Source organism: Rhyacophila brunnea, unplaced genomic scaffold (genome assembly GCF_057557595.1).
Source record: "Rhyacophila brunnea isolate RB1 unplaced genomic scaffold, BYU_Rbru_1.0 scaffold_85, whole genome shotgun sequence".
Lineage (NCBI taxonomy): Eukaryota > Metazoa > Arthropoda > Insecta > Trichoptera > Rhyacophilidae > Rhyacophila > Rhyacophila brunnea.
In genome coordinates, this window is record NW_028233356.1 from 806,221 (window position 1) to 878,309 (window position 72,089).

A 72,089-nucleotide genomic window follows, 5' to 3' on the forward strand; every position below is an offset into this window, starting at 1 on the left:
TCCTTGCATCAATATCTCACAATTTATCACTGAGATTGATGAAAGGAAAAATCTCAAAATAATAGTAATACGAATAAAAATCGCATTTCAAAAAAAAAAGTTATAAATTTTGGTGAATATAGACCTGGATCCTGTATGAATAATCACTTAAGATTGAAAAAAAATGATGACTGAATCTTGATCACTTGAAGTATGAATGTGAAAATAATTGATGAAAAAACAACTGCTACCATAAAATGGGTACAAAGAGCTACAGCCCCAGCACATCTATACACTGTCATGAATGTAAAATCTTGTATAGAACAGAGTGCCACATGGCTTATTTATAGAAAGCATAAGGGTCAAAGGATCTTATCTACATATTAGTGATTTTGGCATTACTTAATCTTCCAGAGTGGGTATACAGGTGTATAGATTTGATAACGATAAAATAGAAATTTAAATATGAATTAACAACAATGAAATATTAGTAAAAGTATTATGTGAGTTGTACTGCAATGTGCTCGTCTGCAACCACTTCTTTCTGTTAGGTGTACGATCCATTATGTAGATTGCAAAACAAAATTTAACACTTTTCTGTATCAATATCATTAGATATTTCTTCCATTAGCACAAATTGTTTCTTAGTCTTTGATGATCTAAAGCTTGTGTCCAAAGACCCGAAAAACCACATAAAAATAACAGAAGTAACAGTCAATTTCTTAAATTGCATAGGATTACAATCTGTGACAAATTGATTTTAGGTGTGAGGAATATGCGAATCTAATGGCGGACAAACATGTATTCTAATACATCAGGATAACGAAAATAGTGGATTAGCAAAGTAAGATAAAAAACTCACCACATTTTGTTTATAATTATATAAACAATGCAAAATTCTGTCAAAATCAGCTGCAAAAACCAATTCAAATAATTTAACGAGCACGCAATTGCACTGTAAATTACATATTAAGCGTTCTTAAATTAAATCAAAAAAATTTCTAAAATATATATTTAGATAAGAAAAGTTCAAGTTGTGTATCTATTAACAAACAGCCAGAAACCAAAGAAAGAATATTTTTACTTTAAACAACTTATAGGAAACTATTGGGCATTTCTTAATCTAAGCAAATACAATTTTCTGGTAAATAAGACACCTTTAACTGATAATCGTAAAACATGAAAATAGCAGCTATGACGAAATGATAATGTATGACACGGCCAATCTTTTTATAGAATCCATTGAGTTGAAGCAGAAAGAAAGTTATATGTGGAAAATAAAAGACTAAGAACTAATAAAGCTTTCTTATCTAGAATAACCTAATGATTGACATGAGTGGATCTGCAATAAGCTATAAATATAAATTAAGCCAAAAGAATAAGCAATACAAAGTTTTTTAGTTGGTTAAAAATATTCATATAGAAAAAAACCATAAATTCAACACTGTGAGACGCATGTAAAACAGTAGATCACCTAGAAATCGGATGTTAAAGAATGCTTGGTTATTACTATACACGAAGACATAGAAATTTTACGATAAACACACTTAATGCTCAAAAGAAAATACGTCCATAAAGAATCAGAGAAAATTAGAAAGCATATGTGAGAAGAAATTTTTAAAATCAAACTAGCTAAAATAAAGGAGGATACCATGATAAAAACGGTCATGAATTTATACATGATCGACCAGAATCTTTCGTGTACGATTAAAAGGAAAATAAAATTACGTTTTTAGAAACAGGAATAACGAGTGATGATAATCTGATGAATAATAAAATAGAGAATCTAAAAAAAGACGATAGATAGGCAAATAAACTCTACCTTACATACAATTCTAGAAGTCAAATATTGCAATACTTCATAACTTGAGATTTTTTTATACAAAAAATAATTAATCGCATATCAAAACATTTGGAATGCCAATTAAAGCAGAAACATACGTAAAAACAAAAGTATTGAGTATAGAAAGACGCATGAATAAATAGTCTTGAAATGTGGAGTATGTTTGAGAAATATTAAAATAAGTATTGATTGGCAGATTTTCGTGTCTAAGTAATTTAAGTGCCTACCAAAAAAATTGGTGCGGTTAAAAACCACATTAACTCATAGATATATACAAACAAGATGTTTATAAAAGGCCGCAAAAGAACGGTTTACAAATATTGTGCAGCCCAATAGAATATCTTTGTGCATATGTTTAAAACTTTTTTAAAAAAAATATTCGTGGGTTCGAATCCAGTTAATACAATTTTAGAATTGCCCTTGCCGCTTATTGATAATGAACATTGAAATTTCGAAAATGTAATAAATTATTCTATATTTTGAAATATATCGATTATTTCCTCTTTTCAAGAGCCTGCAAGATTATTTATGTTATGAAAGTAAAATAAAATATAAGCCATTCCATTTGAGGGCTCTAATCTTAGATTAAATATTGAGCTTATTATTTTATCTAAGTCATGTAGTATTAAAAAATAAAAAATATATAATTGTGTAAATTTTTTAAAAACACAAAAATCATAATAAATGGGATAAAATACCAAAAAAATGGATTTAAAATACACAAACCATATATTTTTACATAAAATTTAATTAAAGCGTTTTTAAGTATTTCTAGATCATTAAATTAAAAAACTTGAGAAATAGAAATGAAAATATTTAGAATGAGAATTTAAATTATAGTATCAGATTGATAAAAATTATTAAGTAAAAAATTTGATATTATATTCTACTATACCAAAGGCTGTAAAAACAAATCATTTTCTGTATGGGTCAATATTGGCACTGGAATTTTGGATTTTATATTCAATCATAATACGATCTATTTCCCGTGGCTTTTCACATCTATACTCTTGCCCATTAAAAATAAAAGTTTTAATTACAACTACTTGTCTATTTTTATATACAGGCTCCAGTAAGTTTGCCTACTTTTAACTAATATTTACAATATAACCTAAAATTAATGTAAAGACTCAGAAATGCATAGACCGGTAAATAACAGTAAATAAACTGCTGATTGATCTAAAATAATATGTTATCCAGTGTAAATAAACTTATTTATTGCATTCGATGGTGAAACTTCTTTGTATGGTTTATTTCGTGGCATACATAAAATAACCTTTGTTGGATTTGTTATTAAAGACTAAAAAATGTGCGGGATATTTTGTTAAATTTTATTCAGATAAACTCGATTCAATCCTATTATCGATAAATATATTAAATTTAAAACATAAAATAGACTAAGTTCTATGATTTTAACTATACATCTGATCCATCTTAAGAAAAATGCAATTATATACGCACAATAGTTTTTATCTGTTCTAATAAAAAGTTCAGAATTCACACAGAGATGTCCAAATACTGCACTAATCACCCCTTTTACTAAGGACAAAAAACAAAAAACGAGTTAAAAAACTATTAAAGTGTAAAAGTATAGCCAATAAAATAATAAATGTCTATATTTTTTTCATATATATGTTATTAGTCATATATCTAAGAATCTTAGTAATAAAGTTGTTTATTTTTAATTGCACAAAATATGCTTTTATTTTATAATTAAAATGATATATTGTGATTAAGTAAAATTCAGACGCTTCACTTTCAGTTGCCCTTAGAAATACACCTTTCAGCGGAATAATAACGTTTACAGTAGATCTAAAAGCCTATAAATTGTCATTTTAAAGATAGTTATATGGTTATCCCACATTGCTAACCAAACATATAGAAAAGGTAAAGCTTTAATTTTGTATTTAAAGCATAAAATTATTCTGTGACTTTTTTTAAACGGTTAAATTGTGCGGAAAAGACTTTTTGTCAACAAAAACTGGTTATCAAAATACAAAATCTGCCATTGAAAAGAACATGACAATGTGTTAAGTGATTCGCTTTAGGGAATGTTGAACCCTCTTTTCGCGATAGCAACGTATTAATACTTAGAAGCAATCTCGAAAGAAATAAATAGCTGAAATTTTAAAATAATAAAAGTTATAGAAAAATTAGACAGCAATCTGATACTTTACTAGCTCCAAAATGCATATAAAACTATTGAACAATTTATAAATAAATAAAATGTGTGACGTACGTAGGATTTCACATTCACCAATACAAAAAGCATAAAAAATCAATACCTGTTATTTTCAATTTTTATAGAATGACGATTTGTTTGCAGACTAAATGCAAGCATACCGATTTTTTATGATCCAGAATAATTTATATATATATTGTAATTATGGAGTTTTAGATAACTTGGATTATAAAGACTTTATTATTTTGTGGTTTTAATGATGAACTTAATCCTTTAATTCGATACATAATTTTACAGCAGAGAAATATTCATACATTATTATTTATATTTGAATATTTGCGATTTAATTAATAATAGCATAAGAGGTAAATTATAATTTCAAACCCCGACAATATGAGTAGATCTAATGTTTTTTTCAAGTATATAGAAAATCGGTGTACTAAAATAACTAATCTTCCGAATAAAATTTGAAATTAGCAGGTGTAATTTAATTCTACGCTTGAATATCTATGAAGGCTCTAAATCTCACTTGTATGGTCGAATCTTACAATGAGAAGACAAGAAAAAATTCTAAAATGAAATTTAAATGTAATTATGATGAAGAAAATATTTTTTTTTGTATTTTCATCACTATGATCTCTATAAATAATATTGTACTGATTCGATTCGACAATATCTTTTAAGGCAATGCAATGTATTTTTAGCGTTAGAAAGAACTTGTTTCTGGATGTATGCTTTACGGTTATATTATAATAGAATATGCTTTGGGCCCATTCTAGTACATGTTCACACATATAATTTTCTTGATTTAGACTGTAGAGGAAGTAGGTTGTATGTAATAATATATTGTAAAAATCTATGTCAAAAATAAAATAGGGAGACAATTTAGGTAAAATCAGAAACTTGAATGATATTTAATGAATGCATTTGGAAAATACGTGGTAAACTTTATCAGATAGTGCCAAATCATTTAGAAAATTTGTAGAATTCAGCTAGAATTTACATATAATGCACTTATGTCTTTTTTCTATAATCATATGCGGAGAAACTACGGATCAACGTAAATTAATATCAAAGGTCGTAAAAATAGCACTATAAAACTAGCAAGCAACTACAAATTTATATAATGCGTATCTTTGGTTTGTTGATGGCGCCATTTTACAAATAGAATTCTTAAATTATCTATGAAATATAAAGGATGATAGTGTCATTTATAAAGAAAACAAATCCAGATGAAAATACAAAATGGGTTTCTGATCTAATTTGCTACAAAATTTTTTTACAGGAAAAGTATATACTATAGTATTCGGATTGTAATTGCATGGAACTTATTTTTTTGAAATTACAGATCATAAAGAATGATACAACAGTTAAATCATCTATTGGTAATTAAGTAAAGTTTTTTGTGATATTTTATCTTAATTTATCTGTCAGATATCAATGTGAATTTTTCCTCTTCAAATTTACCATTTTCCAAGAGGTGTATTCAATATTTTGTTTTTAGCGCATATATTTTATTAAAATGTAAATACTTAGCATGAAATGACAATTAAAGGAGAATATTCATAAACAATGGCTGTGATAAAAGCACAATAAGTTCATTAGTTTTGAGGGGTACATAAATAAAAGAAGGCTACAAAGATAATACGATTTCAAGAATTATAAGCCATAATTGCCCGATTGAGAAATCGAATATCAAATTTGCGTGATAAAATTACTCACTTTAAAACAAAAAAATTAAGAAAATTAATCTATTTTTAGCTGATTCACTATATTTCCTTAAGATCATTATTGCTATATTACAAAAAAAAACGTTATTTACATATAATTTTACCACGATATTTATTTTAGTAACATTTCGAAAACACAATAATTAATCATGTGTAACTGATTAAGAATTTTGGGGTGGTTTAAGAGTACAAAAAAAAAGAACAGGAATATGAAATACACATAAATTAAAAAATCTTGAATAGAAAAATAGTTCATAGAAAATTTTTAAAACATAAGTCTTAAAAAAAACTACGCTAATTAACATTATAAACAAATATAAAAGTTTGATTTAAAAAACAATAAAAAGATATTGTGTGAAAAAAAAATGTATTTTAATTCATATAAAAGCATATTCAAACAAATTCTGATTTTATCAATATTTTGATTATAAATTAGGAAACTAAATATATTTCTTATCGACCTACAAGGATGTTAATAGTTAAATACATTATATTTAATGATTTTATTCGCAGATCTAATTATTTCATGTTTGTTATTTCTTCTAGATACTCTAGAATCGAATTTTTAATTTTTAATATTAACATAAAACATATTTTTACATTAATTTAAATTAGAAAATCGACGGTAAAATATATTCCACAAAAAATATTAAAATAATATAAAGCGAAAATTCTGCAGTAAAATACAAAAAAATATATATTTATATCGTATATTAAGCATAAAAAAACGAAATATTTCGTAAAATATCTGTGTCAATATTTAACAAAAAAAAATATTAGTATTTATCTATACCATAAAACCATTTATAAATTGATATTCTTATATAATCTAAATAGAATGTATTTTGTTTTTAGGCATTAGAACAAGGCTTTCTAAATAAATTTACAAATCTGTGTTGATTATTTTTTAAGATGTATATATTAGTTTGTGTTAAGTTAGTTTCTAAAAATATATTATTCAGCAATTATGGTTCATAATTGAATTGTGAAAGAATGAAAATCTCTTGAAGTCAAAATCTTCGAATTTAATTGCAAACAATAAATTATTTTAGCTTTTAGTTATTATAATGGCAACACTTATATATAAAAGTAAAATAATAAACCTTTATTCGTAGGTTTGAATTACTAAAATGATTGAGTCGTATATGCAAAAAATTTCTAGTTTTATATTTCTCGTTATTTTAATCAGCTAAATTTAGCAAACGAATTTATTGTAATTTATAATAAAAGGATTATTTAAATTAATCATATATCATAATTCTTGCATATAAAGTTATACTTTATCGCATTATTTTTATAAAAGATATAGTAAGAAAGTCTAAAAAGATATGCAATTATTGTTTTTTAAATGATAGCAATTTCCAAAATTGTATAACCTTTGTCTTGGCTCAAAAAAAAATATTTTTACAGCTAAAAATACACAATAAATCTCATTTGCAGTTCATTGTACTTATATTATTGTTTTTTAAAAGAAAATATTTATAAAAAACCATGAAAATGGTTAAATTTAGTGTGGCTTATATTCTACATCAATTCTTATCCTTTTTAGCATTGACATAATGAGATAAAATTTTAAAAAGTACATTATATAAAAAAAACAAAATTTATATAAAAAATCAAAATTGATGCTTGAAGATATTCTTATCTTCTTTCAACTTGTTACATATATGGTAATTTACCGCATTAAATGTAGTTTATTATAATAACTTCTTAGATACAAGCAGTTTTTACGTAAAAGCAAATAAATAGCACTTTACATTACATTTTATCCATGACTAGAATACTAATCTTATATTTTTCTTGCGAAAAAAATTAACCTGTTAAACATTTAGCACTTAGGTTTTTATAAAAATGTTTACTTTCTGGTTCAGATGTAAACTCAATAAACTGAATTTAATTTAAACCTGTAAAAAAAAACAGGTATGCGAAGAAGTAAAGAATATAAGAATAACATCTGGTATTTTCTTTCAAGAAAAATGTATAAAATATAAGTATGCGCAAGTAATTATCTTGGATTAGTTTGGACATTTTTCTTAGGGATAAGAAAATAGCTGTATTCTTGAATTTGTAGTTTTACTGAGCAAAAAAATCCAGCTTAAGACATTAAAGTTGTTCTATCCCTATTTATACCATATACTTTTATTTTCTATAATATTTTTTTGCGTTCGATAACTGTCTGTGTAGATACTATTGAAACTTGGAATTTACAATATAACGATTGAAGTTTCTCGTTCTCTTTAAACAAGCTTTTTATGAAGAAGAAGTGCATTAATTAAAGCCATCTTACTGCCAATTTTACAAAACGTACACTTCGATTGTCTTATGCGATATATAAATTTTCTGCTATAAAACTACACCTGATTGTGGTGTTGAAAGCCCTGCGAACCATAAGCGAACACAATGCAAATAATAAAAGCCGTTGTTGGCATGATGGTATTTTTTAATAGATTGATTCTTATTATGCACGGAAAAGGAAGAAATGTATTATACTCTTAAATAAAAAGATATAATTAAGAGGCTTTATATATATGAAGTTGCATCATTAAAACGATAGTAAATAATAAAAAAGTCAAGGATGATTTTTTTTTAAGCTGGCCAAATAATGCAGAATTATATCATTTCTGTTTACATAATATAAAAACTTGATACAAAATTATATTTTAGATAAAAAGATATTATTTTCGTAATAAAAATCATTTTTATGGCATTGTTCCTTACAATACATAAAAAGTACAAAATTTTATATTTTATACAGTCAGGCATGCCAAAATTAATTTATAGGTAATAAAAATAAAATCTTTAAGTTCTGCATTAAAATATAGAAATTTATTAATTTATTTCAATATAAAGGTTACTAATCGCTAAAAAAACATATCATTTTGTACTTTACAAAAATTCATAATTCTTTTTAAATGCATTTTTGAATAAGAAAAACATCTTTTGTAAAGATAATCTATAAACTAGTGTCACAGAATCTTTTTTTTCAATCTTATTTTGCTGATGCATAAATATTGAATAATATATCACCTTTATAATGCGGCAAATCATGGATCAATACAAAAGCAGAAAATGTTTTATTGAACACTAGCGTAAAATCGATTTAAAACACATCGGGTTGATCAGAACAATCGGATAGAGAAAGCATTAAAATTTAATATCAAAATAAATTTTTTTACAATAATATTAAAAATACCATACTATTATTCATATGTTAAAACATAGTATTTTAGTTAGTAATACCTGATTTGCATATCTGCAGAAAAATAGCAATTAAAAAAATGTAAAAATATTCGAACGTCATTCTTTTTGCACGAGTATTCAACTTTAGAAAACAATTTTTTTATATATTTCAAAAATTAATCATGTCACATTAGACATTATTGTATAGACTTTACTTTATCTCGAAAAATGTGCCTAAAAAATCAATAAAATAAACATATAGCCAAATAAATTATAAATAAGATAAAGTTTTTTTTCACAAAAGGTAACTATTTTTTTCATGATTTTAGATGTCACATTATTTTTAACTTGGCTATAGATATAATAAGTGTGAATATTTCATTACGAATATAGAAAATTATCAATGAAAATGATTTAAAAATATTTTATATCCTATAATCAACACATATATCCATGTACGAAGACGATTTTTTTTGGATTTGATATAATAAAATTTGTTTACATCTTTTAATTCAAGTTAATACAATTTGCCTTTTAAATATATATAAATATGTTAAATGTATCAATAAAAAATTCGGGAATTAAATATTGCCCAAACTTGACGTACCTATTAGCCAGATGTCTACTTATTTACGCATCTTAGCTGATAAAAGGCATCAATTGTTTATAAAATAAATTAAACATCTTTATTTTATAGAGAGAATAAAAAAAGTAATAAATAAAGAAGGATTTATATGGATATATACAATATTATATGCCCAATTAGCTTTTGAGATTCTATACACGAATCAAAAAATCAAAACATAATTTTGCATTTTTGATTTAACAATAAATTTTATATATTTAAAATATAATAAAAAGATTGTTTAAATTTAAAAATATGATCCTCTACAAATAACGAAATTTATTTTATATTAAATTATTTACGGAATTTATCTTCGTCACACAAGTAGTATTTTTAGATCTAAAATTTTGTATTTAATATAATCTTACTGCAAGGTTTACAGCTAACACTATTTGATTAGTCGCCTTGTTTTAAAGTTTCTGTTACCAACATACAAATTATTGAGGTGCTGAATGGATTATGAACTGTTCCCGAACGTATAACAAGTAAAAAGGCAATTGTTGGTATGATGAGGTGTTTTTTAGAGACTGGGACTTCTACAACATATATAATTATGATTTACTAGCCGTTTTTACATTATACCACAAAATTAACACTCAGCAAATAAAATAGATTTTATTTTTTTCATATCAAATAATATAAATTTAAGCTTGATCTATGAGAAGTAATACGTTACGTGATGATGAAAAATAAATAATATATGTAGAATTTAAGTGTTTTTATTCATGTTAGAGCATTTTATTTCATGATTTACTTAAAATTTTGTATTACGCAATAAGAAAATTTAATTTAAAATTTATTATAAAATAAAAACAGTAAAGCTATTAAAATAATTACAAGTACGCAAATTTTTTGCTTTTCATGATATCGTATAAGTCAAATATTTTATGTTTTATACAGTCAGGCGTGGCAGAGATAATTTATACGCAATAATAAAAACTTGTAATTGTGTATTAATAATAGCAATTTTATATTAATTTGTATAAAATGGTACTGATAGCCATGCAAAAGTCAAATCATAAATAGACACAAATCATTTTGTAAATTACAAAAATATTTAATTCTTTTAAAATGCATTTTCGATACCAAAAACATCTATTGTAAGTGGAATCTTCAAACTAGTGATATAAAATCTTTGTTCCATGGGACTTGAGATACATAAGTCATTTAAAATATAATTTTTATAATGTGCGAATCATAGGTTAATGCAAAAAACAAAAAATTATACTTGAAAACCCGTTTAGAGTTTGTATTTTAAACTGCGGGCTTTTTTTTGCTTTTGGAGCTAGGAATATATAGTTTTTATTAAAAAAATGTGTTTTAAAAAACAATAGGAAAAAGATAAAATCATAATACATCTTAAAACATAGTTATTTAGTTAGTAATACTTAATTTAAATATTTGCATATAAATATTAATATAAAAATCATAAGATTTATGCCGTCAATCGGATTGTACGATTTTTCGAATTCAGAAAAACGATTTTTTTTATATTTTTTTAAAATAAATCATGTAATATTAAACATTTTTGTATTGATTTTACTTTCGTAAAATGTGTTAAAAAAAAGCAGAATAATTATCATATAGCCACATAAATTTAAAATAAGATATATTTTTCGACACAATAAGTAAACTGTTTTTTTCATGATATATAATGTCACAAAATTTTTTTATCTAGACTGTGAGCATAATATGTGCGAATATTTCATTATGAAAATAGAAAATTGTTGATATTTTTGCTTTTAAAACATTAATAATCCTTTTTAACCACATATATCATGGTACGAAGACATTTATTTTTCGGATTTGATATAATAAAATTTTTTTACATCTTTAAATTCAAGTTAATGTAAGATCTACATCACAATATTTAGTTCTTACAAAAAATACAAATTAATCCGATTTCCCAATATATATAATTTGTATTTAAAAAAATTTGGGAAGATTAATTTAACCTAAACTGATAGCTGCTAAAAAGCCAAGATGTAATTATTTACGCATATTAGCGGATATGTTAATAAAATGAAAATAAATTAAAAGTATCATTCTTGTTGTAGAAACGATAGAAGATGCGATGAATATAGAGTTTATAAAAAATACACACAGCTTTTCTTGCTCATTATGCCCGTAAAACCCTTTATCCTTATCACATAATCAAAATGTAAAATCGCAGATTTGAATTTAACAATACCCTTTATAGTATTTTAATTATAATTAACTAAAATTTAAATTCTATTTCAAATAAATCGAAATTCATGTTAGAAGCCTCAATAAGACTTTGATCCATATCTTGTTAAAGATAAAAAGAAATCTATCACAACTTTTTACTTATTGATATTGGTAAATGGCATTTAATATGAACTACCAAAAGTTGTATATCAAACATTTGGAATGCCAAAGTAAGCAGAAACATATATACAAACAAAAGTATTCAGTAATGAAAGACGCATGAATAAATAATATTGAATGGTTGAGGAGGTTTGAAAGTATTGAAATAAGTATTAACTGATTTGTTTGTTCAAGTAATTTAAAGTGCTGCCAGAAAATTTGGTGCGGTTAAAAATCATATGTGCCCACAAATATATACAAATGAGATGTTTAAAAAAGTTGCAAAACGATCGTTATATACTATTTTGAAGCCCAATAGCATGTCTTAGTGCATATATATAAAACTTTTTTTTAGAAAGGTATCCGTGGGTTCGGATCCAGTTAAAACGATTTTAGAATTACCCTTGCCGCTTATTGATAATGAACATTAAAATTTCGATTATGTAATAAATTACTCTATATTTTGAAATATTTTGATTATATATTCTCTTTTGAAGCGCCTATAAGATTATTTTTGTTATAAATATATTTTAAAATTCGAGCCTTTCATATGACTCGAATTCTTAATAGTCCTCAAAAGTATCCGTAATATTTTTACTACGCTATGTACTATTATAATTATTGAAATCTCAATATAATCTAAATTTTTTTAAATTACGAATATCATATAATATGGGATAAAATACTAAAAAATGGGTTTAAAATACACAACCCGTATTATTTTACATGAAAATTAATTAAAGCGTTTTTAAGTATTTTTAGATCAATAAAGTAAAAAACGTGAGAAATAGAGTTGAAAATATACAGAATGTGAATTCAAATTATAGTATCAGATTGATAAGAATTATTAGGCAAAATATTTGAAATTTTATTCTACTATACCAAATGCAATACAAATTATCATTTTATGAGTGGGATAAGATTGGCATTAAAATTTTGGATTTTATATTCAAGCATAATGTGATTAAATTCTCGTGAGCTATTCACATCTATACTCTTGCCCCTTAAAAATAAAGGTTTTATTTACAACTACTTGTCTATTTGATTTACAGGCCCAGTAAGTTTACACACTTTTAACTAATATTTACAATATAAGCGAAAATTAATGTATAGAGTCAGAGATTCATCGACCGGTTAATAACAGTAGATAAACTGCTGATTGATTTAAAATAATATTTTAGCCAGATAAGAATACACTTATTTATTGCATAAGATATTGAAACTACTTAGTATGGTTTATTTCTTGGTATACACAAAATAACCTTTATTAAAAATACTAAGACTGGATATAAAAATTATTTGAATAACTCATTTAAATGTGTATAGCATTCGATTTAAATTGTGAAACTAATGCAAAGATAGCATATAATTAAATCAGGGTGATAAATAATTCCAATTCAATTTTTTTTTTAAGTTAAAAGGGATGGTATCTAATTCTTGAAATATCTTTGCATTCTGTTATCATCAAAATTTTCATCTTTTTTAAAATCACGAATATATATCAACACTAATAAATATTCTTGTGGCATAAAATACAAAACATTAATCTTGATATCCTACAAATGTTATTTCTTCTTATGATTTTTTAGATCTTCTTTGGTGTCAATTTTTTAAATTATTTGATGGAATTGTTTATTCTTCTTTCTTACAATATGGTGGTGAGATTTATTCCTTCTTTTTTTTAACATTTGATGGTTAGATTTATTCCTTCTTTTTTGAAACATTTGATATAAAATATTAAATGGTGTGATTTATTCCTTGTTTATTCAAATTTTTCATGGGACTTATTTATTCCTTGTTTTTTCAAATTTTTCATGGGACTTATTTATTCCTTGTTTTTTCAAATTTTTCATGGGACTTATTTATTCCTCCTTTTAGAAATATTTGATGCAAACTATTTGATAGTGAGATTAACTCCTTCCTTATTGAAAAATTCAATATCAAAATATTTTTTGAGATTTTATAACATTTTTGGGAATTATTGAACCATTTCTTTAATTTTTTTGGATAGTAATTTTTTCTTTATCTCCACAATTTCTAAAATGTAATTATTTATTCTCTCTTTTATATTTCTTTGATAAGAATTATTTATTCCTTCTTTTTAATTTTTCTTGTATTATTTCAATTACATAAATATTTTTTTTGTGATCCCCTCAAATGGTCGATCTTACAATGGACAAGGTCCATAAATTGATGCATAACCAGTCGAATATCCGTAACATCTCTGTGATTGCGCATGTCGATCATGGAAAGAGTACACTTACAGATACCTTAGTTATTAAAGCGAAAATAGCTTCGGTTGATAGTGGAGGTGGACGATATATGGATACGCGAGCTGATGAACAGCAACGTGGTATAACTATCAAATCCACCGCTATTTCAATGCAATTTTCCATGAAAGAAGAGACATTAGAAACTTATTGTCAGGAGAAATTCTCAGGAAATGATTTTTTGATCAATTTAATTGATAGTCCTGGTCACGTCGATTTCTCATCTGAAGTTACAGCAGCATTGAGAGTTACTGATGGTGCTCTTGTGGTAGTTGATTGTGTGGATGGTATTTGTGTGCAAACCCAGACTGTTCTTCGCCAGGCTGTTTCCGAAAGAATTAAACCTACTCTTTGTTTGAACAAACTTGATCGTGCTCTTCTTGAGTTAAAAGTTAGCAAAGAGGACTTATTTACTAACTTAAGAAAGGTGGTTGAAAACTTCAATTCTACTTTACAAACAATAGGACTCGCCTATGATAATCCAGAATTTAGTGTTCCGTCATTAGAACCCGAACTAAATGAAGTTTCTTTCTGCAGTGGTTTACAGCAATGGGGATTTACACTTCGACAGTTTGCAAGTTTTTATCTCTACAGATTTAAGAAGAAAGATGTTAAGGATGCCGAGGCAAAGTTTTGCAAGTTATTGTGGAGCACCAAAATGTACTTTACAAGTGACGATCCATTCGATGAGACAGGCACCTTTGTAAAGAAAGGTCCAAATGAGAGACGACCATTCATTGTTTTTGTTCTTAATCCAATCTATAAGGTGACAGAAATGTGCAATAATGGTGATATACAGGGCATTAAAGATTATCTCGCTAAATTTAAAGTTGATTGTTCTAAAGCAAATTTCTACGGAACCGGTAAAGAGCTCTTCAAGATTGTCATGAGAACATGGTTACCTGCTGCCGATGTGCTTCTCGAACAAATTATTTTACAATTACCATCACCGATCAAAAGTCAAAAATACAGAGCATCTCTACTTTATGAAGGACCAGAAGATCAGGCTATGGTAGCTATTCGAAATGCTGATAGTAGTGAAGAAGCCCCTTTGATGCTTTACATAAGTAAGATGGTTCCATATGGGGATAATAGGTTTATAGCTTTTGGCCGTGTATTTGCAGGAAGAGTTACGCCAGGAAAACCAGTTAGAATTCAGGGTCAAGACTATGTCCCAGGGAGTAAAAATGATTTATTCCATAGGAATATTCAACGGGCAGTGGTGATGATGGGAAAAGTTATTAAAGATGTTCCAGATTGTCCCGCTGGTAATATTATTGGTGTAATAGGAATTGATAATGAGCTGAAAAAGACAGGTACAATTACAAATTTTAGTGCTGCCCATAACATCAGGTCTATGAAGTTTAGTGTATCACCCGTTGTGAAATACAGTGTCAAGCCTAAAAACGCTTCAGAGCTTCCTAAATTGAAAGAAGGTCTTCTTAAACTGAGTAAGAGTGATCCTTTGTGTGTCATTAACTTTAATGACAATGGAGAGTGTACAATTGCTGGCGCTGGTGAGTTACATTTAGAAATTGCTCTTAGCGATCTTAGTAAAGAATATGCTCAGATTCCAATAGTGACAGGAGAACCATTGGTAAGTTATATCGAAGGAATCAGAGGCAGTACAAACAATTCCAAGATGTCAAAGAGTGCGAATAAACACAACAGAATATATATGACTTGTGATCAATTGGAAGAGGAAATTATTGATGGTATAGTGAACGGCAAGCTCGTAAACAAAGATCCTAAAGAGAGGGCAGCATTGTTTAGAGATAACCTTGATATTAATGATGATTGGGTTAAGAAGATTCTATTTTATGGACCCGAAGATAAAGGTCCTAATATTTGTGTTGATGATACGAAGGGAATAGCTTATCTCAACGAAATTAAAGAGTTTATGAGAGAAGGCTTTAGAGAAGTAACTACGAGAGGTCCACTTCTCGGTGAACAACTCAGAGGCGTAAGATTCAACCTCGTGGATTTGACTCTGCACGCCGATGCTATTCATCGAACAGGAAATCAAATTACAGCGCCAGTTGTGAGCGTATGTAAGGGGCTTATCATGAACTCTGATCCTATTTTATATGAACCACTTTTCTTCGTTGAAGTTAATGTCAGTAATGAAACAATGAGTGGTGTCGTAAATGCTTTGAGTAAAAGGAGAGGTAATGTCGAAGAATACAGAGATGAAAGAGGTGTAAGAACAACTGTAACGGGATACCTGCCTGTAAGAGAAAGCTTCGGTTTTAACAAAGAACTTATGAGCGAAACCAAAGGAGAAGCCAGCTCAGTTTTATCTTTCAGTCACTATAGCGTTCTCCCTGGTAGAGTTGATGTCCCGGACAGCATAACACACCAAACAGTTATGAAAATCAGAGAAAAGAGAGGTCTAGGGGAACTTAAGCTCGCAGAAGCATACTTCGATAGGCTATAAAGAAAAATAATTAAATTCGATTTAGTTACCATATTTTTTTAAAACACCCCTTTTCTACCCATATGAACTAAAGATACAGATCTTGTTTTTATAATTATATATATAATTTATCTATAGTAAATGTAAAAAATATTTAAAAAAACATAATATAAACAATTAATTGTGATATTATAAAAGATGCAACTCCTTATATAGATGAATGCATAATCGATCTTTTTTTAATGTTCATTAAACTTATTTATGCTGTCATATATGGGCATAAAAGTGAATTCGAACAACTTCTAGAAAGACTTCAAATATAAATAGTAAAGACTTTATAAAATATATAAAGTGACAACAAATATAATTTCAAAACTTCTAGAAAAAGCTTCAAAATGTTAATGATACAGTTTTCATAAAATATATAAAGTGACAACAAATATAATTTCAAAACTTCTAGAAAAAGCTTCAAAATGTAAATGATACAGTTTTCATAAAATATATAAAGTGACAACAAATATAATTTCAAAACTTCTAGAAAAAGCTTCAAAATGTAAATGATACAGTTTTCATAAAATATTTAAAGTCTACAAATAATCTAATGTCAAAACTTCTAGAAAAAGCTTCAAAATGTAAATAATACAGTTTTCATAAAATATTTAAAGTCTACAGATAATCTAATGTCAATAATTCTTGAAAGGCTTAAAATCAAAATAGTATTTATTTCATGAAATATTATACCTCTACAACTAATATAATGTAAAAACTTCTAGAAAGTCTTCAAAATTACAATACTTATAATTTCAAAATATTATACATCACAACTAATCTAATGTAAACACCCGAATTTCTACAAGGGAGAATAATAGTCGTAAATTTTTAAAAAACATATCACGATCTTATAAAATAAGATTACAATACTAATAATATTAGCTTTACTTGAAAGCCTTATATCAAAAAGGTAGTAAAAGGATTTATAATTTATACTTTTATTTTAAAAAACAAAGTGTAATTAAGAAAATACATATGAGACAGATATATTTTATATTTTACTGCCATAAAATACCATTCGATATAGAAGAATAAATAACTAAATGGTTATATAAGAATTAGTACTTACAACTAATACACAGATTTCGTACCATTATTTATAGCCATCTAATATAATTTAGAGCACTTTTTAATCGTTATGTACAATTTAATCATCATAAATTTTTTAAAGCTATGGTTACATTATAACTTTACAAAATAGATATTGGACTCTACATTGAGTGCCTTTTCTATGGTTATGTACGTATTTTCCTATTAATCTAAGCCACAAGATATGATATGTGTGTTTCACTCGAGTATGTTAAACAGGAAAGCCGTGTAGTTGGTGGTTTTATTGCTTTCCACCAAACACTAGAGAGCCTAGAGCTTGTAAGGGCAATAGCTTTACTAAAAATGTTGCTTGTTTTTTTACGCATTGCCAATAATAACTTCTATACCGATATGTTAGTATCACAATCGTAAAATAGCTTGACATATACATGAAAAACCCTTAATATTGAGGTTGAAATGCTATTTACGCATATTAATAACTTGTTAGTCCCATTTATGGCTGAAAGATCTTATATTTATTGCGTCATACTTCGATAAACATCTTCAGGATCTTCCTATTCTCATAAAAAAGGCTATAGAAACACCTATAATACAATCTGCTCGAAAATAGAATTCAGAAGAAAATTGTTGATATAAATTGATAGAAAAAGGTTGCTGTGCTGCTCTGATAGCATTATAGATTTGAAAAGTGGATTCTCTTGTAAAATATAAAAAACGCTTGATATCGAAGGATACATACGTGTTGCCTTGATAGTATTATAGACTTTAAAGGTGGATTATCCGTAAAATATGAATTGCGCTTATTATCAAAGAATAAATAAATGTTACTATGCTACTTTGATAGTATTATAGACTTTAAAGGTGGATTATCCTGTAAAATATGATTGGCGCTTGATATCAAAGAATAAACAAATGTTACTATGCTACTTTGATAGTATTAGAGACTTTAAATAAGGATTACTGTGCAAAAATAAAAAAAGTAAGGGTGGTATTGGAGAATAGATGCGTGATACTATGCGTATCTGCTAGCACTATAAACTTGAAAAGATATAATCACATATACATTAAAATACGCTCTTTTTTTAAGAATATTGCAAGAATAATTACTTTGAAAAATAAAAGATAAACATTTAAATAAAAACGATAAAGACAATTTATAGATGGTTAACTTAATTAATAATCTTAACATATAAATTTATCATGCTTGTAAAAATATTTATCATTTTGAAATAAATTTAATCAAGATCTGTCAAAATTTATCTATATGATATATTACATTAACAAAACAAATGAAATTTAATGGTATTAAAAAACATACACAACCTGATATAATGAAAAAATTCTGTGGCGTTATAATTTTTGTTTTTCTATTAACAATTGTCTTGTCGATGTTTATTTCACATAAAAGTCGCATAGAAAATTATTAAGATGAAAATGTTTCGGAATTTACAAACTAAGCTACGAAGATAATTTAAATATGTAAGCAATCACCAGTTCTCTTCTCTTAATACTCAATAGTTTAAAATTCTTGAAGTTCTAGAAAAAGTTCATGTTCATAATTTTTTTTTCGGACAAACACACCATGATAATCATTGTAAATAAAATTATAAATTTCTTAGCAGATTTCTAAAACTCTAGTAATTTTATTGGATTTATGACTTCGGGTTAATTCTTGTGATCATTATGATTATATTTTAAAATCGTAGCGGATCGATGATAAATTAATCTACGAATATTTTGAATTATGTCCCATATCCAATTATTTTCAATTATAGAAAATGTTCTAATAATATTAACATAATTTAATTGATAAAATTCATTAGTAAAACTAAAAAAGAACAAAAAGGTATTTAGAACAGTATAGAAAACCTCAAAAAAATAGCCAAATATTTTTTTTAAATATTTGTGTTCCATACATCCTATTGTTTTATGCAGAATATAACCTATATATGATTTTTTGACCCAATAATCTCTTACATGTGCTGAAATTAGCCATAAGTTTTTATTTTATATAAAAGTTGCACCAAAAAGACCTTCAGAATGGAAGTTTGTCTTTTCTAGGTCATGTTTTCGAATACAAATATGTAATAAATAAGGATCTAGATATAATAATAAAAAACCAATTAAATTATACGATTAGATTATTTACGTTGATATATGCTCTAATTTTGAATTTTAACTTTTTTTATTATAATAATAGTATTTTAACTCATTGGATAAATAAATCAGCATTGCTCTAGATTACAATTATTAAAAGAATAAAATCAAATTATTTATAATACACGAGATTGTTATCTAAAATCTAATTTCACATAAAATTTGTTTGTTTTAAAAAAAACAAATTTAATTATGTATAAATTTCTTTATTACCGTATTTAGGCAATTTATGAATCTAAAGAATCAGAAAATACACAATAGTTAAAATAACATAAATCTATACATCATCAGAACATAAAAATCCATAATAAAAATATCAGAATTATATTTATTTATCTGCTTTAAATTACTAAATATTCTTTAATATTCCTTTCACTACGTATTTTAATATGTAAATTAGTCTGTTATCTGACCAGAAAAATCCACTAAAATGATATCTAAGTTTTATTTGATTATCGTGCCATTAATTACTAAAAATTATTTAATATTCCATACATCGCATATTTTCATATATAAATACATCTATGATTAGACCAGTTCATTATAAAAATATCTAGGATACACTTGATTATCAGCTATTTTTACCTTAATATTCTATACATTACTTACTTTCATATATAAAACATCTATGATTAGACCATCAGAACAAATACTAAGTCGGATAAGAAATTTATGTAAGACTAAATTTAATGCTGGGAATTTATTTAAAGCCATACATGAACATGCGACGTCACTCATAAATTACCACATAGGCGTATTAAAATTAGAACCCGAAGAATACATTAAACTTGATGATAAAATATGTGATATTTAAAACGAATTTTCTATTCACCTCCAGTCTAGTAACAAACAAAGATTATATCTAAAGAGAAATGAACTAGGACGTGGGCTATGTAATAGTGAATTTAAAGCCGAGAAGATGATCTACCAGCTAAAAAATTTGCTTGAAAACAGTAAAAACAGCTCCCCGAGGAGGGCTGCAATTTAAAAGTTGAAAAAGATAACAAGACTTATCTCTCACTAATTGAAGAATACCTTAAAAATAAATATCATGTTGATATCACTGATTCCGAGACACTGGAGAAAAAGCAACAAGAAAGTCTATTGTGTAAAATAAAAGAAAAACCATTACACCAAAAACTTTTTGAAGCTAAGAATAATGATATGGTTGATATTGTGGATCATCAAGATGGATAAAAGATGGCAACATTAAACGAAGTGAAGAAGTAAAATTCTGTTTTATTCAAGACATAAATGTGTTTTTTGTTGAGAGGATAAAATGCCCACATTTTAACGAAGCCATAAAAACAATTGATCACCTTGCAACAAGATGCAAGAAAATTTTAGGGCATGATTACACGCGAAGACACAATGAAATTATAAGATGTATTAATTTCCACCTATCAAGACGATACAACTTCAAGAAAACCAAAAAGATCAGAACTCACTCAGTACAAGAGATCAGCGAAAACGAAAATGCAGAAATAAAAGTTGATACCCGAATTAAAACAGATATTTCAATCAAAAAAATAGACTTGATATTTTTCTATAGATAAAAAAGAAAATATGATTACGCTGATCGAAATGGGTATAACGAGCCTTGATAACTTGACTGAAGTTGAGAATGAAAAATATAGAAAATATGACATCTTGGCAAATAAACTTGGTTTAATTTACAAATGCAAAACAAGAATAATGCCATATGTGATGACTTGGGATGGGGTGGTCACAAAATATCATAAAAAATATGTTCTATAGTTAAAAATCCCGGACGAAGTAGAAGCATACATGCAAGCTCATAGACTCCGCAAGACACTTGAACTCATCTCATTTGAGAGAAGAAGAGCATTTTATGAGATAGATAAAGGAAAGGTGCCATAAGATGAATCAAGGAGTTGTGCAATATTCCGTACACTCTGACTACGTCTAAATAGATAAAAAGAAAATTTAGATATAAATATATATTATATTAATTAGACCATTAAAATAGGATTTATAAAAAGTTAGATGATACTATCTAACAATCGCCATATATAAACTTTAGTTCTGATAAAATCTACACAGACAAAACCTGACATAAAATTTAGGATTAGGAAAATAGAATAATATTATACAATGGAATACACAGATTCACATATAGAAACATATATCTTTTATTATATAGAAATAAATTTAGTGTAGATTGATTTCTACTCTACATAAAGAAATTCATGTTCATTTTTAACTGTATATACCATTTATGGTGATAAAACAATTGAGAAATCATAGACATAGCCTTTCAACATAATTTACTATTAATTTCAAAATAATTTTAGAATTTTTATATTGGCATAGAACTTATTTCAATATCGATAATATTGTTTGTATTTAAATTATATAAAATCGTACAACAAACGAATATAAATAATATCAACTTACCATAGAAAAATATTGAAAAACGAAATATAACAAGGCAGATTTAGAACTGGTGATTCTATTTTAATAAATTTAAAAATCAGAAATAAATTTTATGCTCATATTTCTAAAAACCAGCTGACTACATAAATTAAAATTTACATTCGTTGTTATTTTTTTATTTCCATTTAATCAAAATTTGTAATATTTATTTTTATATGGTAATTTATAATTTGAAATACGATGAAGCATTTATCTCAGATGAAATTCCGTTCTTGTATTTTTTCTGTTATAAAAATTAAGAATAATAATCACAACTATTATAATATATTCTTTCTGCTTATACCGTTATCTTACAATCAATTTTTTTGGATTTATAATACTAAATTCCCAAGTGATTTCCTATATTTTTGAAAATATTCCATGAATGACGATTCTATAGTCTAAGAAACTATATAAACAATATATTTTTATAAAAATTTTGTATTAAAACAGGTGTTTACCGTTTAAATATAGAACAAGTTAAAATATTTGGTATAAATAAGAGAATAAATATAGAATTATATTACAATTTTCGGTCTATGGAATTATTCGAATGTTTAAGCTTGTAATATTTTAGCCCTAATATAGTTTATTTTTACTGTAACTTAATTAAAAAATTTCCGGGTCTATCACCTTAATAAAAAAGATTTGTTACGCTTGCCTGTTTTTTTTAAACTATATATAAGTAAGATTCTTAGCAATTTATATTTTATGTGCTTAATCCAAGGTTTATTTTCTTCTATAACACAAAAACCTCTAAAAGTCACAAACATGATAACTATATTAATCTATTTAAAGTAAAATTTAAGAAAATAGGGAATTCGAATCAATATATTACAAAAAAAAAGAATTAGATTATATTATAATAGAAAAATGCAGAATCGGGCTCGTAAAACATAAATTATAAACATATAAATATTATAGATCTAAAATTTAGATCAGATAATATATATACATTTTTATATCTAAAAAACGAATTGCCGAAAATTATCTCTCAAGAGAACCGAATTCACTAAAATCAGTGTTTAAATCCAAAACAATATAATATCAGCAAAAAGCTTTCGCGAAAATATAAAAGAATGAAAAACTTTAAAGGATTACTTTTTTGTAAAACGATACGACTTCTTTTTATAATAAAATGCTTGCAAAAATATATTTACAATGAATTAACGGTTTATAATGTGTGATAATTACTATATATAATATATTTTATGACTCAAGAAATTTACAAAACACTTGTTTGAAAATAATGACGTAGCATTTATATTTTCTAGCAGAAATCACAAAAAGTATTTTTTATATTTAACTCGTTTTTTAAGTATCACATTTATTTCAGCATTATTGATACAAATTTTTAAATAACTAGTGATGCACAAGGCAAAAATATTAAGCAATATTTAAAAAAGTTTTCAATTTAAGAAAATTTAACTAAGGTTAATTTTTTGGGAAGTTTTCATGATAAAAATTTTTAAGAATCATTTTACACTATAAATTCCGTAGGTGTAATAAAAGCAGATGCAAATGTGTTCAATAGAACTTTGAGGATGATCAAAAGATTCCCCTACTTTAAATTTATATTTTGTATATTACGTCAAATAATTATCAAAAGATATTTGATATTCTTTACAACAATATATTCAGATAAATTATAGAGTTTATATACCTTTGAAATGATAATATTTAAAATACAACTCTTATTATTAGAAGTAAAATACTCATAAACGCAACTTATATGAATTACTTTTTATGATATAACCACGATTTTATTGTTAAGATTTTAAGCGAAAAAATTATATGATTTGTTTTAGCGCTGTTTTGAAAGTATAGAAAAAGAAACACAAAGTACAATTTGAATTTTATTTGTATGATCTTTGCGTATAATAGCACCATATTCGTCTTTATTATGTGGATTATCAAGCTTTTTTTTTATATTTAATGCATGCTTACCGATTATTGATTTTTATATTTTAATTAAACAACCAAAAAAATATAGAAAAAGGCGCAGCAGATTTAAACTGAATAAAAGAAAACATTAATCCATGACACGTAAACAAAAACTTTCAAGTATGATAAAAATATAAACTTTATCATATGAAGTAAACTATAAATAACATGTATTTTAACAAGAAAAATGTTTGAAGAACTTATGAAAATATGTTTTGCCAGAAAATAAACAATATCAAGTTAAAAATATATAAATGAAAAAGACCATACACCACAACATGGAATATAGTGTCTTAAATTACCATAAGTTTCTAATAAAAGAGTTAGTAATCGTTAAAACATGTAATATGTATTCATAAATTATCAAAGGCTGTATATTAAGGAGTTAGTAATCGCCACAACATGAAATTAAGGTGTTAGGAATGTCAAGTGAAAAATGAGCTGCATGCGAAGTAATGGTAATAGTCACAAGGAAAAAATTTGAATTTATAATTCTTTAAATGAGAAGATATAGATCGTAAAGATTACGTGAATTTATATAGTTATTATAGGATCGAGTCAAATACTTGAATCTATTTTTTATCTGGAGAATATGCACAGTCAGAATTTTTTCTTGATAAGGCTGTAGAATTTATTAGCCACATCTGCACGAAAAGGCTGAAATAGCTTTTTCTTAATCATCTTAAGAGGTTAGAAAACAAATTAAACAAAAAATAAAAATATTTCTTTGTCATGATTTAATATATAATTCCTTTTTAAGATATTATAATTAAAAGCTCCTAGGTAGCTTCTTAGCTGAAAATTGACTTCATTTATAAATACAAGAACAGTTATAGTCGAGTATACGCTCCTTGTATGGGTTTGAACTTGATTTTCGTGCAATTATGTTGTTATATAGTGCCTATTTGGCTAAAATGTTTGTTAATATCAGATTCATAATTATTAAATTTGTTGACATAAAGAGATAGATATGTAAAAACTATTGTTTTTATATACAAATTTCAACTCACAGGCTGATGCACACTATCAAATAATTCCTAGGATGTTTGAAAATGCAAGAGGTACATGTGCACAATCTTTTGTTGTAGTTAAAGAAAAGTAACAAAAATTTTCACTGATTATTGATTCTTTAAAAGGAAAATGTATTTCTCAAAATCATAGTGGACGATATAACATAGTGAATTTTTTATATCAACCATGCAGATTTGGATACTTTTACCCGTAGTCTATACTTTCTAGTTTTATGATAAAACACATATTAAACAAAGTAATCATGCGCTGTATATCGATACAAGATTTCAAAATTAAATAACATGTAAAATAGGCTTCATTGATAAAAATGGAGATGAATTTATGCCATTTAAAGATGTGAATATTATTTAGAATATCAAATAAGAATTAAATGCAGCTTTTTTTGTATATTCAACCCAAAATCCACAGTAAAGCACTTTAATTTTTTTGATGTGATTTTCATACAAAAAAACAAAAAGTTGTTTAGCGAAATGTCAAAACCCTCTAAAAAGACTTAATGGTATATATAATATGTTATTTTTGCAAAACCTGATGAGTGTAATTACTATTCTTAAGTGATATTTTTTTTATTATATAATTAAAAAAGAAGAAAAATTACGCAAAAATTATAGAAAACAAAGTTTACTTGATAAATATTTTGCTCAGAGTTTTTATTTTTTTGTTAAGTTTATAATTTTTTAAAAGAATGAATGAAGGCTCCTCAAGATATTAGTTATTCAAATAACAGAACCAATTATTGTATTATGCGGTATAATATGATTTTTAGCAATATAAAATTTTTCGAGCAAAACTTTAAGAAGCTCTACTAAGCAGATTTACTATACACTACTTTTGTTTTAATATTTATAATTTTATCAATGCATATTATTCTTTCAAGACATATTGATTCAACTATTTTCCTCGATCCTATTGTTTGTGAGTATGATTTATCTAGAATTGGGATTTCCCACAAAAAACATTTTTATGAAAAACCATTTTGTTTTTTTATTTTATCATATAATTATTGTATTTTAAAAGTCGAATATTATCCTTGATATATTTATTTATATTATGCCAAAATTATTTGCTATAATTTTAGTTTTTGTTCTCAAGCACAACTTCTTGATCTCTCATGCGCACAGCATATTTATACCATCGACTATTTTTCCATCTGAAGTCTTCTTCAATATCTCTCCACCGTTCAAGACCTTTGAACTCGAAGTTTGAGCTCAATCCTAAGGTTTGTATATGTGCCTCAATCTGGTTAGTTATTATCTCTTGATCGTTCATACATTTTATATTAGGGTTATACATCATTTAAGTGTCTGTGAAGTTTGATGTATATTTAATTTAAATTAAAAAAATGATTTTAGAAATATGCATGAATTGAACCTTCGAGAGTTAAATTCCGTAATATCTGTTAAGGTTTTTCTTATAGATGTGATTTAAATAAAATAATTGACAAATGACTCATGCCACTTTATAAAAGTTTACGCTGCTTTATATTACTATTTCATCATAAACTTAATTAAATTGCAATATTGAATTGAAATAATAACGCGGTTTCTTATCAATTCACTAAATGGAATAAATTATTAATATATTTGTTGTTATAACATATTATGTCTACGATAAAAAAGAAAATATAATTACGGGGATTAAAATGGGTATAACTTGCCTTGATAACTTAAATGAAGTTAAGAATTAAAAATATAAAAAGTTTGACATTTGGTGAATGAACTTGGTTTAATTTACATATATAAAACAAGAATAATACCATATGTAATGACTTGGGATGTTGTGGTTACAAAATTCCATAAAAAATATGTTAATGAGTTCAAAATCCAGGACGAAGCATACATACAAGCTCACACACTTCGCAAGACACTTGAACTCATCTCATTTGAGAGAATAAGAGTAGTTGATGAATATAAATAGTTGAGGTGTCAAAAGATGAATCAAGAAAACGTGAAAAGTTTACAATTGGCTGACTACGTCTAAATAGATAAAATTAATAATAAGAAACTTAACCCATAAATAAATGCATTATTGAATGTCTATTTAAAAAAATTCATGATATAATAGAACAGATGAAATGATTCTAAGCAAAAATATCATTTTTTTTAAATTATTGTCATATCGATTCACCTATAATCGACCCCACACCATAATACTATTAAGGAAAGCTGATCTCTATTTTCTATTTAGAAAAGTGTGTATCTTATTTTATCTAAAATTTATTCAAAATAAAACAAAGCAACATATAAGAATTATATTGAAATAGTAAAATGAAATATTATTTTATATATAAAATACACATTTCATTTTTTGTACCAAAATATTTACAAATCTTTTTAAAAATATCGAAAAGGTTTTTAAATAATAGTTTTGATGTTTTTTACATATTTATTGCATATCAAGAGCCCATTGAAACTATTTTAAAAGTACATATTAATAAAAGCTTGTTAATTCATATTCATTTATTATCAAGCAGGGTTATTCTTTTTAATTATAAAAGATTTTTAAATGACCTGCTTATAGTAAAACATTAAATCAATATACAAATTATTTAAAGAAGCGACACAAATTATTAGAAATGAATTTTAATTTCATAACTATTCAAAGAAACGCCAATAACTATTATAAATGAGTTTAATTTTCATTTCATCATCATGCTATTTAAAAAATCCCATATACTATTATACTGAGTTTGAATTTTACTTCATCAATATTTGAAGAAATGCCATAAATTATTATAAAAGAGTTTAGACTCCATATTAATAATATTAAGAGAAAATCCATAATTATAATAAATGAATTTGAATTTCTTAAATATTCAAAGAAACGCCAATAATTATTATAAGTGAATTTAAACTCCATTTCATCATCATGCAAATACATAAAGAAATCCCATATATCATTATAATGAGTTTAAATTATATTTCATGAAGATATAATTCGCATAAATTTTATTCACAAGTTGCTTATCGGATTCGATTAAAATGACGAAAAAAATTTCTTATTGGACATTATTTTATCCTAAAAGCAATCATTGATTTGATGTCTTTGACATTTAATTTACCATTTGAATGTATTTTAATCACAGATTTATATTATGAATTATCCATCATCGGATTGAAAAACAGTGAAAGAGAAAATAAAATGCGAAAGAACATACTTTGGATTTTAACTTGAAAATTAAATGTTTTATCGAGCAATATTTAATTAAGTTTTCATCTCATTTTAAAACAAAAAGATGCACAATCTTGTACACACCGAATTCATATTTTATATTTTATTGCTGGCTATACATTTACAGTTTAATAATACCGTTCTTAATTTTGATTTTCTTTAACATGTCAAATTATTTGACACATATTAATATTATATTTCTACTTTAGTAACTTTACAATCAAGTGATAACAACTATTACGGAATATATAAATTAACCAAAAAAATATAGTTTTAATGATAGATGGATTCAACAATATTCTGGTAACAATATTTTTGATTATTTTACTGATATTTGCGGCTACTGCTAAATTACTGGAAAATTATGATCCAGAGATAGAGTACCTACAGGGTGATGATGTTAGACAAAGAAAATTATATAGAAGTGTAAGCTATCCTAGTAGCTATTCATGCAGAGGAAGAGATAATTTTAAAGACATTTTCACGGGTAAAAATAGCTAAAATAGTAAAGTACTAATAGATTAATAAAGTCTGCTTCTAAATTATTTTTTTTAAATTACAAGAATTTTAACTACATATAAATAAAGTTGAGTTTCTCACGATACAATATAATTTAATATTTTTTTATTTTTAAGGAATTATAACCAATAATCTCACCCTTACTTAGTTTTATTTATATTGCTTAATAATCTATTAAAAAAATAATCATTTTACTCATTCGGTCATTCAGGTTGATACTCATTCATAGAAAATTAAGAAAAAAATATATAAACGAATTACTGACATAAATGAATAAAATTTTATAAACCCGCTGGTCGAAACATATGTGATGTTACAGGAATAAAAAAACATAAAAAGTATATGAAAATATAAAAGTACCGGACCGAATAAGGTGATTAATTTAAGCCATTATTTATCGTATAACCGCTGAATTTGAAGGCATCAAAAAGAGAAGATGTGATAATAAAATATAACACAAGGGATAAAGCACATAGTCTAAAAAATATGCGCCTTTAAACCAAATTTGCAATTTTTAAATAAAAAATAATGAAAATTGTAATAAAATAAATTCTAAAATAAAAATTTATATTTAAATAGTAATTCTTCATTGCAAAAAAACACAAATTAACAATTTTTTATGCACTAAAAAGAGATAGAATTTTTAGAACACACATAAAAATTTATTTCCAAAACATATTTTTCGTATAAAATTATAACTGACTTTTTAAAAAGTATATGTTAGCTAGTTCTCGAATTTAAACACCTATTACAGCGCATAATAACCCATTAAAATTCCTCTTTTCAAAAAACATGAACTTTCTGTGAGCTTATAATATGTGAAATAAGCATTATAAGTACATAAGCTTATACTGGATTCTTGAAGCGAGACTCCTATATAAAACGTAATTTTTAACTAAATAATCAGGCGAGGCATGATCATATACAGGTTGTCACAAACAAATATAACATTAGATAAATATTTATATTAAAAGTAAAAAATTAGAAAAACTACTTATAAATTAAAAAAAGATATTCTCGAAATTTTTTTCAATTATAATCTTGTTCTACTGGTTCTAAAAAATTGTAATTATTCTTTTAAACCATATTATTTTTATCTCGTCTATTTTATTAGCAGACTCATTAGAGAGTATTTTTATTAGTTTTGGGATAATGTATATTGGAGGCACAATTTATAGTAATTCGATTGTAATATTTGTGCGAATGAAACCCCATGATCATTCTAAATTGATTAACTTTTTAGTATTGCTTCTAACGTGTTTTAAATCAATGAAAATAAACGGATAAGAAAGAGACAGAAAAATACTTATTCGAATTTATTATATTTGGCAAAAAATTATATTATTTTAATATTATATCAAAAAAGCTATCGAAATTGTCAAATATAGCCAAATTAAAACCACAAGATACTATAAATTTATTTCATTGTAGATTTTATAAGCTTGACAAAAATATATGAATACTAAAATACATAAATAACCTTTTATTTTTAGAAGTTAAAATTAAGAAAAAAATAATATATATTTCATTTTCGAAGTGCATATTTAACACTAGATGACACATCGAAAATATTTTTTCTGTATTTCCGAACCATATCATATTAAAAATGCATAAAATCGGTTTTATTTGTTGTAGTTCAATAATTATTATTTTAATATATTTGCTTCAAGAAATTATCACAATCTTTGTAATTATAATAGGCCCATATTTTGTGGCAAAGTTGAGAGGAGCGAATCTTTTCTTTTTTAAATAAAAAATTTATAGAAACATTACCATCTTTCGATTATGTTTATATAAATCAAGTTTTTGAATTTTTTTACATAAAAGATCCTTTATATAAATATTATTATGCACTGTTATTATTAAAGATACTCTTATTTCTCTAATTTTGCCTTTTATTTATTTTATATCAAAGATATAACTTTTTAAAGAATCTGCTTTTGTAATCCTTTGTTTTTAGATAAAACTTAAAGTGATAAAAGTATAAATTTTGAACTTAATTGGTGCGATGCTAATTTATTACATATTAGTAAAACAATATAAAAGGATTACAGTTATTAAATAAGATTTGCAAAAAAACACTCTTTTTTGTCTAAAATTCTGTTTTTAACTTTCTAATATATACGAAATATTGGAAATTATATCACAAACGCCCAATTTTAGCTATAAAAAATAGAATTTTTAGGTAGATATACAACACCCCGTAATCAAGTAGTATAAAAATTCCCTCTTTTGATAGAATTTACCATAATCATTTAGATTTATTTAAGTGAATATAGAAAATTATATAGTATTTTGAAATTTTTTTTGAAATATAGTGCCAAAACTGATATAACATTATAATTAAATCCTTACGAGTTTATTCTCTTATTTATAAGTCAATGAGAGATACATTAACCATGGACTATATTTTATATTAAACATGAAAGGCAAAAACGTTCGTCTCTATTATATTTATACAGCCTTTTCGTTTTTTAAATTCTGTGTATTAGCTTTTTGTTGTACAATGCAATATATTTAGCATAGATAATAAATCAAGAGCAGCAAAAATTTTAATAATGTGTGGTTCTACAGTGTTCATAGATATCAAATCCGACATCCAGTTCCCATTTTCATCCTTCTTATACAATAATAAACCGTCTCTACCGACTCTCTTAATACATTAATATAAGTTGCTTTTTTTCTATGCGATGCAAGTGTAGCCAACCATTGCTACATGACTCTCTCGTATCTACAATATTCAAGACACAAGTGAGATCTGTTGACCAGAAACTCGATGAGACAAAACTTATGGTTGAACAGTGTTTATGAGGCTTTATAAGTATGAAGTTATAAAAATCATAATTGCTTTTTGCTATAATGCCGTGATTTGGGTTTATCTTTCCCATTATTAATCAGCCGAGGAACTTGCATTCATGCTAAAACTTCGTATTTTTTTTTGTTTTGGATTTTTAAATATAATTAAAAAAAACTATAAAAAAGGAAAAAAAATAGATTTTAACATTGCTCAAAGTGCATTTTCTCTAATAACTATGAAAGTTTGGTATTTATTACTCTATGATTCTTATGGTATATGTTATAACCATTACAGCTATAATTCATATGGTTACTGTTATAACCATTACAGCTATAATTCATATGCCTAAAGTAAATACCATTACAGCTATTATTCATATGCCTAATATTATAGCCATAATAGCTAAAATTCATATGCCTTTATTTATAAAAATTGAAGCTTTAATCTATATTTTATAAAGCCACTGATGAAATTGGTTGCATTAAAGAAGTATTTTAACATTTATTTATGTAATGCGAAAATAATCACATATTAATATATTACTTTGATTTGGATCCTGAAAATCACATTTTCAAAGTTAATTTCTTTATGATTTTTATTTATGTTAAGTAAGTTTGATAATTGTTTTTTTTCCTAAAGTTTACATCGTACCAGATCAGTTTTTTTAATCTAATGATTTTTTTTGAAGAATACAAGCTAGAGAATAAAAGCTATATTTCTACATAATATTTTACTATATATATTCATGTTATACATTTTTTTAAAAAATTTATCTATTTTTAGCTATCACAGTAATAGTTTTCTTATTTAAAAATAACTATAAGTATATTTTTCATCGTTTTTCTTGAATTATTTTCTGTAGGTACAAGAAACAATAAAATTAACAAGCATAAAGCATTTATATACATACAATATAAAAAAGGTATTAAGCCATGATATAAACAGTTCAAAGTATGAATAAATATTTATATGGAAACTAAAAAAGCTTGAAAATTTTCTGCTTAAGTAGTATTGCAATTTACAGAGATAGCACTTTGATAGTTATAAAATAGAGATATAGTTTCATTTAATTTATTATAAAAAAATGGTATATATTTCATATCAATTTTTATCTTATAAGCTTTTTTAAAAATAGAATTCAGTTATATGAAATTTAATTTTTTCAGAAATCAAAATAAGTGTTACGTAAGAAAAAATCTATATCATTTTCTATATTTTTTTTATAAAAATCATGAAGTTTTTATATTAAACATTATTGCATATAGCTTAGAATAAATAATTGTTTGAAGATTATTTATGACGTCTTTTTACACAATTTTCTATATGTTTTTCTGTTTTTTCATCGATTATAATCTCAAGTTCATCATTTTTCGGCTCTTTACTTGCAATTCTTCGCTCAGCTAAGTTATTATATCTCCTCGACGTTGATTTTTTGTTCTCCATTTTTTTGACTCTTGGTTTTACACATCGTATTTTATTTTTTCTTTTGATATCGGATTCAAAAAAATCGTCTTCTTCAGAGAATATATTTATTCTGTTTTTTTCGGGAAGTATCTTTGCCGCTCTATTTTTTACAATATTTTTGTTTTTATTTACATCAACACACCTTTTCGATTCATCGTTGCCAATTTGATTGTTTATATCCAAGTCAACTGCTCTCGATACTTTATTTTTTACCTCTGTAGTATCGTGTCTATATCCACCGACTATGAATGTCGATGATTTACTTACAAATTCTTCTTTCGATTCAACATTATTTGTGTATTTTTTATATTCTTTGCCGTTGAATGTTGTTCCTTTTTCCTTCTTATTTTTGGTTCGCCAATTTTCATCTTTTCTTCTTGGTTTGATTTCTGGTATATCACAAACCATATCATTCGATTCAGAAAAAGTATTCTTAAATTCACCAATAAAAGTGGATTGCTCCTCGCTCTTAGTTATTTGACAATTTCTAAAAGAAACATGAAATATTTTTTGTTCTGTTGCACCCGGAGAACTATATATATTTTGTTTGATGCCTAATGGTTCTATTTTAATGTCTTTTGTATATGGTTCTTGCTCATAAATATTTTTTTTTCTGTAAACTTTTGGCTTTTCATAACAGTTTTTAATGTTGGCTGATGAATAAAAAAATTTTAGTTTTAATTTATTGCTCAAAAATTCTTGATTTAAAACTTTGGAAAGCTTGGTGTAGTAATTTCGAACCCATGATGAAAGAACAAAGGCTATCTCATCTATACGAATTTTACTTATTTCAAATGGGGATTCGTATTTTTCAGTCTCACGCAGCAAAGACACAATTTCAAGCACATCGCTATAACTATAGTTTTCTTTTACCACTAATATGATTTCATTTTGTTTAACTCGAATATTTTTATCAAAAATCGTGCTAGACTCATCAAAATTCAGTTTTGACAAGTTATTCTTAACGATTTCTAAAATATTTGAAATTTCAATAACCCTACCTTCGGACATCTTTTCGTAAAATAAGTGAGAAATGTATCTTGTGTAATCATAATAAAGCACAAAAACTATAGAATTTGTACTTTCTTTGATTTTTTCTGCAATAGAACGATTCAAAAGGCGGCAAACCATATCGTGATCATATATATCCACTATATTGGATTTGTATTTAGAAAATCCGCTGATAATTTTATGGAATTCCATAAAAGATTTTTTGTGTTGGATATTATGTGAATTTATCAGGTACATTTGCTTGGTAAATAATGTTATAAACGATTCTTCAGACTTCATCATTTTGAAAAAAGAAATTGACGCCGGTTTTAATATTTTTGATGTGAAGGCGGGATCGGAACTGTATTTTTTAAAAATTTCAAGTGAAGTTAGATAGCGAGTATCAGAACAATCTAATAAATCATTATCCTTTATGAATTCCTTTTTTAATATGTTCATACGAGCATACATTTTTATAAGTGTATTATTATTTTTTTCGTCACCCAAAAAGCTTTCGTGAGCTATATAAAAGATATATCTAAATGCAACATCGGCCTTATCTCGTAAAGGTATATATTCAGTCTTGGATTTACAGCTATTCTCTATATATAAGTCGAGTTCTGCTTTTGAATGATTCATGTGTTTATACAGAGAAAATCTAAAATCCGCTTCGTCAGGCAAATAAAAACTACAATATGCGAATTCAACATAATTTTGCATATTTTTAGACCTATTAAATTGTGCGCTTTTTAACTTAAACATGCAGTAGACACAAGCCAAAAGCATAATACATATGACGTAATATATCATTGAGTTCGGAATATAATAAGATTATATACAAAAAATTGAATAAAGTTTCATATTTTTAGGAAAATCTTTTTTTGTATGATAAATGTCAAATTTGATATATGCTATAGTATGAATGAATTTCCCAAAAAAGAAGCAACGCAATTTAAATCTTTGGTAGCCAAAAATGGTCTGAAATGTAAAACTACAATTCAAAAAAATAAAAAACATATTAATATGTTCTTATAGATTGGATAATAAACGTATAAATTATTTTATTTGATATGGTTCATACATAAAAAGAATAAATATATCTATAATCTGTGAATAAACAAGATACTTTAGCCATGATGTAATATGTTAATTTTACTGCATATTATATTTAAATTCAGCAAACAAATAATTTAGATTTCAAAAAAATAAAATACCAGATTTTATACAAACAATGCCTTTAAAATATTATTAGTAAAGAAGCCAATATAAAATATCAATCTAAGATACTATAAAGTTTTCGTATTTGTCTAAAACACACCAGAGTAACAGTAAATATGATGATTACAAATCATTTAAAATTCTTTTATTGTGTTACAAAGTAAATATAAATTATTCAATGGACATATAACATAGTTATAAAAGTTATTTGAGCAAGAATATGAATTTTTAAAATTGATTCGTTTAGAAGCAATAAATTCACAATATTGAATTCTTTTATAAAAATGCTTGGAAATACTACAAAAAAAACATTCTAACGTTGACTCTTCGCAAATATCAATAAGTAAATAATAATACTACACTTTAACTGTTTATTTATGCAATTACTCACGATTAAATTACAAATTTAGGTAATATAATTGCAAGCAAGCTATAAAATAATATTTAAATGCCCAATTCTTCTCAGCTTAAAACCTTTTCAATGCAAAAGATCTTTAGAGAGAAAGAAATTTCTCTAAAAAATGTGAATTTAAAAGTCGTCGTTATACTATTTAACCTTACTAAATATCATTAAGAATGTTATAATGATAAATTTCAAAACATAAAACAATTAAAATTATTTACTAAAAAGGAATAAGTAACTTGTAGGCAAAATATAGCAATTTAGGTTGATATTAGCACCATAATAAAAATATATTCTGATATATATACCTGTTTAGTCATTTTAAACCACACTAAGAAAAAGTTCACGTTAAAATTTTATATAAACTAAAAAAATATAATTCGCGTATAAATATGGATAAAAGTCACAAAAAACATATCAAAAAGCATTAATTCCTTGTTATATATAGAATAAGTGAAATAAATGGTTTTTTTGATGTTTCGGTATTACAATATAAAATCACTCATATTGATGCGTAATTTATTTAGGTTCACATGCAAAACAATCATATATATATTCAATCTATTTGTTGAATTATTTTTTTTTAAAAGTATTACATCATCCATTTAAAAGAAATGCATATATTTTGAAGAGCACCAATCTAAAATATACGGAAAAAAGGTTTATGATATTTTATGATTAAGAATCCCGTGAAGAGCAATAATCATTGTAAACTGTGGGAGTAAAACCCAGATTAAATATAATATAACAAAAAATATAATGAAATTAAATCTAATATTTTATTCTCTATATGTTTTTGCAACATTGAGAATAAAATACATATTCAACATTTTTATTACAATATATTACTTTTACACGTGGATTTTCAAACAATTTATTTGGTATGAAAATCCATCAAATCCTTATTGCATCAATTACATACCCTGGAAATTAGTATACGTGACATATTATATTACATAATGTATTTTATGCCATGTAATGCTATTCAACTATTTCTTTTCTCAATAGCGTAGTTAATACATGATTATAAAATTGACAGCCGTTAAATCGCAAAAATACCATGATTAAATTAGAGAAATAGTAAATAACATTTTTATTATTTAGTTATGCATTTTATATTTATTGTAAATTGGAGATCGTTTATACCAGGTTTAAATGTGACTGTTACGGAGGCAAAAAACCGATTCAAGACCAGTTTTTTTATATTGAATATTACAGCCTAAAAAAATACCCTCAAGACTTTCACATATACGTGTAAGAATATGAAAATATGGAGTTTTATGAAACGTGTTAATATTTATATAACCATTTCAAATCTCTACTCGTTAAATCCGAATCATTAACTTCAAATAAATAATTTTAATTTACATTTTTATATATTAAAACTGCTTGCAATTTGTTTCTTTTATAGATAAATTTTTAATTGTATGGTATAAACATAACTTCTGGCATTTTTAGCACATTAAAATGTACTTTTTGAAGTCCCCTAAAAATAGATTTTAAATGAATTAATAATAGATATATGGTAAATTTTTATTTTTTTATATATTTATTGCCGCATAGACTTTTTTCTGGAACATACAGGATGTGTTTCAGGAAATTTCAATGAATAAAGTTAAATAATTTATTGCCTATTTTTGACATTGAACAGCATATTTTAGGAATATTGTTCTATCTATTCCAGAGAGTCATTGAAAAATTATTATATTTCAAAACTTATGTTTCGAGAATTCTTTTTTTTATATGTTATTTTTTTCATGATTTTTCAACATCTTTTTATATATATAAATGTATAACCTAAATAATATTTTTGAGTTTGTCTGCATCTCTTTTTATATTATTTTGCAGCCCATTTCCTTTTATTAAAAATATTTATTTGCAGTTGAATCTATTTATCTATATTCAAATCACCATTTTGGGTGACTTACGTCAATTTAAATTTATTCAAGCTAAAAATACATCCGTGTTATATGATAAAATTATGATTTAATCATTATATTACAATAATAAATGTATTTCATTGAATTTTTAAATTTAAATCACATAATATATTCGCATAACAATTTCGTGCGTTGTATTTCAACGGAATTTTAGTCGCAAACTTGTGTTTTAAACGTAGAATCGAACCTTTTATAAGAACACGTACTATAACTTTTATTATGTTCAATGCATCCTAAAATATGCAACTCTATCACATACTTTAACTCTTGCTCACACTAGATTGAATCTTATATGCAATTATGGATGCAGATAATCTAAGTGATGGTATATTTATGCGTCACAGATCTTTTAAATACAATTTTCACATCTATATATTTTACTATGTTTGTACCTGACATAAAAATCATTTAAAATTGTATAATGAATCATTTTTATCTAATTAATTATGCAAAAATATTTAGGAAACAGAAAAAAAATACAAATATTATCTTAATTATACGCTAATGTGCTTTTATGTCTGTTCATATAAACAAAAAACACACCAGATCATTTTTGAAGTAGATTTTATATTGAGCTTTGCATGATATGTCTATAAAAAATCGATTAAATAGTGTAAGAACATTATAGCTGTTCAACGCTATCAATATAGAAACATTTATACAGATTACATGAATCCAAAAATATTCTACCAACCCAATCATATAGAACATCACAAAATATAAGACGAGGTTCAAGTGTATTTGTAAAATAAATTTCATAAAGGGTTGTAAAATAAAATCATAAAAACGCAAAAAAGAAAAATTTATTAAATTTTAAATTTAAATATATTATTTAAAAATATCTTTGAATTGAGGAAGATAAAATTAAAGCAAAAATATAAGAAAATCACACAATTAAAAATTTTATTATCTTCGTTTTAATTGATTCGATTTTTTACTATTGGTATTATCTGCCCTGTTCTTCTTAAAATATAATATTGATATTTTTTACTTTGGGGCCATCCAAATCATTTATTTGCCTTAATTTATTATCAGCAAGTATATTATAGATTTTTTTTTGGATTAAAAAAAAATTAAATCGTTTATAAGAAATAATATACTATTAAAAGATAAAGATATTTATGTATTTTTGTTTCTATATATTTATAAAAAATTGATTTTCTTTCTATATTTTATTATGCTTTGCTTATATTTTGCAGCATTACTATCCCTTTTTGTTATGCGGGTCCTATATAACCAGTACTTTGTTTTTTTATTTGATTATAATAGACATTTATATAAGATAAAGCATATTTTGGTGTTAGGCGAGTATGAATAAAGACCATTGATAACTTTTTATGTACAACAGAAAATAGTGGAAATAAATACCTAAAATTATACTTTTAGAAAAACTTCTTTTTTATACAAAACCATTTTTGACAACCTAAAAAGCACTTATTATATATATTGGCAAGATTTAATTCATATATTTTTAGTACGATACGAAACAAAACATATAGTAAAATACATTTCTTTGGGCATAATCATATCCAATCTAACGTCGTTTTAAACTTAAAAAATTACAGTTCGTTAATTGCGTTTCTATTTGCAATTTATTCTGTAAAAATTGCAAGAAATTTCTAATTCAAACGGTAAAGATCTTTTCTAAAACATGGATCTTCAAATAGCGCATAAGTATTCTTGTATTAATTTTTAACTTCTCAAGATCATGCCAAAATTTTAGTAAAGTAACGTTATAAAAATACCAATATAATAAACCCAATATTTTTTGATCATAAATAACCCATTCTTTTTACGTATAGAATTCGGAAAGATAAAAATATAGTTATCGTTACCTTAAAAATATATCAGCTAATATTTTTTTTGCGTTTGATTGTTATATTAATATAATAAGCGACACAGGTAACATTATAAATAAGAAAAAAAAATACATTTGAACGTATTCATATGCTATTGTACAAATCCACGACCATTTACAAATTTCTATGGGTAATTTTATTTGATAATTTATAAAATTCTTTATTCAAAAAATTGTTGTAAATTATGTACTCTTTTAACAATTTTACTATAAAAAATACATGAAAATTTTTTCTATAATAGAGCCAACATTTTTATCGTATTTTTCAGATATTTTCTCATTTTTTTAACAAGAAACAGATTGGATGTTTCACATTTATCAATATATAGTTGTAAGTTGCTTACTGCATTATGAAATACCAACGATTTTATACTATATTTACAAAGATACATTATATTTTTAAGAATCTCAAAGTTGACATTTTTCATTATTTTATCGAATTTAACTATTTTTATAAGAAGCAATTTCATAGAACTAATGAAATATCGAAAACTTTTATTTTTTTAAAAAGTGATATATTTACTATTATTATCTAAAAACGCAATCTTCCTATAATATGTTACTCTAGAAATCCATGAATGAGCTACTGTTATTCGTTTACATAAAGTAATCGTATTCTGCAGCCATTCTACTGTTATAAATAAAGAAAATTTTGCCTATTTTCAAATTAAGTTTTTCCTTTTAGATTATAACGAAAATAAAGGTTTTACAGCCATATAAGGCTATTTTAAATTGGACTTAGCGATTTAATATATACTAAAAACTAAAAATTTAAAAATTGACATTAAACAAAAAAAAACAGATAAATTTTTTTGTAGCGCATAAATTAGTCATTTAAATATATAAATGAATAGACAAATAGAAGAAAAAAAAATAAATTCAAAGCATTTAGTAAACCAATTTAGGCGTTTTTATTATAATTAATAATGAAATAAACATTTATTTGAAAAAACCTTTTTAACAGTAAATTTTTGCAATGATAACATATTTTTATAAATATTTATATTAAATACTAAATATAAAGGCATATCGTATGAAAATTTTAACCTTGTTTTGTAAATACCTTTTCCTCATTATCTCCTTCATTTTTGACGATAATTAATAAAAGATTTACCGGTGTTTTGTTATTTGAATATATACCGAAATTTGATTGGGCTAGAAAATATTTAGTTATGTCAACTTTTACATGCAAACTTTAGCTCTATTCTTCTTCTGTATTGAAGTGATTAGTTTACCATGCGCGTATCCTGATCATGCCTTTAGTTACTCATATGCAACTGATAAGCCATTTTTAAAACTTATAAATAATTTGGGGGTTTTTTCGTATTATAAATTGGATATGTACGATTATGAAACGATAAACTGCCGAGCGTTTTATATTATTTTGTGATTATGTCCTATCACAGTTTATTATGCGATATATCGTAAAATAATAAAATAAAGATGTATATTAAATTATGTTGAAATACTCTAATTTCATATTCAGATGATCTTATATACTCCATAATATAGAGATTATTCATAATATATAAAATAAATTCTGATTAACATAATCACATCATGTTTTCGACAGATAAAAATTTGTTTTTTTTTAAACAAACTTTATCAATATATTTAATGCGAAAGCTATTTACAATATAAACACGTATATTTATTCTTTTTAGAAATTTTCTATATGACTATTAGTGGCTTTTGCACATCAAATGCACCCTCGTATATAATCGTTCAAATACTACGTTACCAATTTTATATCGATTTATATGTCCTGTTTATTAAAAGTGTTATCAACATGGGAACTAAAGTTTCTTTACTATAGGAGCTTGTATATTATAGTGCCACAACCACAATAAACCTATAAATATACTTTCTGAAAAAAACTGGCTTCATATAAATATAAAACTCTTTTTTTTCTGTACTAAACATCAAGCCCTCAATTTTTTAGAATTTTTATACAGGTTTAGGTTTAGCTTTCTAATTAAAACAGTACTTCTCTTTTCTGGCATTTCTTTTTTTTGTAACATCAAATGAAATTTTTTTTTAATATTTAATCTAGTTCTTACATGATTTCATATTTTTATACATAATTTCACTGCCTATATCTATAATTTAATTTTTACGTATAAAATAAAAGCATCTTATAACCTAAAATGAAGACATACGACCATTATAATTATTTCCATATTTTTCTAGATAAGCTCTTTTATATATACTAACCTAGTTATCAAACATTTAATATGGTTCATTGCAGTATTGATATCAGTTCCTTACCAAAAAATAAGTTCCGAACTTTAAGAAAGACGGCATAGACATTTATATCTGAATGGACAAATATTACAATAAAAAAATACAAAATATGCATGTTTGTGTTACCCTAAAGAGTTAAACCTTCGCGTATACTTTTTTTAAAGGGATTAAAAACTTAAAATCACTATCAAGAATTAAAGAACATTTTTTTTTGATTTAAAAAGAGAGTAAAGCCCCGTTCATTTAATTTTTATACAAAAGATATCGTTAAAATAATGCTATATATATAAAGTTACACAATATAAAAAACAAAATATATTATAAATATATGTTACTATCGCGTACTTGAATAAAATATAAATTTCACTTCGGTTATATAGTATGAAATAGCACTATCCTATTTAAATGTGTATTTTAGAAGAATATACATCCAAATAATATTTTTTATAAATTATTTTTCATAATATTAATACTTTCTATTTTTATAAAAATCTACGGGATGAATTATGATCCATTAAAAAATTTTATTCTTCGACTAAATATAGCTTCGCTTCGTTTCGTTCTTAGTTTGACGATGGAGATATACGATCTTATTATAAATATAATCACGCTAATTATAGCTTTTTTTTCGGTTTTTTATTTAATTATTTAGGTTCGATATTTAAAATATTTTTATAAGGTTTTTAAATAGAGTAAAAGGAAGTGCCATCTATTATAAACAAATTAAGTAAATTTTAAAATCTGTTTTATTATTAATACATATAAAGTATACCAAAAGTCAGCATTCAGTTCTTTTTTTTGTGCTAATTTCATTTTATAATTTAAATGATGATATAGACATCCAGATATACACACAATCGATCTTTTGTGAAATAACTTCATTTTTAGCCATTCATATTTCTATTTTTACAATCATTTGTTTTTGAAATTATGAATCGTTACTCTCTAAAAAAAAATTTTCAGTTACTATATATGTTGTTTCTTGCATTTAGACCTTTTGTTTTATCACTCTCATATTTGACGATACCAAATTCATTTAAATTTACTTTATAGATTTAAATATAAATTTGGTAGGGTGCCGTCAAGATATATGTTGTATCAGCTGTAAATATACAAATTAATTTTAAGCCTCTCAAAATGAATGCAGGATATACTCGAATCGAGGCTTCAAAAATATAGAGATTCATACAATAATGACAATTGAAGATGGAAATATATTGTAATATACTAGTTGTTCGGGAAAATAGCAAACCATAGAATGATATAATATACAACACTATTTTAAGCTGGTTAAATGCATCATTATCACGCTGAATATAATCCAATTGAGATATCAAAAATCCATAAGTTTATTTAATAATAGCACTTAAAGAAAAAAATAAAATTGAAATATATTAGTTGTTCTGGAAAAGCGGAATCCATGCAATGATATAATATTTTCCACTCTTTAAGCCGTTAAAGGCATCATTTTCACGAATAATATAATAAACAAATAAATATATTTTCTAGCAAGAAAAATTATTTTCAAAAACCAGTATTTATATGATTAATTTGAGAAATAGTGCCACCAACAAATTTTGATATCAATATTTGGTTGGAGTGTATTCTGAATAGCTTATTTTATAACATCAAAATATTTTATAAATCGTATTTTGAGGGCTTAAAACAACAATAATGAACTTTTTACGTATTTTTAAACTTTGAAAAATAATATCTGCTTTATAGGGTTGAAAAGTTGCCTTAACAGAATTTAATTACCAAATTTAGATATCAAAAAAATGCAATTTCGAAGCATCATTAGATACTAAGATCTTTATATGTTTTACATGTGAATTAAAAACATACAAGATTAAATATCTAAAATATAAAATACATTATTATAAATTATTTTTTGTTTAATCATTGTAAAAGGAATGTTACTATTTTATATTGCCGAAAAAGTTAATCTTTTATGGTTTGAAACATTTTGAATTTTCTGTTATAGACGATATAAAATATAAAATATTACATTTGTATACACATCATAAAAATATGCCTAAATATAAAGGATTAACGTCAAAAAATATAAGTTTTTGCAAATTAAACATAATGTCGTAAATTTAAAGGTTTTTTATAAAGGCCCAAACTAGAGCTGATGTGTCAGTTGGGTAAGTTTTGTTACTAAGAAATTAGGATAACAATAAATTGAGAATTTTATGATTTTAAATGTAAATTCTATTTAAAATATACATCTGCGGTCGATTTGAAATATTTAATGCACCCTTAAGTTTGCGTTTTTTTATTACCGAAGTTTTTTGTCTTATTGTATAGAAGGAAATTTCTTTATTTACGAAGAAGATTACAGCCCTAATCAAAATTTAACAACACATAAAATCATTTTAAATTTTATAAAAGAGCTTCAAAAAGGCTTTAGGGTTGCATAAAATGCGATAATAGAAAATAAAAATATAAATGTAAGTAAATATAAATTAATTGCACGTAATAATACAACAGTACCTAAAACTTTAGATTTATATATTTCATTTAAACACAAATAATAATCACCAGAAAAAAAGACTTAAGTCATTGCAATTTTCTATATCTAATAAACTGCTTTTTTTTGGGGTTTTTGAACATAAATAAAAAAAAAATAGCAAGATGCCGGTAATTTATATGTACATTGCGTATCTTATCTAATTAATATGATGGATCATTATTTCTTACTTGTATAATTCATATACCTATATTTATAAAAATTGCAGCTACTATCTATATTTTATATAGCCACTGATGACATTGGTTGCATTAAAGAAGTATTATAACATATATTTATGTAATGCTAAAATAATCACATATTAATATATTACTTTGATTTGGATCCAGAAAATCACATTTTCAGAGTTAATTTTCTTTATGATTTATATTTATGTTAAGTAAGTTTGATAATTGTTTTTTTTCCTAAAGTTTACATCGTACCAGATCTGTTTTTTTAATCTAATGATTTTTTTTGAAGAATACAAGCTAGAAGAATAAAAGCTATATTTCTACATAATATTTTACTATATATATTCATGTTATACATTTTTTTAAAAAATTTATATATTTTTCGCTATCACAGTAATAGTTTTCTTATTTAAAAATAACTATAAGTATATTTTTCATCGTTTTTCTTGAATTATTTTATGTACGTACAAGAAACAATAAGATCAACAAGCATAAAGCATTTATATACATACAATATTTAAAAGGTAGTTAGCCATGATATAAACAGTATAAAGTATGAATGAATAAATATTTATATGGAAAATAAAAAAGCTTGAAAATTTTCTTCTTAAGTAGTATTGCAGGTTAAAGAGATAGCACTTTGATAGTTATAAAATAGAGATATAGTTTCATTTAATTAATTATAAAAAAATGGTATATATACCCCATTTGATTTTATCTTATAAGCTTTTTAAAAAATAGAATTCAGTTATATGAAATTTAATTTTTTCAGAAATCAAAATAAGTGTTACGTAAGAAAAAATTAATAGAATTTTTTATATTTAACTTTATTGCATATAGCTTAGAATAAATAATTGTTTAAAGATTATTTATGACGTCTTTTTACACAATTTTCTATATGTTTTTCTGTTTTTTCATCGATTATAATCTCAAGTTCATCATTTTTCGGCTCTTTACCTGCAATTCTATGCTCAGCTAAGTTATTGTATCTCCTCGACGTTGATTTTTTGTTCTCCATTTTTTTGACTCTTGGTTTTACACATCGTATTTTATTTTTTCTTTTAATATCGGATTCAAAAAAATCGTCATCTTCAGATAATATATTTTTTCTGTTTTTTTCGGGAAGTATCTTTGCCGCTCTATTTTTTCCAATATTTTTGTTTTTATTTACATCAACACACCTTTTCGATTCATCGTTGCAAATTTGATTGTTTAAATCCAAGTCAACTGCTCTCGATACAACATTATTTACCCTTAAAGTATCGTCTCTATAGCTATTAACGATGAATTTCGATGTTTTACTTACAAATTCTTTGCTCGATATCAAATTATTTGATATCTTATACTGCTCTTTGCCGTTGAAAGTTGTTCCTTTTTCCTTCTTATTTTTGGTTCTATAATTTTCATCTTTTCTTCTAGGTTTTATTTCTGGTATATCACAAACCATATCATTCGATTCAGATAAAGTATTCTTAAATTCACCAATAAAAGTGGATTGCTCCTCGCTTTTAAGTATTTGACAATTTCTAAAAGGATCATTAAATATTTTTTGTTCCGTGGCACCCGGAGAACTATATATATTTTGATTTATACCTAAAGGTTCTATTTTAATGTCTTTTTTATATGATTCTCGCCTCAAAATATACTTGTTTCTGTAAACTTTTGGCTTTTCATAACAGTTTTTAATGTTAGCAGATGAATAAAAAAAATTTATTTTTAATTTATTGTTTAAAAATTTTTGATTCAAAACCTTGGAAATCTTGGTGTAGTAATCACGGACACATGATGAAAGAACAAAGGCTATTTCATCTACTTGAATTTTACACATTTCAAATGGAGATTCGTATTTTTCTGTCTCACGCAGCAAAGACCAGATTTCAAGTACATTACTAAAACTATAGTTCTCTTTTATCACTAATATTATTTCATTTTCATTTTCGCTGAAATTCTTATCAAAAATTGTGCTAGAATCATCAAAATTCAGTTTTGACAAATTAATCTTAACAATTTCTGAAATATCAGAATTTTCAAAAATCACATCTTCAGACATTTTTTTGTGAAATAAGTGAGAAATATATCTTGTGTAATCATAATAGAGCACAAAAACTATAGAAATTTTACTTTCTTTAATTTTTTCTGCCATGGCTCGATTCAAAAGGCGGCAAATCTCCTCGTGATCATATATATTCACTTCATTGAATTTGTATTTATAAAATCCGCGGATAATTTCATGGAATTCCATAAAAGTTCTTTTGTATTGAATATTATGTGAATTTATCAGATACATTTGCTTGGTCAATATTGTTATAAACAATTCTTCGCATTTAATCATTTTGAAAAAAGAAATTAACGCTGGTTTTAATATTTTTGATGTGAAGGCTAGATCGGAACTGTATTTTTTAAAAATTTCAAGTGAAGTTAGATGGCGAGTATCAGAACAATCTAATAAATCATTATCTTCTATGAATTCTCTTTTTAATACGTTTATACGAGCATACATTTTTATAAGTAAATTCGTATTTTTTTTGTCACCCAAAAAGATTTCTTGGGCTATATAAAAGAAATATCTTAACGCAACATCAGCCGCATCTTGTATAGGTATGAAATTCGTTTTGGATTTACACCTATTCTCTATATATAAATCGAGTTCCGCTTTTGAATGCTTCATGTATTCATAAAGAGAAAATCTAAAATCCACTTCATCTGGCAAATTTAAACTACAATATGCGAATTCAACATGTTTTTTCTTCAGTTTCAACCTATTAAATTCCGCGCATTTCAACTTAAACATCCAGTAGACACATACCAACAGCATAATACATAAGACGTAATATATCATTGGGTTCAGAATATAATAAGATTATAAAAAAAAATTCAAATAAAGTTGCCTATTTTTAGGAAAATGTTTTTTTTGTATGATGAATGTCAAATTTGATATATGCTATTATATGAATGAATTTCCCAAAAAAGAAGCAACGGAATTTGAATCTTTGGTAGCCAAAAATGGTCTGAAATGTAAAACTAAAATTCAAACAGATAAAAATATCAAAATATATTCTAATAGAATTATACAATAAACGTATATAAGATTTGATTTTCTCTGATTCACACATAAAAAGAAAGAAGTATCTATAAACTATGAATAAACAATCCACTTTTCTCAATTCTGTGATATGTTACTATTACTGCATATTGTATTTAAATTAATATATAAAATAAATAAGATCTGAAAAATATTAAATACCAGATTTAATACAAACAATGCCTTTAAATATTATAAGTAAAGAAGTCAATATAAAATTTAAATCTAAGATACTAAAAGTTAAATTTTTATCTGAAACTTAACCAGATAAACGGTTAAATATGATATTTACAAATAAATTTAAAATTCTTTTATTGTTCTTTAAAACATGCAATAGACATATAACATAGTTTTTCAAGTATTTGTAGTGAGAATATGACTATTATGATTGATTTGTTTAGATGCAATAAATTCACAATCTTAAAGACACAAAAGTATGTATATATTGTTCAAAATGAACACATTTGCGATAATAAAAAATATAAAAGGTCGAAGTAAAACTGAAAAAATCACTATCATACCAATGTTTGCTATATTTTATTGATTTTGGTTTGCGAAATTAGCAAAGATGGTCTAGTTGAATAATATAGTGTATGGAAACAACAGAAAAACATTTTTAATATTTTCGGCGTCACAATTTTTTTGTACTTCCTGTGATTATGCGATATTAATCTTCTGTTTAGTGATTCCCATATGCTAGTTCTTGAAGAAAACCAGAAATTTTATTTTTTTTTGATTCATGTCAATTATTTCTATCAGTAAGTCAGATAAACTATACTCAATGCACTTTAACCTAGTCATTTTCTTTGTATTTTAATTTTAGGTATAAAAATTTCTGATAAATTGGTTGAAACTCTTATTTATTAAGCTAGAAAATATGGACATACAATTATTCAAATACAGTTTCTTTAATATTATGAACAATAAGCGACTATATATAGAATACCAGATTTTTTGCTTTACTTCTTCTATATTAAATATATATTTGCCACTCATTTTTATATAGATTACATAAATAAGTATTATTGATATCCATGATATTTATAATGTTAGCTTTCATGAAAAAAAATAAAAAGGTTTATCAATCATTTTACCATAATGATCGTTTTAAAATTGATATTATTATTTTATATAAACATTTGTGGGGGGGGCGGCATTATAAATTTAGTAGTACATAGTGCCTCTGTTATGAGAGAATATCATATCAAAATATTTTTTATGTTATAAAACAGCCTAAAACATTTACTCGGTACAATAATCATATAACAACATTTCTATTAATAGGAAAATTGCACAAGTTTAAAATTCATTTATTAATCGAAAAAAACATGCACTAAAACTTTATTTCATGTTAAGCCTTTTTTATCTGATTATAAATATTATAGATTACAGGAACTATAATTTTTGCAATCACGAACATATAATTTTTATGAAATGTGAAGTAGGTTTTTATGAAGTTGAAAATAGTTCATGTAAAGTTTACTATAATCAAATTAATTAAGAAAAATTGCTGCGTTTTATAAAATTTATAATATTTAAAAAAAATGTATAATTTACATACCACGAATTATTTGTTATTTTGTTTTAATTTTTAAGAATAATGTGCATAAATTGAAATAAAAACTTTTGAACCAAAAAAAACTTAAATTTATATATTTTAAAGACTAGCTTATGCATGCTTAGCATCTATAAAAATTATCTCATAATATTTCTTATTTAATATGACTACATGTGGTATCTAGACTGGTAGAATGAAATATTGGTAGATTTCAAAATACTTAAAAACCGAAATATACGGTATATGTTTAAATATACCAAAACTTTGTAATATAGATGCTTTGTCCAATAAAACAGATACAGAAAGAATCTATTTAAGATATGAAATGTTAAAATGAGAAAGCATATATATTCCACATTTTCAGAAAAATAAATATATGATTATATATTTCTGAAGGTTTTTACACTAAGCTAATCGTTCGGATTTTCTTTTTTATACAATGAAAGCCAATAATATGTAATAGAATATATGAACATCTTTTTAAGAAGTATGATTGAATTGAAAATACAAAATAAAAACCCTTGTGAATTTTTATCGTAAATTTCTATAATAGATACCTTTATCTAACAATCTTTCGAATCTAAACACAACTTTATACATAAAACTTTGCAAAAATTCTTGCATATTAAAATAATAAACTACATTTATATAATTTTCTATATATATATCAAAGCGATAGTATATATATGCTGTAAGATATGAAAGTACTTAATCGATAAAAAAATTTTTTACAGAGTCATTTGTGTTTGCGTATGGGTAAGTCGACTTTATATGCATAAAATCAAATTGGAAATGAGCAAAAGGTTTGTAGATTCATTTACCATATACAAGTTCTATTTGTTATAAAAAATGAAATTTAATTTTTTAAAAAAATAAGCATTTATAAATAGACGGCACAAAATGAATTGGCAAAATTATAATTTAGTTCGGTATTTTTTAACATTTAAAATATTTTTTTCGCACAAAATTACAGAAGATGTATGGCATTTTTAACCTACGATTTACTTTTTTGGTATAACATTGACTTTTAAACTTTTAATATTTAAATACATCAGTAAATCACTATAAAATTAAAAGCTCATTTATAAGTCTTATGCGTAAACTACACATAGAATGGAAGGTTTTAAATATATTACATACGTGGCAATGATTCTCTGATGTAAATATTCGTAGCATGAGCATCAAATTGTGATTTGGCAGCGAATAGTTTATACACAGAAGCATATATTAATGCCAATATGATATATAATGCCAACAGATGCAAAGAATACAGCCAACAATGTTAGGCCACCTAAAGAGAAAAAAGTTTCCCGTCTATATATATAGACACTTATGTTTCACTATAGCAACTTGACTAGAATATTTAATTCAAGAACAAGTAAATGAGGTGGTGTTGGCAGATGGGAATGTCGCCCCGCAGCCTTAACCAGATTCGCGTTATCAACACGTTTTTAGTTTTGTAGCGATAGTTCACGTGACATGAACATTATATCTAAAATTTAACGATTAGGATAAAATACAGCACTGTTTACTTTAACAAATTAAAAAATAAGCGTAATGCAATATTCATCTAGTTCTAGCAGAAAATTTTACTGCACCCAGAAATAACACATAAATAAACTACTCTAATAAATGAATATCGAAATTTTCGTATTTTATAAATATAACGCTTTAAATGTAATTTTCATATGAAAATGTTGTTTAATAGTTCGTTAAGATTTATTCGTAACATTTTTATTTGAAAAAAACCTTAAAAATTTATTGTGTACATTTCTCCTGTGTCTTTTAATCTTTTTTAACATAAAAAAACCAAGTAACAGATATAATAAGATAAATATATAAAAAATCTATCTTCTATCCCTTAAAAAAAATTGTAATCAACACAAAGTATACATTCTAAGTCGATGATTCACAAATACTAATAATTAAACTATTTTCTACACTATGACTGCTTTTTAATGCTATTTTTTACAAATAAATCATATATTTAGGTTACATAATTAAAAGCAAGCCAAAAAATACAGAGCCATAATCTCTATTCCTAGCTGAAATTTATTTTTAATTCAGAATATCTATAGTGCAACGGAATATACAAAAACTATAAATTTTCTATCAAACATCGTTATATCGATAATAAAAATATATTTGGATCTATTGTTTTGATATTAAACCCATTTGATCATACCTTTGTAACATAAAGTGTATATCTTTATGTTTTTTGGAAAATAATATATGTTATTATAAATTTTATATGAGCTCAAAAACATTGAGCAATTACATTAAATTAAAAAAAGGTATAGGTCCTACTGGTGTGCAAAAAAAAGCCGATTCGGTATATATTAATATCTAATAACATTTAAAAACAATAAAACAACAATATATAACATAATGTAGCCCCACTAAATAAATTTATCTTCTATATTTTCTATGAACTATAAAAATTGACATCACTTATATATTAAGATAGAAAAGAAAAAAAACGTATCAGAGCAAAATTTTCATACCTTTTTATGTCCTGCAAAAGTAAAATACAAAGTTTTTTCGAAGTTTCGGCGATACAATAAAAAATCTCATTTTTTTATATGAATTTTAAATAGCAATTTATTTTGAAAGGATGTAATATATAGGTTCATTCTATTGTGTTAAATTCTATTTTTTTAAGTTTTTGTTACAAGTATTATATCACCCATTATAGAAAAAAGCTTTTATTATAACCGAGTCAGAATTTACAATAAACAGCAAAAAACTTAAAAGATTTATTACGATTCATACTGGATGTTGACGAAAAATTTCAGCTTCTGTGGATGTAAAATGCAGATTATATAAAATTACAATGAATCCAATGAATTTTACCAGTAAATTTTTATTCTCAATATTGCAACCTCATAAAAAATACAAAATAAACGTTTTTAACACTATCATTTACTTTACATGTGGATTTCATAACAAGTTAATATTTATACATTCCTTTATATCCTAATTGCATCAATAACATACACTAGCATCAATTAACGTGTCATATAGTAAAATCGTGTGTAATTTACACCATTTAAACGCATTTACCCGCTTTTTTAGTAGCTTAGTTCATACATGATTAATAAATTCGCTGCAGCAAGTTAAAAAAATACTATTGAAATTGCAGAAACAGTAAAAAAACACTTTCATTATAGATGTGCATCTTCATGTATTTAAATATAAAAAAAACGCTTATACATGGTTTAAATTAGACTTAGGGGTAGTGAAAACTGATTTAAGTGTGTTTTTATACATTATATTACAGCTCCTATGCTATCGCATTAAGCAATATGTATAATTTTAAAATCTACAAATATGAAGTTTATAAAAATAAGATTATTATCATAAAAACTTTAAATTTCGGTGATAAGATTTTGAATCTCAAAGTTTTAACTCAAATATATTTTTTTTGGCATTTTACACATAAAACAACAAAAAATTTGGTCCTTTTTGTAATCAAATTTTGATTATATGCTATTCATAAAACTTCTGGCATTTTTTGCGCATATACATGTATTTTTTAGTACATTTAATATATTGTTACAGCATAGACTTTTTTCTGAAACATACATGATGTGTTTCAGAAAATTTTAATTAATAAAGTACAATTCTTATTGTATATTTTCATTATCGGAATAAATATTTTGGGAAAATACATCTATGTATTCCAGAGAGTCTATATAAACTATACTTTATCATAACTTATGTTTCTGAAATACCTTTTTTTATATGATTTATAACATCCTTATATATATAAAAATAAATAACGAAAATAGAATTTATGAGAATTTCCGCTTCTCTTGTCATATTTTTTTGCAACACATTTAATTTATAAAAATATTTATTTTGCAGTTGAATTCTTTTATCTATATTCAAATCACCATTTTAGGTGACTTACAATTGTTAGATTTATTCAAGTAAAAAATACATCTGTGTTATATGATATAATATTGTTTTTTTATTTTTTTACAATTATAGATATTTGAATTGAGTTTTAAATATTATAGCTAAAAGATATCTGTACGACAATTTTGTGCGTTGTATTCCAACATTATTTTAAACGCGAAATTGTGTTTTCGACGTAGCTTCTAACCTATATAAGAATACTTACTATAGTTATGACTGTTTTATTTGCATCAAACAAAAACCAACATTAGTACATACTTTAACTTAAGCTCACAGAAGATTGAATCTTCTATCGAATTATGGATTCAGATAATTTAGATGATGGTATATCACTGTATTACAGATCTTATTCATACAATCTATAAATCTGTATATTTTTCTATGTTCGTTACAGATGTAAGCCTTTTTAGATTGAAATATATATCATATTTAACTAATTACGCAGATATTTAAAACAAAAAAAATGAATACCAATTTTATCTTGAATCATACGCCAATGTGCTATGATGTTTGTTCATTGACACAAAAAAACACTCTAGATCATTTTAAAAATTGATTTTATATTGAATTTTGTATGATATGTCTACAAAAAATGAATTAAATAGCGTAAGAATATTATAATTGTCAAGGGCTATCAATAAAAATACATTTATACAGACTACATGAATCTAAAAATGATCTAAAAATCAAATCGTAACGAACAACCACAAAACATAGACGGGTTAGAGTGTATTTGTAAAGCTGAATGAATCATAAAAAATACATTGTATCATGGTTTTTACAAAATTACTATAAAAAGTCATTGGCTTCTTTACTTATACGTTTACATATGGAATTATATGGTAAAATTGGATTAAGGAAATAAAATTAAAGGCGAGAAATAAATATAAAAACTAAAATCTATAATCTTTTTGTCTTCGGTTAAATTGATAGTATTTTCTATATTTTTTTTATCTACCATATTGTATTCTTTTAATATCACACTAAAATTATCTACTTCGAGAAAATTGAAATAATTTTCTTGTCTTAATTTACTATCGCAAATATATTAAAGCTTTTCTTTTGATTTACAAAAAAAATCAGCTCGTTTATCTGCGTTATTTTTTCACACCTTGCCCGGAAATTCATAAATATTCCAATATTATTAAAGAAATCGCATATAATTACTAATAAAACGTTAAAAAAAAGAATAAGATATGCATTTTGGTTTCTACAAATTCAAGAGATAATAGATTTTCTTTACTTAATTTAATATACCTTGCATAATGATTGCAGCTAAATTTCCGTTTATGTTATTCGGGTCCTTTAAAACCAGTACCTTCTCGTTTTATTTGATTATAATAGCCATTTTTATAGAATCAAAGACATTTAGGTATTTAGCGAAGTGAGGATAAAGACCATTATGAACTTTTATGTACCACGGAAAAGGTTAGAATAAAGAACTAAAATAGATTATTGTCTCTAATTTACATATTTTTTTTATAAAACGATTATTTACAATTTAAAAGGCACTTTTTTAATATATTGGCGAGATTCTAATTATTTTATTACGATAGAAACCAAAGTAAATAGTACATAAATAAACTATTTAGGCAGGGTCATATTCAATCCAATGTTTTTTTTTGCTGAAAGTATTACTATTTGTAAATTTATTTTCGAACTGCAATTTTTTCTGTAAAAATGATAAGAAATATCTCATTCAAATTTTAGAAATTCTTTCTTAATCTAAGATCAGAAAAAAAGCTCATAAGTATTCTTGTATTGATTTTAGACTATTTAAGATTATGCCAAATTTTTTCACAGTAACTTTATATATATACTAATATAATAAGCCCAATATTTTTTTCAAAAAAAACCCATTCTGTGAACGTGAAAAAAACAGAAAAAATTTAAAATTTGATTATCGTTGCCTCTAAAACATATCTGCTAATATCATCTTTGCGTTTGATTGATATATTCATATAATAAGAATAGCAGTAACATTATAAATAAGAAAAAAAATTAAATTTCAACGTATTTATATGCTATTTTGCAATTCCACAACCATTTATAAATTTCTAGATTAGAATAAAATATAATCTTTTACGAATAGTGCTTTATGTAATAAATGGATGTAAATTAGGTACCCTTCTAACATTTTTATCATAAAAAATACAAGAATATATTTTCTATAATTGAGCCAACATCTTTATCGTATTTATCAGATATTGTCAATTTTTTTTTACGTGTAAACATTGGATGTTATACATTTATCCATAAATAGTTGTAAGACGCTTGCTGCATTATAAAATACGACGATATTTAAATAAGTACAGAAAGATAAATTCTATTATAAAATATCTTAAAGTCACTCATTAAATTATTTTATCTAATTATACTATTTTTATAAGAAGTACATTTATAGAACTAATGACATTCGAAAACATTTTTTTTATTAGTGAAATATTTACTGTGTTTATCTACAACCACGCATGTTTCCTATAATCAGTTTTTAAAAAATCCTTTATAGGCAAATAATATTCGTTTACATCTAGTTATCGTTTTCATAGTTATTCTACAATTTAAAATATAAAATTATGCACATTCTTTTTATAAAGTAATTTATTTTCATTTTAGAGACAATAAGAGTTTTCAGTTATATCATGTTATTTATAATTGAAGCAATCGATTTACTATATACTATATACTAAAAATTCAAAATTAAAATTTAACAAAAAAGAAAAACAGCTATATTTTTTTATGGCGCTTAAATTAGTCACTTAAGTAAATGAATGAATAAATAGAAACAAAAAAAGAAACGAAAAAAAAAAATATAAATATAAATATACAGCCTTTAGATAACATATTTAGGCATTTTTATATAAATTAATTATTAAAATAAAATTCAGTTGATAAAATCTCTTAAACGTGAATTTTTAAATGAGAAGATATATTTTTATAAGTATTTTAACTTTATACTAAGTATAAAGGTTTGTCATATGAATCTTTTTTTCTTGTTTTGTGTAATTTTTATCCTCACTACACCGTATTTTCGAGCATAATTAATAAAAGATTTTCCGGTGTTTTATTTATATTGAATATATACCGAAATTAAGTTTAATCCAAAAATTATATTAGAAAAAGAAAATATTTTATTTTAGTTTACTGTTACATGCAAACTTAAGCTGTATTTTTCTTCTGTATTAACGTGATTAGTTTACCATGCGCGTATCCTGATCATGCCTTTAGTTACTGATATAAAGTTAATGGGCAATTTTTATGACTTATAAATTCATTGGGTTTTTTTTCGTAAATTAAGATGGAGAAACACCTATATTACTTGAAAAACTGCCTAGAATTATACATTATTTTGTGATTATGTCCTATCACAGTAAATTTTGCGTTATATTCTTAGAACAGATGAATATAAATGTATATTAACAATAGTTAGAATACTCTAATGCCATATCCAGATGATATTACAACCTCCATAATATATATTATCCATATTTTCAGCATAAATTCAGATTAACGCAATCACATCTTCTTTTTATCAAATCAAAATTTGTATAATTATTACAGACAAAAATACTTTATTCAAAGCGAAAGCTATTTACATTATAAAAACGTCTTTTATTCATTTTAGAAATTTTCTACATGAATATTCGTGGCTTTTGTTTGTCAGATGCACACTCGTATCAAATCGTTCAAATGCTATGTAAACAGTTTGCCCTCAGTACATATTTCAAGTTGAATAGAGAAGTTATCAACATAGGAACTGAAAGTTTTTCTACTTTCGGTGCGCGTATATTATAGTGCCATGACCATACACACCTATAAATATACTTTATAATAAAACTGGCTTCATGCCAATATTCGGGTCTATTTTTTGGCGTACTAAACACTAAGCCACTAATTTTTTAGAATTTTTATTATGGACTATGCTGCGCTTTCTAGTTTAAACAGTACGCCCTTTCTGGTATTTCTTGTTTTGTAACTACAAATGAAAATTTTTTTATGATATATTTATTCTGGTATTTACTTGATAAAATATTTTTTTATACAAAATTTCACCGTCTTAATATGTATAATTTGATTTATCATAAAAAATCAATTCATCTAATTAATCTATAATGAAGACATAAGACCATTATATTTGTTTCTATTAAAATCATGAAAAGCCCATTTTAACATACCTACCTAGTTTTCAAACATTTTTTATGGTTCATTGCAGTATGATAATAGTTGCTTACCAAAAAAAAATCATTTTTGACATCAAGAAAGAAAGCAGAGAAATCGATGTCCGAATAGACAATTATTTATATGATAAATACAAAATATGCGTGTTTTGTGTTACCTGAAATGTCAAACCTCCGCATACACTTATTTTAAATAGATTAAAAGCATAAAATCATTATCAAGAATTATAGAACATTTTTTTAAGTTCAATAAAAGGAAAAACTATCGTTTATTTAATTTATATACATAAGATATCATTAAATCAATTTTATAAATACAACATTACCCATGACAAAAACAAAATTCATGATAAATCAATGTTACTATCAAGTACTTGAATAAAATAAATGGATTATAATATAGTTATATATTAATCACTAGCACTCTTATTTATTAGTTTATTTTTGTATAAAAATACATCCAAAAAAATATTTTTTGGGGTCATTTGTAATTAATATTATCACTTTCTATTTTTATAAAATTTTAAGTGATAAATAATAATCCATCAAAAACTTTTATTCTCATTAACTACATGTTGCTCGATTTGAACGTTTCGATAGGTAACTACCATCTAATTCTAATTTTAGTTACGCTAACTATTTCTTATTATTCTGTTTTCAATTTAATTATTTGGTTTGATATTACAAATATTTATAGATGTGATTTCAATAGAGTAAAAGATAATGCCATCTATTATAAACAAATTTCTGATTTGATATTATTTTTTTATATTAATACATATAAAGTCATGTCAAAAATGTGCATTTAATTTTTATTGTGCTAATTTAATTTTTTTATTTAAATGATGATATATACATGCAGGTAAACACTAAATCGATCTTTTTTATAAAAACGTTTTATTTCGCCATCCCTATTTCTATTTTACCAATAATTTGTTTATGAAATAAAAAATCGTTACACTCTAAAAAAAAATGTTTCAGTCACTATTAATGTTTTTTTCAGGCTATTAGACCTTTTTTTTTATCATTTTTATATTTGACGATACCAAATATATATTAATTTTACGATCTAGATATAAATAAAAAATTTTTAAGGTTGCGTTAAGATATATGTTGTACCAGCTGTAAATAAAAATTAAATTAAAAGCCTTGCAAAATGAATGCGAGATCTACTCCAATTGAGGCTGTAAAAATCCATAAATTTATACAATAATGACACTTAAAGAGAAAAATAAATTTAGATATACGAATTGTTCTGGAAAATCGCAAACCATACAATGATATAATGTTTCCTATTTTTTTAGGCCGATTAAATGCATCATTATCACGCTGAATCTCTTCTAATCGAGCGTTCAAAAATTCATAAATTTAAACAAGCATGACAATTAAAGAGAAAAATTAATTGAGATATAGAATTTGTTCTAGAAAAGCGGAAAATATTCAATCATATAATAGTTCCAAATATTTACGGTAGAATAAATGCATCATTATCACGAATAGTAAATTAGACAAAAGAATATATTTTCTATAAAAAAAATTATATTTTAAAAACTAGTATATATATTAATACATATGAAATTGCGCCCCTAACAAATTTTGATATAAATATTTGGTTGTAGTGTATTCTGAATAGCTTATTTTGCAACAAAATATTTTATAAATCGTACTTCAAGGGCTTAAACAAAAACAATTCATTTTTGAATGATTTTTAAAATTTGAAAAATATAATCGGCTACATAAGCGTAAATCAATTGCTGATACACGCTTTATAAACTACATTTTAATATTAAAAAAATGCATTTCCGAAGCATCAATAGATACTAACACCTTTATATATTTTACTTGTAAATTAAAAAAATACAAGATTAAATACTTAAAATACAAAAAACAATTTTTTAATTTATTTTTCGTTTACTCATTTCAAAATGAATATTTCGAAGTGAATTTCTAAAAAAGTTAATGTTCTATGGTTTTAATTGATATCTATTTATTGTTACAAAAGATATAAAATATTATATGGATATCGAAAATCACATTAATATATCATAATATGAAGGAAAAACGTCAAATCATATAAGGTTATGTTAATCAAATACGAAATCGTAAATGTAGAGGTTTTGTTTAAGGGTCTAAACTAGAGCTAATGTGTCAGTGGGGTAAGTTTTGTTACTAAGAATTGAGATAACATAAAAAAAAGGTTTTTGCTTTATCATGTTAAACCTATCAAACACTGTAGGACTGATTTGTATTTACAATAATTTATTCACCCTTATGTCTGCGCTTTTCAATTACCGCAGTTTTTGTCTTATTGTGTAATATATGTATCGTTTTTTTACGTAGTAAATTAATACCCGTAAATAAAATTATACAAAGCGTCAAATCATTATCAATTATAAAAAGAGCTTTTAAAGGCTTTAGGTTACCATAAAATGCGATAATAGAAATAAAAAAATATAAATGTAAATAAACATAATTATAGTAAATGTAATAATAAAACGCTTGAAAAAAATTCATGATTTCTAATTTAATTTAAAACACAAAATATAGTCAACAGAAAAAAAAGAAATATGTGATTGAAATTTATAAAATCCAATAACAGTTTTTTTTTACTTTAGGTTTTTAGACATAAAAACCATATAAATAAACAGATGCCGCTTTTTTGTATTCTCATTGCGTATCTTTTCGAAAAATATGATGGATTGTTATTTATTACTTCTATAATTCATATATCTATAGTTATAGCCGTAACTGATATAATTTAAAACTTTAGAAGCCATCGATAAAATTAATTGCAATGCTGAAGTAATAAAACAAATAAGAATTCAATAAGAGAAAGACCTCATCTACATTATAAAGTCATAATTAGATTGTAAAAATCACAATTTTACGGATTATTTTATTCATGATTTATATTTAACTAAATAAGGTTGATGTTTGTTTTTTTTCCAGGAGTATATCTCGTGCTAGACCTTTGTTTATTAAAATGATTTATTTTTTGAATTAGAGCTATAGTAATAAATATCCTTATTCTTTACAAGATTTTGCTACATATTTAGATTATACATTGTTTTTAAAAAATGTATGCACTTTAAGGAATCATAGTAAAGGTTTTTCTATAAAAATGAAACTATAATTATGTGATTATGTCGTTTTTCTCATATGATTCCCTGTACTTTACAGGAAACACAATATTCAGAGAAAATAAAATATTCAAATTCTTACAATATTTACAAAGTATTTAGCCATGATAAATACAGTTTAAAGTATAGAGAAAAAATCATAAAACACTAAAAAAAGCTTATACATTTTTTAGCATAGTCGCATTATAATTTACAGAGATAGCATATTGATAGTTTTAAATTTACTTAGAGTTCTATTGAATTTATTCTTCAAATGTGGTTTATAAGTTTCTCTATGATTTTTTCTATGTATTCTACAAAAAATAGAGTAAACTATATAATTTATTATTATAGATTACAATATACTTGTTACTTAAGAACAAATTTACATTATTTTTTATATTTTTTTTAATAAAACCTTAAAACTTTAATAGCAACCAAAATTTTACAGAGTATAAAACATAAAACCTTTTAAAGACTTTAATTGGCGTCTTTTTATACAATTTTTACATGTTTTTGTTTTTATATCGATTATAATATTAAGTTAATCATTTTTCGGCTCTTATCTTGCAATTTTTCGATCTGATTAGTTATTATATCTCCTCGAGGTTGATTTTTTGTTCTCCATTTTTTTGACTTTTGGTTTTACACAACGTATTTTATTTTTCTTTTTATAATCGGATGCAAAAAAATCGTCTTTTTCAGATTCTATTTTTTTTCTGTTTTTTTCGGGAAGTACGTTTGCCGCTGTGTTTTTAATATTTTTGTTTTTATTTACATCAACACACCTTTTCGATTCAGCGTTGTCAATTCGGTTGTTTATATTTAAGTCAACTGATCTCGATACAACATTTTTTACCTCTAAAGTATCGTGTCTATAGCCACCAACTATGAATGTCGATGGTTTACTTACAAATTCTATTTTCGATATATCATTTTCTGAATTCTGATTATGCTCTTTGCCGTTGAATGTTGTTCCTTTTTCCTTCATATTTTTGGTTTTATAATTTTCATCTTTTCTTCTTGGTTTGATTTCTGGCATATCACAAACCATAATATTCGATCCAATTGAAGTATTCACAAATTTACCAAAAAAATTAGATCGCTCCTTGCTCTTAGTTATTTGAAAATTTCCAATAGGCACATTATATATTTTTTGTTCTGTTGCACCCGGAAGTCTATATATATTTTTATTTATGCCTAAAGGTTCTATTATCATGTCTTTTGTATATGGTTGTCGCTCATAAATATTTTTTTTTCTGTAAACTTTTGGCTTTTCAAAACAGTTTTTAATGTTGGCAGATGAATAAAAAAATTTTAGTTTTAATTTATTGCTTAAAAATTCTTGATTTAAAACTTTAGAAAGCTTGGTGTAGTAATTACGAACCCATGATGAAAGAACAAAGGCTATTTCATCTAAACGAATTTTACAGATTTCAAATGGAGATTCGTATTTTTCTGTTTCACCGAGCAAAGACCAAATTTCAAGTACATCGCTAAAACTATAGTTCTCTTTTACCACCAATGTAATCTCATTTACATTTTTTTTAAGATTTTTATCAAAAAATATAAGAGAGACATCAAAAGATAGTTTTAACAAATTATTCTTAACCGCTTCTAAAATATCAGAAGTTTCAAAAATCTTATCTTCAGACATTTTATCATGAAATACGTGAGAAATATATCTCGTGTAATCATAATAAAGCACTAGAACTTTAGAAATTGTACTTTCTTTAATTTTTTCTGCAATAGAACGATTCAAAAGGCGGCAAATCTCCTTGTGATCATATATATCTACTATATTTGATTTGTACTCTTTAAATCCGCCTATAATTTCATGGAATTCTCTTAAAGTTCTTTTGTGTTTAACATGATGAGAATTAAGCTGATACAATTGCTTGGTCAAATATGTTATAAAAGATTCTTCAGACTTCATAATTTTGAAAAAATAAATTGACGTCGGTTTTAATATTTTTGATGTGAAGGCGGGATCGGAACTGTATTTTTTAAAAATTTCAAGTGAAGTTAGATAGCGAGTATCAAAACAAGCTAATAAATCATTATCTTTTATGAATTCCCTTTTTAATACGTTTATACGAGCATACATTTTTAAAAGTGTATTATAATTTTTTTCGTCATCCAAAAAGCATCCCTGGGCCAAATAAAAGAAATATCTTAATGCAACATCGGCCTTATCTCGTATAAGCATCAAATTTGTCTTGGATTTACACCTATCAGCTATAAATATATCCAGTTCTGGTTTGCGATGCTTAATGTATTCAATAAGAGAAAATCTAAAATCCGCTTCATCTGGCAAATAAAAACTACAATATGTAAATTCAACATGTTTTTTCATATTTTTAGACCTATTAAATTGTGTGCTTTTCAATTGAAACATGTAGTAGACACATACCAATAGCATAATACATAAGATGTAACATATCATTGGGTTCTGAATAAAAAAAAGATTATATAAAAAAAATTACAATAAAGTTGCATATTTTAGCGAGAATGTTTCTTTTTGTGTGATAAATGTCAAATTTGATATATGCTATTATATGAATCATTTTCCCAAAAAAGAAGCAATGCAATTTAAATGTTTCGTCCAAAAATGGTCTGAAATGTAAAAATACGATTTCAACAGAAATATATAAGAAGATATTCTAATAAAATTTTATAATAAACGTACATAAGATTGTATTTTCTGACGTTCACACATAAAAAGAATAAATTTATCTAAAAACTATGAATAAACAATCCACTTTTCTCCATTCTGTGGTATGTTTCTATTGCTGCATATTTCATTTAGATTGATAAATCAAAATAATTAGATTTCAAAAATATTAAATACGGGATTTAATACAAACAATGCCTTTAAAATAATATTAGTAAAAAGGCCAATATAAAATATAAATGTAAGATACTATAATTTTTTTATTTTTCTAAACTTAATCAGAGTAACAGTAAATATGATGATTACAAATCATTTAAAATTCTTTTATTGTGTTACAAGGCAAATATAAATTATTCAATGAACATATAACATAGTTATACACAGTTTTTTGAGTAAGAATACGACTTTTTAAAATTGATTCGTTTAGATGCAATAAATTTACAATGTTGAATTCTTATAAAAGTAGGCTTTGAAATACTACAAAAAAAAACATTCCTACGTTGACTCTTCGTAAATATCAATAAGTAAATAAAAATACTACACTTGTACTGTTCGATAATACTATTAGTAACAATAAAAAGACGAATTTAGGTTTTATAATATAAAACAAGCCATAAAATATTTATTCGTATGCCTAATTATTCTCGGCTTAAAACCTTTTTCAATGCAAAGATCTTTAGGGCGAAAAAAATTACTTTAAAAAAAAACAGAAAAGTTTTTAATGGATCGTTATACTATAAATAAAATTCGATATGGATTTATTATTGTGATTTTAAACCCATGTGATCATACATTGGTATCATAAAGTGTATATTTTTATACTATCGTACCAAAATAAAACCAGTAAGACTGTTTAAATGATTTATTTCAAAACAAGAGATAATTAAAATAATTTACAAAAAATGAATATATAACTTGTACCAAAAAGCAAGCAAATTAGGTATATTTTCATCTAAATATAAAGATCCACAGTAAGGTATATATGTTTAGTCATTTTAAGCCACTAAGCAGAAGTTCACTTTAAAATTTTCAATGAACTAATAAAGTAAATATCGCGTTTACATTCAAATAAAAATCATCAATCATATCTAAAAAATAAAAATTCCTTGTTATTTATAGCATACGTAAAATAATTGGTTTTGTTGACGTTTCCACATTTCAATATAAAATTACTTTTATTGATGCGTAATGTAAATAGGATTCACATGCAATAAGATCATATATACAGATTCAATCCTATTTGTTGAATTCTTTTTTTTTTTGATTTTTGTTACAAGAATTATATCACGCATTCAAGGAATATGCATTTATTATAAAGAGCCAGAAAACACAATAAACAGAAAAATAGGTTGCATGATTTATTACGATTTATACTCCCATGAAAAGCAATAATTATTAGAATATGTGTGTGTAAAACCCAGATTAAATATAATATAAAAAAAATAATATTTCATTTGCATCTAAAGCTTTTTTCTCTATATATTTTTGCAAATTGTTAATTAAATTGCAATTCAACGCTTTTATTACAATATAGTACTTCCACACGTGAATTTGTAAGCAATTTAATTGTTATGAAACACTATTAAATCCTAATTGCATCAATTATATGCCCTCAACATTAGTACTGGTGAGATATTTAATTATAGAATATATTTTATACGATCTAAATACTATTTACGCTATTGACCAGATTTTGCTCAAATAGCATAGGTAATACATGATTATGAAATTCACAGCAGCTAATTAAAAAAATACCAATATTGAATTCAAGAAATAGTCAGACAAATTTTATATAATTATTATGCAGATTTTAAATTTATTAAAAATAAATGTACGCTGATACTAGGTTTAATGTGAACTATACGGAGACAAAAAACCGTTCAAGATCAGTTTTTTTATATTGAATATTACAGGTTAAAAAACATACCTTCAAGATTTTCACAAAGAATTTGAAATATTTATAAATAAAGTTTAAAAAACCAGAAATATATCCACAAATATTTCAAATCACTACTCGCTGAACACTGTTCATAATTCTATAAATCAAAAATTTTCTTTTACATTTTTATAGGATAAAACTGCTTTATATTCAGTTCGTATTTTAGATAAAATTTTTATTGTATGGTATTAACATAACTTCCAGCATTTTTAGCACATAGATATATATTTTTCGAATTCCCCAAAATAAAAGGGTTTTCATGATTTAAAGAATATATGGTATTATTTTTATATTTTAAAAATTTCTTGCTGCACAGAATTTTTTCTGAAACATACAGGATGTGTTTCAGGAAATTAAAATGAATACAGTTAAATATTACATAGCCTATTTTCAACATTGAAATAATAATTTTAGGAATATTAGTCTTTCTATTTCAGAATGTCTATATAAATTTTTATACATCAAAACTTATGTTTCTGAAATCTTTTTTTTATATGTTCCTTTTTATATGATTTTTCAACATCTTTTTATATATATAAATTTAACAGAAATTATGATTCTGAGATTATCTGCATCTCTTGTCATATTTTTTTGCAGCACATTCCTTTTATAAAAATATTTATTTTGCAGTTTAATGCATTTATCTATATTCAAAAAACCATTTTGGTAGACTTACGTCAATTTAAATATATTCAAGCTAAAAATACATCCATGTTATATGAAAAAATTATGATTTAATCATTATATTACAATAATAAATGTATTTCATTGAATTTTTATATTTTAACCACAAAATATAATCGCATAACAATTTCGTGCGTTGTATTTCAACGGAATTTTAGTCGCAAACCTGTGTTTTGTACGTAGCTTTGAACCTCTATAAGAATATGTACTATAACTTTTATTATGTTCAATGCATCGCAAAATATGCAACTCTAGCACATACTTTACTTAAGCTCACAGTAGATTAGAACTACTATCAAATTTTGGATGCCGATAATCTAGGTGATAATATAATTATGAGTCACAATTCTTATGAATACAATTTATAAATCTATATATTTTTCTATGTTTTTTTACTAATATAATAGAGATTTAAAATTGTATAATGAACTATATTTATCTAATTAATTATGCAAAATCTTTATTGGAAACAATCAAAAAAATACAAATTTTTTCTCAATTATACGCCAATGTGCTTTTATGTGCGTCAATAGACAACAAAAAACGCTCTAGATCATTTTAAAAATTGATCAACGCTATAAATACAAAAACATTTTTACAGACTACATGAATCCAAAAATGTTTAAAAAAAAATAGCGAACATCACAAACATGAGAAGAGGTTTGAGTGTATTCGTGTAATAAATAAAACATAAATAATAAATTTCATCAAGGTTTTTAGTAAATATCTATAAAAACGCATTTCTTAGGGCACAATACGTTTAAATATGCAATTATATGGTATAATTGGATTTAGGAAAAAAATTAATCCAGAAAGAAAGATAAATGCTAAAATGGATAAACTTAAACTCTTCGTTCGAATTGATCAAATTTTTTTACTATTGGTTTTATTTACCATATTGTATTCTTATAAGTTCGCACTGAAAATATCTACTTTAAGACTATTAAAAATTTTATTGTCTTGACTAAATATTAGAAAATGAATTTAAGATTTTTTTAAGATTTACAAAAAAAAACCAGTTACATTGCGTTATTACTCTAACACCTTTCCCGAAAAATTCATAAATATTGCAATATTTTGTAAGCAATCTTATATTTTTACTAATATACCAGTAAAGAAAAAGAACGCGAAATGTATATTGGTTTCTATAATTGAAATGGCAAAAGATTTATTTTACATATTTTAATATGCCATGCTTATATTTTGCAGATCAATTTCCGTTTATGTTATTCAAGTCCTTTAAAACCAGTACCTTTTCGTTTTATTTGATTATAATAGACATTTTTATAGGATTAATCTTGTTGGGGTATTAGGCGAGTGAGAATTAATACTATTACGACACTTGATGCACCACGATAGATATTGGAATCTAGTATCTTAAATTATTTTAGAAAAAACCTCTTTTTTATATAAAACCACTATTGACTACCTAAAAAGCACATATTTTATATATTGGCAAGATTCTAATTCTAATTATTTTATTACGATAGAAACCAAAAAAAATAGTATAAATCATTAATTTGGGCATAAAAATTTCTAATCTAACGTCGTTTTTTACTCGGAATAATACATTTTGTATGTTGCATTTCGTATTGCAATTTATTCTGTAAAAATTACAAGAAATTTCCAATTCAAATTTTAGAGATCTTTTCGCAATCTAGGATCTAAAAAGCAGCGCATAAGTATTCTTTCTTTGTTTTGAAACTTCCCAAGATTATGCTAAAATATTAACATGGCAAGTTATATAAATACTAATAAAATTTGCTCTGGTTTTTTTCAAGATAAATAACCCTTTTCTGGGAACGTATAGAAACGAAAAATACAAAATATAGTTAGTTTTGCCTTGAAAATATATCAGCATATATTTTTTTGCGTTTGATTGTTATATTAGTATAATAAGCGACACAGTTAACATTATAAATAAAAAAAATATATTTCAACGTATTTATAAAATATTCTACAATTCCAGACCATTTAAAAATTTAAAGAGGTAATTTTTTTGATATTCTAAAAAATGCATTATTAAATAAATTAGGTACTCTTTCAACAATTTATTTAAAAATACATGATAATATTTTCTATAATTGAGCCAACATCTTTATCGTATTTTTCAGATATTTTCATATTTTTTTAACAAGAAACAGATTGGATATTTAACATTTATCAATATTTAGTCATAAGTTGCTTGCTGCATTATGAAACACCGACGATGTTTAAATAAGTACATAAAGATCAATTATATTATTGAATATCTCAAATTCACTCTTTAAATTATTTTATCGAATTTTAATATTTTGATAAGAAGCATGCCATAGAACTAATTACATATCGAAAACCTTGCTTTTTTTTTATTAGTGATATATTTACTGTGTTTATATATAATCAACGTAAGTTTCCTGCAATTAGTTTTTAAAAAATCTATAATGGGCTAATATTATCCGTTTACATAAAGTAATTGTATACCCCCAGTCATTCTACCATGTAAAATATAAAATTATGCAGATTAATTAAATTAAGTTATTCCTCTTTAAATAACATCGAAAATAAAGGTTTTACAGACATATAATGCTTTATTAAATTGGATTAAGCGATTTAATATATACTAAAAGATAAAAATTCAAAAATAGAAATTAAACAAAAAAAGAAAAACTGCTGTATTTTTAAATGGCACATAAATGCGTCACACAAATAAATAAATGAATAAAAAAATAGAAGAAAAAAATATTATCAAAAGCATTATGTATAGAATATAGGTATTTTTTTATAATTTATTATGAAATAAACATTTAGTTTAAAATCACCAAAAATTGAATTTTTTAATGATAGCATATTCTTATGAGGATATAAATTTAATATTAAGTATAAAGGTTTATCATATGAATCTTTTGTTTATGTTTTGTGTAATTTTTTCCTCATTACCTCCTTCATTTTCGAGTATAATTAATAAAAGGTTTTCCGGTGTTTTTTTATTTGAATTTATACCTAAATCAGGTCTCAACCTAAATTTAATTAGAATAAGAAAATTTTTATTTTTTTGTTTACTTTTACATGCAAACTTTAGCTCCTTTTTTCTTCTGTATTGACGTGATTAGTTTATCATGCGCGTATACTGATTCATGCCTTAAGTCAGCCATATTTGAGTGTTAAGTCATATTTAAGACTTATAAATATAATGGGGGTTTTTTCGTATTATAAATTGGGTATGTACCTTTATTAAACGATACACTGCCTAGAATTTTATATTATTTTGTGATTATATCCTATCAAAGTAAATTATGCGATATATCGTATTATACGGATTTACATGTATATTAAATATGGCTAGAATACTATAATGTCATATCGTATGATTTTTAATCATCCAGATTATATATTATCCATATTTTCAGCATAAATTCTGATTAACGCAATCACTTCTTATTTTTAATATTAGAATTTCGTCTTTACTTTACAAACTATATCACTATATTCAAAGCGTTAGCTATTTACATTTTAAACACGTATATTTATTCTTTTTCGGAATTTTCTATATGAGTATTAGTGGCTTTTGCATATCAAATCGTTGGCCTACTATGTAACCAGTTTTCGTATTGTTTATTGTCTTGTTATATTTGTTAGTTATCAACATGAGAACTGAAATTGTTTTGCACTTTAAGAGCTCTATATTATAGTGCCACGACCACAATAAACCTATAAATACACTTTTACAATTCTAGCTTCATGACAATATTTGAGTCTATATATTCACGTAATCAATATCAAGCCACTTTTTTTATGATTTTGAGCCATGCTATGGTTTTGCTTTCTAGTTTTGACAGTTCGCCGTTTCTGGTATTCCTTTTTTCTAACTACAATGATTAATTTTTATATGATATGTTTGTTAATATTTTCACTTGATTTTACAACCTTTTATTTACATAAATTTACTGTCTGTATTTTATAATTTAATTTTTACGTATATAATCATAGCGTCTTATTAACCATAAATGAAGACATAAGACCATTTAAATTTTTACATTTTAGTCTAAATAAGCACTTTTTATACACATAAATAACGTTCAAACATTTAATATGATTCATTGCAGTATTAATAATTGTTCCTTACCAATAATATTTATTTTTGACTTTAAGAAAGACAGCATAGAGATTTATTACAATAATAAATACAATATATGTAAGGTTTGTGTTACCGAAAGAGTTAAACCCATGCATATACCTATTTTAAAGGTATTAAAAGCATCAAATCATTACCAAAAATCAGAGATCTTTTTTATTCATTCAAAAAGTGATAAAAATAACATTCATCCTATTCCTCCTATTAAAAATATCATTAAAATAATTTTATTTATGCAAAGTCACACCCATATAAGAAACAAAAAATATTATAAATACATGTTACTATCGCGTACTTGAACAAAATATATAAATATCAATTTAGTATTGGAGTAAGCCCTAGCATTTCCTATTTAAATGTATAATTTCTGAGAAAATACATCCTTAAAATATATTTTTGGGTCATTTGTTATCAATTTTATAGCTTTCTATTCTAATAAAAATTTAAGGAATGAAGCTTGATTCATTACAAAAATATATTCCCTCATTAAATACATGTAGCTCGATATGAGTGTTTCGATAGGTAACTACCATCTTATTCTAATTATAGCTTATTATATAGTTTATATTTAAATATTTAGGTTCGATATTCAAAATATTTTTATGGTGATTTTCACACAGTACAGAAAATGCCATCTATTATGAACAAATTCCTGATTTGATAATATATTTTTTTATGTCAATACATATAAAGTACTGTCAAAAGTCAGCATTTAATTTTTTTTTTGTGCTAATTTCATTTTATAATTAAAATGTCTATCCAGGTATGAAAGTAAACACTAAATCGATCTTTTGTGCAAAAAACCTTTTTTTTCGCTATTCATATTTAAATTTTTCAATCATTTTTTTTTGAAATTATATATTTTTACTGTCTAAAAAAAAGATGTTTCAGTCTAAATATATTTTTTTTCTGCTAAAAGACCTTTTTTTATCATTTTCATATTTAACAAACCAATTTCATTTCAATTTTACGTTCTAGATTATAAATAAAATTTGATAAGTTTGCGTTTAGATATATGTTTTATCAGCTGTGCATATATCGTTGCATTTTAGCCGACCTGAATATATGTGGGATCTACTCCAAATGAGGCTGTAAAATTAAATAAATTTATGTAATAATAGCACTTAAGAAAATTTTTTATATTTAAATATAGTAGTTGTTCTAGAAAGGCGAAAACCATACAATGATATAATATATACCACTATTTTTTGCCGGTTAAATGCATCATTATCACGCTGAATATAATCCAATCTTGTATTCAAAAATCCATAAATTTATTCTATAATAGCACTTAAAGAAATATATAAAATTTGAATAAATTAGTTGCTCTAAAAAAGCGGAAACCATACAATGTTATAATATTTTCCACCATGGTAGGCCGGTAAATGCATCATTATCACGAATAGTATAATAAACAAATAAAAATATTTTCTAGCATGAAAAATATATTTTAAAAATCTGTATTTATATGATTAATTTGAGAAATAATCACACTTACAAATTTTGATAAGTTATTTGGTTGTAGTGAATTCTGAATAGACTATTTTATAACATGAAAATATTTTATAAATCGTATTTTATGGGCTTAAAACAACAATAATGAACTTTATACGTATTTTTAAATTTTGAAAAATATGTTCGGCTTTATGAGGGTGAAACAATTGCTGAAACACGATTTATAATACCACATCTTAATATCAAAAAAATACGTTTCCGAAGCATCATTAGATACCAGCAATTTTATATATTTTACTTGTAAATTAAAAACATACAAAATTTAATATCTAAAATAAAAACAAGATATTATAAAATATTTTTTGTTTACTCATTGTAAAATCAATATTACTAAGTGCCATTGCCGAAAAAGTTAACCCTATGGTTTTAAAAATATCTCTAAATATATAAGAAAAACGTCAAAACATATAAGGTTTTGTAAATCAAACACCTATTCGTGCTTGTAGAGGTTATTTTAAAGGTCTTAACTAGAGCTGATGTGTCAGTGGGGTAAGTTTCGTTACTAAGAAATCGGAAAAACATAAAATAAAAAAGTTTTTGCTGTATCATGTAAATGATACCAAAAATAATATTCTGCAGTGGATTTGAAATACTTACTGCACATTTAATTTGGCTTGATTGAATTACCGAAGTTTTTTGTCTTTTTTTGCGTAGAAGATTACAGCCGTAATCAAAATTAGACAACACGTCAAATATTAATAAATATAAAAAGAGCTTTGAAGGCTTTAGGGTTGCATAAAATGCGATAATATAAATAAAAAAAAATATAAATGTA

The 72,089-nt window shown here is 24.7% G+C and overlaps 1 pseudogene; it reads left to right on the forward strand.

Moving 5' to 3' along the window:
- Positions 1-14,006: 14,006 nt before the first annotated feature.
- On the forward strand, positions 14,007-16,574 carry LOC147063782 (uncharacterized; annotated as a pseudogene).
- The last annotated feature ends 55,515 nt before the right edge of the window (positions 16,575-72,089 follow it).